Genomic DNA, 72,089 nt, shown 5'->3' with positions numbered 1-72,089 from the left:
TAGATACATTTTGACACAGCACAGTCCTTGTTACCTATGTTTCTGCTACCATTTCAGGAGCAGTAAGCTCTGCCTCCTAATGCAAACAATAGTGTGGGACCTTAAAGACATGGCCCAAGATGGCTGGAATCCATGGGTTACCAACCTCAGATGAAGGTAGAGACTGGCAGCAGAGGTGGGCACCATTTCCATGTGGGTTTTTTTTTTCTATCTTTGCTTTTTTAACCTTTATTTATTTTTGAGACAGAGAGAGACAGAGCATGAATGCGGGAGGGCCAGAGAGAGGGAGATACAGAATCTGAAACAGGCTCCAGGCTCCAAGCTGTCAGCACAGAGCCCGACGCAGGGCTTGAACTCACAGACTGCGAGATCATGACCTGAGCTGAAGTCGGACGCTTAACCGACTGAGCCACCCAGGCGCCCCTATCTTTGCTTTTTTTAAAAACAAAATGTTTTATTATTTTTAAGTAATCTCTACACCCAATGTGGGACTTGGCCTCACCACCCTGAGATCAAGAGTCACATGCTCTGCCAACAGGTGCCCCCTATCTTTGTTTTTAATGGGTGTTCCAAAAATGTTTTCACCCTATAAGATTCATTCTACTTACTATTTCGAAGTTGCTCTTCATCACTCAAAAATTGTCTATGACTGACCTGAGTGTACAAGTCCAAGAGCAATCCAGGTGAATTCTAATGGAATAAAGAAAAAACAGTCACCCATAGTTCTACCACTCAGGGAGAAGTCTTAGTAATTCTATATTCCTATGTGGGAATACTTGAACATTTTGAACTTTTTCCCTATGATTTTGAAAGTAAAACATCTTCATCATAGAAATTCTGGAAAATGCAGGAAACTATAAAAGAGGCAGAGGGATAAACTGTCCATAACGCAGGAAGAAATTTTGATAATGAGTATTTTACCATGACGCACACGGAAAACAAAAGCATCAGGCTTACTGGTTGAAAGACCCAAATAAAAAAAAATACAAGAATATTCCCCTAGGCCTGAAATGAACAACATTTGTCTCCTCTCAGCATAGACAGTGCCTTCTAGTTTCTGGAAATGCTGGGGGTAATTCCTGGTCCGGAAGATGACTGTGGAGTGGCTTACAATCACCACAAGAGATGGGAAGCAGGGTGAAGTCTAAGAGTGTGTGTGTGTGTGTGTGTGTGTGTGTGTGTGTTTGCAGAGGGGACAGGAAAGCAAAGTGGGCTTGCTTACATGAGCATTCAGGGTGGGAGAGGCCACCAGAGGTGGCTCAGGGCAGGGTCCTGAGCTGGTGGGCCATTCTAGTTTGCAGGCTGTCCTCCGGGGGTGCCTTGCGGGCCCTGAGATCCTGGCCTGGGGTCCTTCAGATGCAAGGTGGCCTTCTCTGAGGCCTGACAGGACTATTTGTCTGTAAATCAGCTGCTCTGCACCGACTAGGGTGCCATCTACCCAAGTAGACCAAGATGAAGGGAAAGCGGGCTCCAGAGGTGGAGGTGGACCCTCATCCTGCTGTGTTACGGGGGGAAGTAACGGGGAGAGCTCCAGCTCTCCAGGTGCTTCTGGATGTAGCCTTGAGGAAAGAACACTCTCCTGGAGCTCATCAGGCATCCTGCTTCTCACCCAGCTCTACTACTGGCCAGCCGAAAGCCCATTGTTCTCTTTAGCCCAGGTGTTTTGTTTTTGTTTTTGTTTTTTTTAAGTGAAATCAACATCTGCCTTGCTGGCCTCTCAGGAGTGTTATCATAAGAATAAAATGAGGTGATAAACACGAGAGAATATTTTTACTATTTGTAGTAATGTTCTGAGGCTGATTCCCACCCACCCTTCAGATCTGTTAGTTCAGCACTCCCTCCAGGAGGCCTCACTGGACCGCCAACCTGGGTGAGGTGTCCCCACTTCCATAGCAATTGATCCCTGGCAGATTGATTGGCAGTCTGTTTTCTTCTCTGCCTAAGCCAGTGGTTGGGGTCCTGGGTCTTACCCCAGCACCTCGCAGTGCTGGGGCCCGATACAATTTGTGGACTGAATGGCCAAGTGTTGCTGTTGAGTCATTGCAGAATATAATGCAATAGTTACTGGTCTGCTTTTTATATAACACAACCAGAAATTGAGAGATAGAGAGAAGAAATACAACTCAGGAAGACTCCAGCTGCTTGAGGCACATTTGTATCCTGGACCGGCCAAGCTCCACTGTAAACTGCCACGCTGGATATTCACTGGGTGGGCATTTTGTGCCCTGGGAAGGAAATCTGTTAAAACCTCATGACTGCTACTCTCCTCCCAGGCCAACTCCTTAGAGCCAGAGGTAACAAAAAGAAGACTGGGCGAAGCAGGACACATACAAAGCCCTGGATTCCAATCCAGCCTCGCCACTGGCCCGCTTTGTGGTTCTGGGCACATGTCACTGCTCTGGAACTTTGCTCGCCTGTCTGCAAAATGAGTTGGTAGGGCTGTCTCTGACACCCTTTGATTTATGTTGTCCCGAAACACAGAAACGTGTGAACCCAGCAATACAGGCTTAGGCAGCCACCCAAAGAGATGGGTTTTGTTTGCTGGCTAAGATGAGGCAGCAAATAACCTTTTTGTCACAACGCCTGGCAAGGATGAAAACATTTAAGCGAAAGACGTGAAATGGAAGAATTGGTGCCGTGTGTGTGGCTAAGTTCGCACGTCAGTGTGTGTGCAGAAGGCTAGAGCAAGGGGAAGAGCCACACCACTAGTCCAAGCTGGTGAAGCATGTGTGCCATCCTGATTGATAATAAAGAGAATCACAGAAAGTGTGTGTGTGTGTGTGTGTGTGTGTGTGTGGCAGGAGGAGCAGAGTGGAGGGTTAGTAGGGGAAAAACCATTTATCTCATCATAGGTACACTTTCACTTGCTATTTTGGTAAATTTCCTAGGGTGTGATATATTTTTCACACATATTTGTAATGTGACTGACTATTGTCACCATCTCCTGCTGTGTCACAATTGTTCCTAACTCAAGGACATTCTCTATTCAAATTGTAAAGTTATCCCTGAGCACGTTGTGTTATTATGTTGCTAAGCTCTTGGCCTTATTTTATTTTAAATGAATCTAATGCAGTGCCTGACATGTTTATCATACTGATATTATATTTAATATGCACTTCATGTGTATTAAAAGTGTGTAATACAAAATATTTCTGACTTTACATTATAGCATTGATGACTGCATTTTAAAATTGGTAGCATGCTTCTCGAATCATATAAGGAATATTTTCTAGAAAGAAGTAAATTATTTAAGGTTTGGATGGGCGAAAAAAGTAGTTCGTACTTTCTTTAATATTTTTCATTAAAAGAAGTTTTTGTTCATATGTAGTTATTGCAAGATGAACGTGCTGGTTCCTGGTAATGTTCTCATTCCTGCACCCCGCAGCCCCGCCCATCTCATCACTGCATATTTATTTAGTAGCTAAAAGTATCATCCTCAATTGAACGGAGGGTGTTTCAGATCAAGGCACTGGTTATCTAATAATCAAAAGGATGGTTGACTTTCCTACTGTGCCATCCTAAAAAAAAAATCAGTGCATATTTTGGAGATTAGAGTGATCCATCATGCATAGAAACTCTTCATTATTACTCTCCAAACTTCTACAAAATAGGTGTTGTGGCTCCAGAAAGAAATGTGTTGTAGACTAAGAATTGCATCTGAGTGTAAAAGAAAAAAAAATAAGTCTGTTTTCTTGTAACAGTGTTTAAGATTTATATAGAATTAAGCTTTTTCCTTTGTTTGAAGAGAACAATAGCACAACTCTCTGTTGGGGATGATTTATCTCTTGCTAAACCGCCCTAACTGTTTATGACAGCAAAAAGACAGGTATCATTAACCTTAGGTGTTGACAATTTAGAATTCATGAGAATGAGTTGGAAACACGGTAGACGGGTCCCACCCCTGAGTTTGTGGAAAGCAGATGAATCCTATGAACTATTGCCACTGAAGCCTTTCGTTACCACAAAAGAGTTCCCCTCAAATTTTCATAGAGGGTATTTGGTTTTTAAATGTCCCTTCTCTCTGAAGTTGAAGTGGAAATTGTTTTTAGGAAAAATGGATCTATATTGCAATCCAAGTATTTGCCAAGGTCCTAGAATCAAGTTTATTTGTAAATCCATAATTTACTGAACCATTTTACCTTTCTTGTAAGTGATTCATGTATAAATTAGTGATGAATTCCTGATTAATTTATTTTTGCTGCTGTTCTTGGATTTTAAAAGCTTGCATTCCTCAAGATCACCCTCTTCATAAATACCTTCAATAAATTTCAGCACAGAACGATGGCTCACGCTCTTTTCTCCTTTACAGGATGGTCTAATCGGGCATTCTAAGGCAAATAAGAATTCGGTGACCCCAAAAATGTACCAGATTAAAACCTACCAATAAAAAATAAGGTGTTGCTGGAGAAAATACTCTGCAGCTCTCTTTTGCTTTAGGCATACATAACGACAACATGAATTTAGGGTAGGATCTGGTCTTAGTGCGGCATGCATTAATTCACATTTTGAGGTCTTTTACATATATTTATTTTCCTATGGGCCTATTGCTGTACTACATTAGATCTACTTAAAATCTATTGAGAGTATTGATTTTTTTTTTCTTCAGAAAAATCAACGCAGTGAGATGGTCTCTCTCCTCTTATAAAGCCCATTAGAGAAAGCCAGAATTGTGTTGACATAAAAGGAGAACGCTTCCTAATGTACATGACTTATTGCCGTGGTTCAGAGGACTCAGCTCTCATTCAAATCTAATTAACCGATTTTGTCCAGCTCGTGCTCCAGTCTCTGCACGGTGATCACACCTCTACCAACATAAACTCCCCTGCTTAAGAAGTGGCTAAAAAGGACTGATAAAAATATAACTCTCTTAATGCTAGAGATAATAGTATATCCAATAATGGCATGAAATGTTTGAATTTCATTGGGGCAGCTTTTTTTTTTAAGATAATTTCAATTACTATGAGCTTGGAATTGAAGAGTGTATGATTTAGCTGAAGTGTTTTAGTAAAACTTGGTAGATAAATCAAATACCCTGAATTCCTTTAATAGCTGTTACAATTCTGACATCTCCTTGGTTTAAAGAAATTGCTGAAAATTTGACAAAACTAATGTGGATGGCTAAAATTGAACTTGACAACATCTATATGGGGGAAGAGGTGAAATCACTATATTTAGAAACGAATGTTCCCATCCCAGCCCAACTACATATTCAGGTTAAATGTGTGCACATCCTGGTAGCTGGAACATCTGTTTCTAGCTTGTTGTTCCTCTTGGCTGCTTTTCAATTGGATTTCCTCGAGCAGGTCCCAGGCTTGTCACCGCAGCTAGGGTCTGTTAACCATCACCACTGGTCCTACATTAAGTAGGAGGTTCAGGGCTAAGCTAATAACTCGCCTGCCTTTCTGACTGATCACAGTGATGCTCCCCGTGGCCACTTATCATCAGACTCCTCTGGGAGGGTGCTTTTCTTTGTCTGTACCTTTGGGGGGAATTGGTTTTGTTTTTCCTTGCTCCTGGAGTTACATGTGAAAAGGCACAGCTCATTGCTGCTTCTTTGGTGCGGCTGTGCGATGCTTCGCCTGCGTCCCTGCTGTCCCAGAGTCAAAGGAACCAAGTCTCAAACATGACACTCCCTGTGTCCTTTCCCAGGAACCCTGTTATGTGTCTGGGATGATTCTCTTCTTCCTCTACTCTGAAAAACAGAAAAGGAACTGTCACTGAATATGGGTTAAAGGCAGCGAGGCAACTTTTAGCATGAAACACGGTACTTTAGTGTTCCAAATCGTGGTTATGATTTGGCATAAAATCCCAAGTGGAAAACATTTGATGTCTATAGGGTGGCAAGCATGTTGTCCACATCCCAGGGGGTGAGCTGAGGGTGGGGTTGGAAGGAGATAGGCAATTGTAAAGATGCTTATAAAGGCTTTTGTACAAGTCGGTGGATTCCTCTTTAATAAGTGTTCCAGGCTGAGTATAAAAGGGGATGGTCACATCCAAGGATAGATGAAATGCACTCAGAGAGTTTGCTAATGAGTGTGGGGACGCTTGCCGAATTTGCTTCCCGTTCCTACTTTCCAAATGGCTTCGGAGATCGCAGAGAAATGTGGATTCAATCCAGTCCTTATATCCCGGGATTGACACCATCCTGGGGTGACTTCCACAGTTGAGCTCTGATAGGAATCGGTTCCCTCTGCCAAACCCTATGCTGACTTTAAACTTGGCAAGTATTTCTTTCCCTAGGGCAGGGATTTCATAGGGAATTCTCTTGCCAAACCTTGCCTTGGTCCCTTGTAGGGTCTATTGCCAGGTGAAACATGGACATTGGATGAGTAACCTCAAGAAATAATAACACCAGAGGGATCAGGTATGGTTATTGAAGTATAGGAAATAAGATCAGGACACAGTACTATTCTGATACACGTGGGTGTTCCTTCTTTTGAGGGGAGGTGGGGAGCCGGTGGGTGTTATCCAGATTTCTGACTACCAAAGTCATGAGTAAACCTAGCACTGAGTCTTACTGAATAGGACAATGACAGATATTTTGTTCTGGTTTTATCTATTCCCTTTGCTTACCCATTTTTTTGAAGTTTATTTATTTTTGAGAGAGAGAGAGAGAGAAAGAAAGAGAGAGAGAGAGAGAGAGAGACAAAGAGAGGGACAGAGAAAGCACAAGCGGGGGAAGGTCAGTGAGAGAGAAGGAGACACAGAATCCGAAGCAGGCTCCAGGCTCCGAGCTGTCAGCACAGAGCCCAACGCCGGGCTCAAACTCATGAACCGTGAGATCATGACCTGAGCCAAAGTTGGACGCTCAACTGACTGAGCCACTCAGGCGCCTTCCTTTGTTTTCCCATTTTATAAACACTTCTGGGAAAGGATCCTACCTTTAGGAATTGTGGTTGTTAAAATCTCCTCATTAGCCTGCTTTTAAAGCACAGAATTCCATTGTTAGTGATTTGAACTTTAAAGAGAAAATAAATTGATGACATAAAGAATCAGTGAGAGCTCTCGCATTTGGGGATGAGCCAGAGATTGCCCTTTTGGTCCTGCTGGCAAGAAAAAAAATGCACCTGCTGCTGTTGACAGGTGATTGTGCAGAAGTCGCAGGCTAGTACTTACTGAGCATTTACTATGTAGCTAGTCTTGTACTGAGTGTTTTCCCCGTGTTACTTCCCTGAATTTTCACAAGAATCCCACAAGGTCTCTGTTGCCTTTGTATTTACTGAACCAAAAACAGTGCAGTTGTTCTAAAAGTTTATCAGCACAGCAAGCGTCTACTTCTCCTGTTTAAGAAAAGTCTAAGAGGTGGGTTGGGGGGATGGGTGAAATAGGTGATGGGGATGGAAGGGTGCACTTGTCATGATGAGCACGGGGCGATATGTGGAATTGTTGATTGACTACATTGTACATTGAGACTAATACAACACTATGTGTTAACTTGACGGACTTAAATGAAATAAAATTTAAAACAAACATACAAACAAATAAAATTGCCACCTACCAGAAAAAAAAAGAAGAAGAAAACTATGAGAAATACCTGGATCCTTCCTTCCCTTCACGCCCCCACTTTGTCCGTTCCCTTTTAAGCTGAGGGAAACTTGTATCGTACATAAGTATAGGGTGAACCCGAGAAAAACCTTGAAGAAAGATGACGTAAGTTGAAAAATCACCTGAAACTGCAGTTCCAGTCCCGAGCTTTGCAGAAGAAATGAAAAAAATCTGGAGGGAGGATAAAGGCAGAAGAGAGTGGCTACAGAAAAGGAAGAACCAAAGGCACAATGAATGTGGTCTTGAAATTAAGAATTTCAAGACAATTAAGATTATGCTTATTATGATGTCTTTTTAGGTAATCTATCATTTTCTATACTAGAGTGACTTTTTTTTTGTTTTGTTTTGGGACAGATGCAATTATGTATGATAATAATGAAAGAATTCTCCCCAAGCATAGTAACATGTAAACACCATGACTAAATCCAGACTATTTCCAAATGCTGGGAAGGGGAAGGGAGATACGTATTACAAACTAGCAGTATTAATTCAAACTCCTTCCTTTTTTTAAAAAAAAATTCATTTTAAATGATTTTATATACCACATACATTATTTCCTTGACAATAAATAATAGTAACTGCTCATACTTTCTGCCTATGTTGTAATTTTCTTATTTTAGGATTTTGTTTTACTTTGATGTTCTACTCAGGCTCCAGATTCGATTTTGCATACTACCTTCCCCTTCTTAGCATTCTATCTGAAGCATAGCACTTGCTATGGTCTTAAATATGATACAGACACAAGGTTTTTTATTTATTTATTTTTTTAAATTTTATTTGTAAGTAATCTCTGCACTCAGCATGTGACTCAAACTCACAATCCCAAGATCAAGAGTCACATACTCTTGTGGCTGAGCCAGCCAGGTGTCCCCAGAGACAAGATTTTTAAAGACTATATAATGTTCTGTCCAGCAGGTGGTTCAGAATTATCCCCATAGCTCATATTTTGAGGTTGTTGCCAATGTGTGTATATGTACAAACATTTTAATAACTAGAATTTCTTCTGTGTTATAGTCCCAGCATGACTGAGTTAAAGGTGTGCATAGTTGAAGAAATTTGAGGTTCTTTAATTTTTTTCTTTTTCCCCCTTTTTGAAAGTATGCCTTAATTTTTTCAATACCAGAAAGAATGCCCTCTTTCAAAGTTTTAGTTTAGCAGAGGAGCCGAAACTTCTACCACAGGGAATTTGCTTATATGACCCACGTCTTAATACACAGGATGGTTCCTGGCTTATTCAGAAACACTGCCTGGGTGGCTCAATCAGTTAAGTGTCTGACTTTGGCTCAGGTCATGATCTCACAGTTGGTGAGTTTGAGCCCCATGATGGGCTCTGTGCTGACAGCTCAGAGCCTGGAGCCTGCTTCAGATTCTTGTCTCCCTCTCTCTCTGCCCCTCCCCTGCTCGTGCTCTGTCTCTCAAAAATAAATAAACATTAAAAAAATAATATATATATATTTTTTTATGGGGGGGGAGGGGCAGAGGGAGAGAGAATCTTAAGCAGGTTCCATGCCCAGTGCAGAGCTCGAGCTCACAACAGTGAGATCATGACTTGAGTTGAATGCTTAACCAACTGAGCCACCCAGGCACCCCAACCATAAAGAAAATTTAAAGTGAAAAAAGAACCACTGCATACTCTGTGCTCAATACAAACATATTTTCCAGGGTAAAAAAAAAAAAAAATTCTGATTTATCTCATCTATTTATAAATTTGGCTTGTAAATATATCTTAGGGAAGGCAGTAGATGGGATTAGGAGGATGCACAAACAGAGAGGGTGTATTAATAGGTCTGTAATGATATAAAATTTATTCTGGGGGTAAGGTAAAACTTAATGGTTCATAAATAGCAAATTCATTTTGTTTTTAAGACTTGGGTTATATTAACACCATATAACATCTTTATGGTACCATTAGTAGCATTTAAATCCTTGACTCAACTTGAAAAACAAACATTTCCAAATCTTGACCATGAAATGATTAGCCAAATAAAATGTTTTAATAAATATTATTGGATTAGCACATGGTTGGTTGGGTCATAAACTGTCTTATAAATGTTTTATGTCATCTGTTACACTGCATTTTTAAATGTTAACAAATTAATTTATTTTAAAGGCCACATCAAGGTGAAAACACCTTGTTTTCACTGGGGCATTAGGTGGCAGGCCAATTCATCATGTAAGCCATTTCTCATTCAGTCATATCAGTGGCAGAAGAGATGTTAAGACATAAAATGTGGTACGGTTTGTTAAATATTCATTTATAATTTGCATTCATTATTAAATTCTGTGTTGGGCTAATCTTTAATCTTAAAAATACATACAGTGTCATAAAGCTCTCAGAAGACATAATAAATATTTAATAATTTAGTGTTACTTTAAGTGTTGACTAGAATGCACACAAATGTTTGTCAGTAATGATACTTAATTATTCCAAGGAGATTTGATCTGCATTGGTATTGAGTTCAATAATTCATTCCAGCCTTCAGGTCACTAAGAGAACTATCAGTTTGGGGATCCCATCTCTTCATGATTAATGGTGATTCAGCTACTTACGCCTCATGGTAACACTGTCATTCATTCATTGCCTTAAACCATTTCGATGGAGTGGTGATTTTTGAGGGGTTTAATTTTTCGTGGTCTCCATGACTATCATGATAAACTTCACTTTGGGTTTGGAAGCTTGAGAGTTGAAATTCTCTGAGTTTCCGTCCTTTGAGTGACTATCCCAGAATACAGTAAATTCCAGGCTAAGAATTTCTCATGCTCGAATAGTCAAGTATTTGATTAAGCTCCATAGCCATGATATTCAATTTGCATTTGGTAAACTGAAAAAGTACAACCATCATGAGAAAGCTGGATGTGGCAGAGTGGTGATTTGTATTATAGTAGCCTGGTAGCTGCCCAGTGAACCATGTAAAAACAGTTCATTAAAATGTTTATGTGCTTGGCTGGTTAATGCAAAGAAAGCTTTATTGCAGCTTTATAAAACCTTAGCAACTTCAGGTTGGAGTCAGATCAATGCATTGTAATAACTCAGGCATATGTTTCATCTCTCCTGGAGTGGAAAGAAGAACCCAGAAACTTCCTTTTCTTCCTTGTTTCCATGCCCACATATTTTCAGGTTTTTTTAAGCCAGTCTAGACTTCATTCCTTTTAGCTCTTTTTTTAAGCCAGATAAAATATTCCAAGTTCATTTGTAGGCAATTTGTAATAATTTTTTTTTTTTTGCATAAAACCTTGGGGGTACTCTTTGTAATAAAATCTAATCAATGAATATGTGACTGCTACATTTTGTTTGGAGGTTAGACTTTTATGGAATCTCAGCTTTATTGACCATCAAAAAAATAATATGTATTAAATTGGAAAACAGACATGCTTATTTATTTGCCAGCTGGTTTCTCCGATTTACTTAAACATTTTGGGGCAATGTATGGACATATTTTAAGCCCATGAGGATATTACTGGGAGATTATAACTGTCTGAGGCTGTTAGATTCCTCTATGTTGACATTTAAAAAGTATTTAAAAACAACTGGATTTATAACAAGAAATTATTTTTTAAATTCCCTTAAAACAAACAGAACATCCATTTTAACAGAAAATCAATCTCTGTTGGCATTTACCTTCATAGGATATACACAATTAGGCTTACAGTTGGAAAGTAGTATTTCCAATTCATCAATACAAAGTCCTCTAATAAAAATGGTTTATTTATTAGATTAATATGTTGAAAACAAGCATGAGAAGAACATACGCTTTCAGGAGCAGAGCCAAAGATGCTAATGTGATAAAAGTATAATATATATGCATATTATATGTACACATATATATATGTATATATATATAAAGTTTATATATAATATATATAAGTATATATTATACTTATAATATATAAGTATATATATACTATAGTATATATATATAAGTATATATATTATACTTATAATATATAAGTATATATATACTATAGTATATATATATAAGTATATATATTATACTTATAATATATAAGTATATATATACTATAGTATATATATATAAGTATATATATTATACTTATAATATATAAGTATATATATACTATAGTATATATATATAAGTATATATATTATACTTATAATATATAAGTATATATATACTATAGTATATATATATAAGTATATATATTATACTTATAATATATAAGTATATATATACTATAGTGTATATATATATATATATATATATATAAAGCTTATTTATTTATTTTGAGAAAGAGCGAGCATGCACACAAACAGGGGACGGGCAGATTGAGAGAGAGAGAGAGAGAGAGAGAGAGAGAGGAGAGAGAGAGAGAGAGAGAATCCCCAACAGACCCCACACTGTCAATGCAAAGCCTGATGGGGGGCTCGAACTCACTAACCACGAAATCAAGACCTAAGCTGAGATCGAAAGTCAGACGCTTAACCGACCGAGCCACCCACATGCCCCCTAGAATATTAAGAAGTATATCACTATATATTTTCTCTCCTTCCCTTGCTATACATACCACTATTAATTATAAAAAGCTAACACAGAGGAAGAGACCACATAGTACAATATTATGGTAAAAAATACATCAATTAAAATAGATGCTACCTGCACACAGAAGCCTCAAAATATTCTTAATGTTCTGTGCATCAGCCGAGCCATGACATTTGAGAATTGCACCTTAATATGCTTGTGAACATCCAAATCTACCCCTACCCTCCCCACCTCCTGTAAAGTTGAAAATTGGATGGCTGCCTCTAGTTGGCACTTGGAGTTATACTTCCCTAATTCCCAGAACTGTTCAATCTAAAGGGGAGTTCTTTTGGAGTTAGGTACAATATCATAGCAAGATGAATTTGACTGCAACATACTGTATATATTCAAAAAGTATCAGTAATAAATCTAAGCCAGCACCAAGCACAATGTTTGATACATGGTAGACACTCAGTAAACATTTGTTGAATGAATGAAGGGATGTTGAAAGAGTGACTTTTCAAATCTGCTTTGAAATCCAATGGCTGGTCCTCTTACCTGAGAGTCTGAGGTTGGAGGGAAGGAAAGGAAGGGAAGAATTCATGAAGCTAAATACAAGAAGCCAAATACTGATCTGCTTTGGAGCCCTAGCCTAGGCTTCAGATGTACACAGAACACCATTTAAAACACCTATCAGTGGGGCTCCTGGGTGGCTCAGTCGGTAAGCATCCGACTTCGGCTCCTTACTGACTTCGGCTCACGTCATGATCTCACGGCTGGTGAGTTCGAGCCCCACGTCGGGCTCTGTACTGACAGCTCAGAGCCTGGAGCCTGCTTCGGGTTCTGTGTCTCACTCTCTCTCTGCTCCTCCCCGACTTGCACTCTGTCTCTCTCTCACAAAGAAACATTAAAACAAACAAACAAACACCTATCAGCACACTGCTGGACACAAGACAGTTTTCCTTCCCTATGTGCATTTTTAAAGGAGACTTTGAGTTGTTGAATTGGGTCTGAAGCCACACCAGTTTAAGACCACTTAAATGAGAATCTCTTCTTATCAGTTTAGATTGCACATCCCATCAACTTCCCCATAAGATTAAGAGGATGTAAGCAGTGATGTGGCCTCTGGTGCATTATCCTCTGGTTCGTGATTATAAATGGGGCACTTACGTGTGCTGACCCATATCTTACACTAGCACTACAGATATCTGTGGCCATACTCAGATTTGGATGACTGTTTTGGCTTCAGATGAGACTCAAAGCAAGTCAAGAATCAATTTTTAAATTTATTTGACTAAAATCTGTGTGTGTGTGTGTGTGTGTGTGTGTAGCTATGGGTATGACTATGTGAGTACAGTGGGAGAGGGGATAGTACAGAGCTGGAAAAGAAGGCCCTAGATCTGAAACTCACTATACTCCTGACCATGGCTTTTCAATTCCTAGGATGAGAAAACAGATCTTGGATAAGTTTAATTAAGCTCCCTCATCTCTTGTAGTTTCAAAAAGGCTGAGTGGGGTGGAGGGAGGAAAGCTTGCTAACCATGTGGGTCTCCTCAAGCCCTCTCAGATTTAATTGCAAGCATAAATGACCCCCAGTCCTGCAGCGTATCAACTTGATGTGTATAATTGATAGCCAAACATTTTTTACAGGCTGTTAAATGGTAAGGCCAGAACGAAATGCATATAATGTTGATTAAAGCGATTTTTTTGGTACAAAAGGGTCAGAGACATTAACAAGTTAAAAGAAAAGTTGTGAGCTCTGTTCTTATTCCTCTAACCTTTGTTCGGTTTTTTCCCATAATTGACACCACATGTTTACTATGCCTATTTTTGTCAAATCTAAGGCTGTAAGTATTGAATGTATTTAGAGGTGCTCTTGAGATTAAGACACTCGCAGAGTGCTCAGAAAGGTAGATTTCAGATATTATTGTATATCACATGGTAAAGGAGTAAGATTTAAATAAACCCCTCCAGTGTGCCTTGTATTAAATTGTCTGGCTCCTAATGGCAGACTAAAGTAACAGTAACTCTGAAAAGGATTCAAACGGACATCTAAATGATAATTACTGGGTAATTTTGTTTTGGTTATAATTTGTGGTGTTATTTTTATAACTGACATGAGACATAATATATTTTTCAGGGTTCTGCGATAGCCGAGCAACAAATGGAAGCTGTCAGAAAGTATTTGTAGGAACAGTTATTGAAGAACGCTGTGAGGTTGCTGAAATGCTACACAGACTAATTTTTTTTTTTTTTTTTTTTTTTTTTTTTTTAGCCCATACAGCAGTGGAATACCTTCTTAATAGTGTAATGACTGCGGACATGTGTTGTATAGCAAGCCCTCTGCCTAGGCTGTTAAAATCCTTTCATTTTCATTAATGCAAAACCCAAAGTTATCTTTCAAGAATTTTTTTTTCCCAACACGTCCTGTGTCGTAACGTCAACATCATTGAGCATTTGATGCTGGAGGTGTTCGCTGTCTCACCTCCTATTCTCTGGACCCATCACCCCTCTCCCTCTTCCTCACTCTTTCCTCTCCTGTCTGGGCTTTGGATCTGTCTGTGGCTCCAAGGACACCACAGGGTCTTTAGCTCTTGGTCCTTAACTGGCAGCACTCAAGTCTGCTGAATTTACTGACCTCTGCCCGAGCCATGAACTGAGACGGATGAACAGACCACCCAAACTCCCTGCAACTGCCAGATGGCGGCCACACTCGGCCCTTCCAGCACGAGGTAATTTCGTGAAATTTACCTCTCTGCTCATACGGCTCTGATTATTTGCTGACTTGCAATTTTAGTTACTTGTGTGCAAGTCTTATCTTCCTTGCCAGACTATACGCTGCTAGACGACAAGAGCTATGCCTGGTGCTTTTCGTGCGTCTTCCCTCCTCCCCCGGGCTTAGTATGGCGCTCTGCACAATGTGGAAATTCAGCAGACACACATTGTGAATGAATCGGTGACATTTAAGCTACAGACATGGGATATCCTAAAGACAATCCAGGTATGAATGCCCAGAGATTGGCCACATCCCTGGCTAAATCTTCAGCTGTTCAAAGTAAGTTTCCAGTTTCTTAGTTTCATAGCTATGAAATCAAAAGGATCTACATTTTAAGATTTCCACAATATCTTATTGCCAGAGATTTGAAATCAAGATGTTATATCTTCCTTCGATGAGTAGGAAATAGCTCTCAACGCCCTGCTGTGGCAGTACAAGGCTGAGGGAGTTATAATGATCCTTGAACTCAAATCTACTGATAACACATTTTGTTAACTGGCTGGAGACCAGAATAAGACTGTGGGTGAAACCAGCGTGTCTGAAGCAATTCTAATTTTCAGGCACGGAAACTGCACTTTTTAGCAGCAGAATTTAATTTGAGAAGTGACTTTACAAGAGGAAGTTCTACCAATCATTTAGCTTCTTTCTTCCCCAAAGTTATAGAAAAAGGGTAACTCATAGCCTCAAATCCTCAAATATTTTTGACATTATAATAAGTAGACACATTTGTATCTTGTTTGCACAATGGTAATTTTGGAGAAATGCACAAAAGGCTAACTGTGTTTCTAACTTTTCCAATTTGTCCTGCCTCGTTTTTTGCCACGTAGAGATTTAAAATAATAAAATAGTTATTATTATTCAATAGTTCCTGAAATAATTAAAACAGGAAAAATTCAGTACTATTCTACATATATTGCCTTCCAGAAAAAGGATTCTTTCATCACAAATTTTATTTTTCCTCAATTTCTGTTCAGTCTTTGATATTAAATTTTAATAATAATTTAATAATAAAATATTTTTCACATCGTAAGCCCATCAGCAGATAAGGTATTTCTACTGTAAGTTATACAAGTGAAAATTCGAGGATACTGAAGTTAGAAACATGTTTGTGTCTTTTTTCCATGACTAACCCATGTCTATTCTCTATGAAATTGATGTCAAAAAAGTATTATATATTTTCAGTGGGAAATAGAAGACTGCCCTCTACTATCCTTGTCAGGATGTCGTATCCCTTTAATCATACTTTTCATTTCAGTACATTGAAATTTCCGTTACCAAGGACAACATCATAAATAAAAGTGTTTGTGAAATTTTACCTGCGGCTTCCTAACTTTGTGCATTAAGCATGAGACTAGCAGAGAGGTGGTCAAATGTGAAAATTTATAATCATTTATTACGTACGGCTGAAGCAAGAAGGGAATAAAAGCGTGAAGGCATACATCTATAAACGGAAGCCGAAAAGCTTAAATGAAAAGTAAAGTGAATTTCTGTGTCTTGTCATAAAGTAATGAGAAGCTAGAGCTTTTATTCATAGCAACCCAAGATGCATTTACTCTCAATCTAGCTTCAGCAGTAAACGCTTCCCTGATGTATTGCTTTGGACTTACAAAGAAATATTTGTGCTCTACATAATAGTATAGTTAGGAGAATTACTGCATGGTTGAGAAGATTCTATAAAGGTTTATAGCTGGTGGTGTTACTGTAATTTAATCACAATGTAGCTAATGTAGTACTTTAATATCATAGGTTACTTTTTTATTTACCATTTATTAGTAACTGACAGAGTCAATCATCTCTACATCATAAACAAATCACGGATGGATTCTGTAGAAACCCTAAAATTCCAGAATAGATGTACTATGGTCGTTTTACACTACCACATTCCCTGTAATGAGCTAACCATCAAATTATTATTTACATCTGTGGAATGTAAGTCAGGCTTCTTGTTCTCAGTCCATTGGCCAAAGACAACTTGAGAACATTTTATCTTATGAATACAATTAGCACTGCATGTTGTTTATGCACAGAAATAAGTCCTTGGTCCAATTTGAGCAATAATTGGAAGTGATTTCTGAACTTAAAGTGTTTAGCTAGAGATTCTTCATAAGTGTTCTGTAATATATTCATGAACATTACCATAATATTAAACTTAAACAAATGCTTTCTCATTAGACTTTTTTAAAAATGTTTTTATTTATTTTTGAAGGAGAGAGAGACAGAGCATGAGCGGGGGAGGAGCAGAGAGAGAGGGAGACACAGAATTTGAAGCAGGCTCCAGGCTCTAAGCTGTTAGCACAGAGCCCGATGCGGGGCTCGAACTCATGAACTGTGAGATCATGACCTGAGCTGAAGTCGGACGCTTACCGACTGAGCCACCCAGGCGCCCCTCTCATTACACTTTTTAATAAAAAGTTTGTTTTTGCATTTGAAAACAAAATGCAATTACCTCTATACTTTCTGTTTATATATATTCCTCTTTTGATACGTAGATAAAGAGATGAATGAATATGAACAGATAGTAATAATTATTTGTTACGTAAATCAAGCCGTGTTAGGCAAGGAGTATTAATCAGGACTAGTCAAAGAAAGGCACTGATGTAAGCTGTGTCACATTGTGGAAATTAAGCCAAGGTTTAATTCTCCGACCTTGGACAAGTCTCCTGATCTTGGTGAATCTCCATAGTCCCATCCATAAAATAGGAGTAGTGGGATTTGCCCTTTGGATTGTTGTAAGGACCAAATAGGACATTGCATGAAAAATCATTCTGCTCACTGAACGGGTACACAAACTATCAGTACATTGGACATAAAAGACATTAAATAAATGTAGAGTTGAGTGTTCAGAGCAGATTCTTTTTATGTAATATTTCAGCAGCCTTTATTACAAAGTGGGCACAAAAGTCATCTGAAAAAAAAGGTCTGTCATCTAACTAGTATTTTTTGAGCACCTACTATGTGTCACACTGATGGAGCCTATTGCATTGAGAATAGTTGATGAAAGTTTCCAAAGGGATAATGAATGGAAACTCGGTTAAATGTTAGTATATAGCTAGTCTCAATCATCTCTTCCAGAACCTTTGCACTTGAGACTATATGTCACTCTGCTTTTCAGTGTGATTGATTAGAGCTTCTAAATTCTTTAATTTCTGGGAATTTACAGACTTTCAAATTTTCTGTAGACCTCCAGCTCACATAAGGCTAGTCCCATGTGAAGTCGTTAGGCCGTAATTCGGTGACAGTGACCGATTTCTAGTTTGGGAGGTGATACTTCTGGCAATAAAAATAGCCCCGTTCAAAAGTACAGTCTTAGATTAACAACTCAAAGAAAGAGAAACAGTCTTCAGGTAACTGAAGTGACCATTCAGTTGAGAACAGAAACGTCAACACAGGCATGGGTTTTATTGATTTTTTTCACGATGTTATTTAGTTCATGGTGCTTGGAATACCCTTCCCTTTGTCTGTCAAAGTCTTGCTAATTCTTCAAGGTCCAGTTGAAGGGTTACCTCCTTTGTAAAAATTCTCCTGTCTGCCCCTTGTACTCCACTGTAGTACATCTCATAATTCTAACATTCTGCTCCTATTACAGTTATTTCCGTGTCATTATGTATTATACTTTCAATTTTTAAAAGCAAGGGCAAGTTATCTTCATCTCTGAGCTCCTTTTGGCTTCTGATGCTATGCCTTGCACAAGAAGCTAACCAAATGGTTGTTGAATTTAATTACCACTATTTTTAAAAAACATTATCTAATATGCGTGTGTATATAACATCAGGATTTTAAAATAGTGGTGACTTCAAAAATAAGAGCTAAAGCTATGTTAGGTATGATAAGACAGTGATATATTGGTTTTATTGTTTTCTTTTATGAGATTAATTCTTAAAATTAATATTAAATGAAAATTATGGTTAAAAAATTTTTTTTAATGTTTATTTATTTTTGAGAGAGAGACAGACAGAATACGAGCAGGGGAGGGGCAGAGAGAGGGGGAGACACAGAATCTGAAGCAGGCTCCAGGCTCCGGGCTGTCAGCACAGAGCCCGACACGGGGCTCGAACTCACAAACCGTGAGATCATGACCTGAGCCGAAGTCGGACGTTTAACTGACTGGGTCACCCAGGTGTCCCAAATTAAAATTACGTTTTAAACATCACCAAATTTTATACTTTAAATGTAGCATCACCTTATTCTTTCTCCTTTGTAGTTAATTTTAACTCCTTTTTTGGAACATATTATGACATTCTCTTTAGTAAAAAGTAACAACAGTTCTGGCCTGAATGGTCCTCCTATGTTTGTAGCACTGTGATGGGTACAAAAGAAAAGGAGAAGTTGAAGTACCTTCCAGGAACCTTCCTCGTCTTAAGAGTTATAACAGATTGGGGGATCACCCCTCTATCAAAGCGAAACACTGTGATGATCCCTGTGAAGGTGTAGGTACTATTTGATTTGATATGGATGGCATATCAACGAGGGAAAACTGAGACAATTTACACCTCCCGCTTTTCCAGCCTGACTGTGGTTGAGGCACATTATTTCCATTCTAGAATACTGAATATCTTATGTTAGGGACAAGAGAACAGAAAACTACGGCAAAATAGGATTAATAAAATATGCCCAATGCCTTCCTATTTGAGGTAATTTTTGATCATTTTCTAAATAATTTATCTTTCTATCACCATTGGGTAAAGAGATAAACATTTGTGTTAGTAATAATAGAGGATTATGATTTAGTGTCCCAAAACCCCACCACAGTTTGGGAAGTTCTGCGCATTACATAAGCTCTAACACCTGTCTGAGTGTCTAGCTTCACATCTATATATATAAAAACATTGATTTTTTTTCATAACACATTTTGTGTGAAATGTCTAACCGTACCTTTTACAATTACAGACTAAGAGAATTTAGTTTGGCTTAAAAATTTTTTTGAAAGTCTACTCTGTGCCAGGTTCTTTGCTAGGGGTGCGCGTATGCTTGTGTGCACACAAATGCGTGGGTATGAATGCGTGTGTGTATGCACATGTATGTGTGCCTATGTTCTGGAGGATGTTGTGAAGAGAAAGATAAACAGGACTTGAAGTCTGCTGGGGAGGAGGATGTAGATCACTTAAATGCAAATGGCTTACCATAGATGATGCAGTTTGCACAGCATCTATAAGGGAATTCACTAATAGGAAGTAGGATCTCTCATATAATATTTGAGACATATCTTCCCAATTACCTTTCCTTTTAGTTGTTTTTAAGTGCTTTAGATGTCTATTCTTCTCGACTGGAACCTATTATCTTTTGTGATTTTTTTTTTCTATTTTCTTCCAAATCTTGGGACACTATCATTCTTCCAAAGGAGTGATAAATACACATGGGCTTTTCATGATTAATATTTGACTCCTTAAGTCAATGTTGTTAAAGACACTTTTAAACCTCATTTTCCCAGATACACACAAAATAGAGGAAACTTGCAGGTGTAAAGAGCCGCTTGGAAATTTTTGAAAGGCGTTTTAGCACAATACAGAAAACAAGTTAAAGAAAATCTTGCTGGGTTTAGAAAGAATCTCCACTCTGGAGAGGTATGATAGGTAGTAAATAAAATAGAGCAGGGGAAAATACTTGTCACTGTGCCTGGTATGTAGAAAATACCCAAATCCTTGTTGTATTTGAAGCTCAGGGAAGATGCTTGTGATAACTCTGGAAACCACTTGAAATTCCAGGTATGGAGAAGATGCTACGTATGATGCTTTTTACTCAAGCCTAAGGGAAAAAGCGGGAAAGATATGTAGGCATGAAAATCAAGGTGAAAAGTAAGTGTACTTACATTTTTGCATTTCTTGAAATGTTGCTTTACATTATATAGTTTCAGGGCACCTGACTGGCTGAATCGGAAGAGCACGTGACTCTCAATCTCACAGTTGTGGGTTCAAGCCCCACGTTGGGTGTAGAGATTACTAAATAAATAAATAAACTTAAAAAAATAAATGGCATGGTTTCAATTTAATTGTAATTATTTAATTTATTTAACATAATTACTCAGATGCAGTGTTTCTATTACTGATATTTAATGATAGTATTTAATGTAAAGCAATGATCAAATTTAATGAGATTATTTAGCTGCCTAGAGAAAAGCATAGCCAAGTGGCAAATTCTGCCAAATTGGCACCTTAGTTAGTTATATTCATTCATTCATTCATTCATTCATTACTATTTATTGAGTTTCTACTTTGTGCCTGGCACTGTGGATATAGCCAACAACCAGCTGTAGGGCTTAATTGTGGCTGAGAGAGATATTCAACAACTAATTACAAAATAAGTATTTAGCTACAAATGTGCAGAGTGTGTCACAGAAGAAGTACAGGGGGCTAAGAGGGTACAAGTTAGATGTCCCAGATGGAAAGCTGGCTGGTGGGCTTTTCTAGAGATGAGGTCACAACTGAGACACCATGAACTCATCATGGCGTCCAACCTCTCCTACACTTGTATAACACCTTCCTGAAGAAGGAGGATATGGCCTATGGTGAAGATGGGTCCTCTAGGCCCATTGTCACCCCTGTTTGATAGTCGATCTAATTGCAACTGGCAGGGAGGGCAGAAGAGGGAGCAAGGGAAAAATTCATTATGAGAAACGCAAAAGGAGAAAGTCACAACTGGGATTTTCCCATAGACTCAAGAATACTCAGAGAATGGTTTGGAGCCGGTGTTGGACTTACCTTAAATGTTATCAAATAAGGTCTCTGGTAACAGAGGACAGGTGGCAAAGGCAAGGAGATTTAAAAGAGGCTGAGGGAGTGAGAAAATGAACAAGAGATTTAAGGAAAATTTGAAAAAGAACTGAAAGGAGACAGGGGGAATGTCCGACAACATTGCAACCTAATATGAAACAACTTATGGTTATTTAAATTAACAGCCTATGTCCCTTTGTGGTGAATATTCCGCTGAGTGCCTTAAATGTGCTAGGTAATGTGGTAGGTGCTGGGAATACAAGGGGGGACACAACTAGACCTTATTCCTGTTTTCATGAAGTTTGCAGTCCAGTAAATCACAAAGTAAATTGTAGGGAGAGATGTATAATTAGAAGTGGATTCAGCTGGATTACATTGGCTAAGTGCTGTGAAAGACACAACTCTACAACAGCATGCCACAGGGGAACCCCACCTGGTCCAGGACAAAGGGCATTAGGCCAGTGATATCTCGTTTGAAAGGTGAAGAAGCAATATAAGGGTTCACTAGTAGAAATGGAATGTTCCAGGGACAGGGAATACCATGTGCAGAGGCCCTGTGTCTGAAAAGAGCGTAATGTGTTGGGGAGTCTAAGACATTCAGTATGATAACAGCCAAAAGCAAAAACAAGTGTAGACAATGAGACTGGAGAATAGAGGGGTCAGGCTGGACAGGGCTTAATAGAGCATATTTAGGATTTGAGTATTTGCCCCAAGAGCAGTGGGATGTGTTAAAGAGCTTTAAATAACAAGTGCTATAATCTGAGTTTTATAAGATTGTTACTGTCGTGAGAAGCATGTACCGGAAAAGGACTTGAATGGATTCGGGAAGACTGGTTGGGATGCAGCTGTTGTAGCCTAATGGAGCGATCCTGGAGGTGTGAGCTAGAGGGGGGGCTGGTGCTGCTGAACACGGAGAGAAGCAGACAGACCAGGCGTATGTTTAGGAGGCAAAGTTTTCAGGACTAGGAGAAAGTTGTGGTCCGTGGAAGTCGCTGTTATTTCCTGGTAGGGTCATTTCCTGACAGAGGGAAGCCTGAAAAAGGACCAGATGTGCCTTGCAGACAAGCAAGTGGAGATGTTGAGCAGGCAGCTGGATATTTGTGTTTGGAGCTCAAGTAAGCGATCAGGGTTGGAGCTAAAAATGTGAGTGCATTGGGCTGTGGTCACAACTAAGATGGCCTTAAGAGGGATTTAGGGGAAGAAAAGTACAACTTTTGGGACTAGCCTTGAAAAGTTCTAGCCTTTAGGGTTTAGGGAGGGGGGAATAAGGCTGAGAAGGAGCCAGAAAATAGGGTCTGGATTGCAACTCCAGCTTTCTGAATTCTGGTATTCCAGTATATTGCACTTTTTTTTCCCTCTCTTCATGGAAAACAACATACCATTATCTCATATTCCACAAATGCTGATCTGAGTCATTTGTGTCTTGAGACAAACCTAGATGGTTACGTACTGTTCCAAAGTCTTTAACTGAACAAAGATGCATTGATTAGCAAAGCACTTAGGTCACATCTCTCTCCTGCTCAAAATCTGTCCAAGGGTTAAAATATTGCTATTTTAATTCCCATTTCTTGAGTTACAATTAGCTGAGCACTGTTTCCTTTTCTCATATCAATAGGGAAATGGGAGCCACCTTAAAAATTTATGGGGGAGGGGCGCCTGAGTGGCTTGGTTGGTTAAGCTTCTGAGTTCAGCTCAGGTCATGATCTTGAGGTTTGTGAGTTCAAGCCCCACGTCGGGCTCTGTGCTGATAGCTCAGAGCCTGGAGACTGCTTCAGATTCTGTGTCTCCCTCTCTCTCTGCCCCTCCCTCTGTCTCTCTGTCTCTCAAAAATGAATAAATGTAAAAAGAAAAAAAATTTTTTTAATTTATGGGGAAAAGGTGGAGAGGAGGACAAGAGGAAAGTTTCCAGGACTGATTCTTAGTCTCAAAACCTCTCTTCCCTCTGCCCCCATCTCCTGGGGCGTAGCCATGGTTTACCTAAAATAATTCTTGAAATAGACCCTGTCATCTCACATGGGAAGAGATTCAAGCTGCAAGGACAGCCTGAACCCTGGCCTTTTAGGATGGGAGAACATCTGAAGTTGAAGCGTGGGAAGGAGGGTGATCACCTCTTGCCTCTTCTGAGTACGTGAAGTAAACACCCCAGGATCGCTGTTGCTGGTTTATATCCGTACTGCAGTCGCCAAGAGGGAAGAAAATGAGGACACCATGGTGTCACCAAAGTCAAGGAAGATATTTCAAGGAGAAGGTCAAGTAACATATGGCCTCAGATATGTCTCATAAAGCTGAGGAGATCATTTTTCATGGGAGCTGTTTGGGGGTGAAGGCATGGACACTGTTTCAAAGTGAGTCGAGGAGTTAAGTGGGAAGTGAAGAAATATATCGGAAGTACAGATGTCTCTTTAGAAATTTGATTGTAAAGAGGAAGAGAGCAATAAGGCCGGAGAAGGATGTGAGGTTTAAGGAAGGTTTTTATTTTTTGTTTTTTGTTTTTACTGAGATGGGAGAATCCTGAGTGTGTTTAAATTTCTATGGCAAGGATCCAGTTGAGAGAGTGCGGTGAATACGCCTGTAGAGAGGAGGGATAGTTAAGAGGAATTGAAAGTAACATTCCTAAGAGAGAAGGAGAGACTGGGATCCAAACTCCTGGGGCACTGGCCTTACATAGCAGAAGGGAGACGCAAGAGAACTCAAGGAATGGGCAAAGATGCTCTTGAAATAAGGACTGCATCTTCTCATCTTGAAAATGAGGAAAATGAAGCAGTTTTAAAACTGGCTAAAAAATTCTCCCACTAGGGGCGCCTGGGTGGCTCAGTAGGTTAAGCCTCGGACTCAATTTCAGCTCAGGTCAAGATCTTGTGGTTCGTGGGATCGAGCCCTGCCTTGGGCTTTGCACTGGCAGTGCAGAGCCTCCTTAGGATTCTCTCTCTCCCTCACTCTCTGCCCCTCCCCCACTTGCACACGTGCACTCTCTCTCTCTCTCAGATAAATAAACATTAAAAAAAAAATCTCCCATTGGATTGTGAGTTCATGGAAGTTAAAGAATCTATCCTAATTATTTTTGCTAAAAAACATAAACCCACTCAATAAATGGGTGTTGAACTGAATTGTTAAAAGCCTTACTATTTCTTAAATCCCTAGTAAATGAGTGCTAAAATCCAAATCCAAATCCTGTGGGCTATGGATTATGATGTAACATATAAAACATACAGATCTTTTTTAGCCTGGTGAGAGGATATATCTTAAAATGCATGGAGGTTGATAGAATGAAGCCTCACCATATTTACAAACAACATCATTATTGATAAATTTTTATTTTAATCCAGCAGAATTTAAGAATGTGTGTCTTACCTGAATGTGAAATTCAATTTTATTTGTCTATTTGCCTGATTTTAATGCTTGAGCTAGTGCTCCAAGAAAGCCCCAGACTGGTATGTTTGCATTCTGTAGAGTCCTAAAACTAACCGTATCTTATTTTATAGTATTCAAGGTATGTAGTGGTATTTAAGGTAGATCTATAAATGAGGAATAATTATGCATTAGAACACTTGTAATATCAAATAAAAGTCAAACTTGTTGGCAGCCACAAAGATAGCCACCAAGAGCATTATATTAGGAGAGAACACTAGATTGTGACTTCCGGTTTCAAAATAAATAATTATCATAAACAATTGAATCAGCAGTAAGTCTAGCAAATTTCTACTTTCTTTATTAAACTAGATTTTTGTAGATAGAGAACAAGTTTCCCTTCCTATTTTTAAATAAAGTTCATCTGTCCCTCCCTTAAGTCAGTCTGACACCTGTTAAGTCTTTAACATAAGGAAGATACTTGCATTAGAGATACAGTGTTGGCTTGGGTCACTATTGAACATCATTAGAATATTCATTCATATTTATTTATATTGATATTAACTTGTTATCCAATGTCAAGTCCCATAAGTTCCATGTCTCTTCTGCACTCATATAATTTTTGTATTCACATGTTTTTATGCATATGTATCAATGCTGAGCACAGAGCCTGGCTTATCAGTCAGTGATTATCAATTAAACAAATTAATGCTTCCCAATGATACATGTAGATGTCACGTATGTGTCTCCTCCATTCAACAATAAATGTAGGGCAGGTGCCATATCCTGTTCACCCTTCCTCCTCTTACGTTGCCCGGCATGCAGTAGATACTTCATAGATATTTGTGGAATAAGTGCATATTTTGATAATTGCATTTAGTGCTGAGTTTGCCTTTAATTTATAATGTCTCGAAAATAATCATTATTTGCTTTCTTTAATTTTGGTTCTTTTTTTCCCTCTGTTCCTTCTCTCCCCGTATATTGGTCAATTTCTCTCTTTACCCTTTCAAGTGTATTTTGGTATTAATCCCTTTAAATTTTGCAGTCTGGCTGAACAGGGGGGATTAGGTCACACAGCCTCTTCAGTCGTAAAGACCCCACAGTGTCAGTGCTATGACTGATAAAGTATAGTCAGCACAATGATGACTCACTGTGACGCCGAAACACTTGGATGTCCTTCAGAATTTGTCAGTTGAGGTGACTTTAGTGTGTGTGTGTACAAGTATATGCACAAGTGCATGTGACTGTGTAAATGTGTATGTATGTTCCATTCACAACCTCTATCCTTATTGTAATAGAGATAAAAGAACACTATTTTCCACTTCTCTTTTTGTGGTTTATTGACCCTTCCTTGTCATGTATTCATAATAATGATTTTGGCGTTGGAATCATGACATTTGTGGCTATATCAGCTTCCCTTGGATGTTTAATCACCCACAAAAGCGGCTCATTATGTTTTATACTCCACTGCCACGAGCATTATTTCTTAAATATATTTTGATTCAGCTCAATGGGATTCATGTACTTTCGAAAAATAAAGTAACAATGATGATAAGTTTTTGAGTCCGATACTCATGGTAATTCTTGTTTGCACTTTCAGACCCTCTTTTTTTTTAGGTGGGCTCAAGGAAGCAACATTAAGCTAATCTGAGTCTTGCATCTTGACAAATTGTATCCTAGTGAATAATAATAATTATTGTCCTTGATTGATGGTTTACTCTGTGACCGTATTTGACTTATATTATTCCTCACCATCACTACATCCATACAAGGTATTATTCTCCTTGTTCAGATGAAGAAATTGAGAGTTAGCAAGATTAGATTACTTGCTTATAGCTATTCAACTAGTGGCTCGATTATAAAAGAAGGAACCCTATACACAACTTCCAAAGAGAAACATACTTTGTAAATGGGGTGGAGGGTGGTGGAAATGGGGAGAAAATGGTTGGACAAAGAGGATAGACAGGGAAAGTGATTCCCTGACTCCTGACTTCCTCACATGACTGCTACGATCCAGATTCCCACCAGGAATTTCTGGCACCATTGCTAAACGGAGGTAAGAAACTAGTATAAAGTCATGCCCTACTCCAGAAAAAATTTTCTACTGGCATAAAGAGTGGAGGGAAAACAGAGATGCGGGGATGGGATTAGGAGATTTCATCGAGGTGTATTTCGAGTAGGCCATTCATCACCTGCATCAGATCACCAGGCATGCTTGTTAAAATGCCAGTTCCAGGGGCTCCTGGGTGGCTCAGTTGGTTAAGCCTCTGACTCTTGATTTCAGCTCAAGTCGTGATCTCGTGGTTGGTGAGTTCGAGCCCCGCATCGGGCTCCATGCTGACAGTGTGGAGCCTGCTTGGGCTTCTGACTGTCTCGCACTCTCTCTGCTCCTTGCCCGCTTGATTTCTCTCTCTCTTTTTTTTTCTCTCTCTCTCTCTCAAAATAATTAAATAGATAAACTTTAAAAAGAAATGCAGTTTTCTGGACTTGCTCCAGGCCTGCTTCAATGAATCTTGGAACGGATGGGATGGGGGCTTGCCAGGTGACACTTAGGCACAATGAGGAAACTCCTAATTTAGGGTAAGAGCCAAGAGACTGAAAGGTGCTAGGACAGGAAATCATGATGGAAAGATGATATGATTTAATATTTCCAGCTTGCTCTCCAAAATTGACTTACAGTCCCTGCTTTACCAGCACATATACCAAAAATAATTAACAAGCAAAAAAAAAAAAAATCAGAGAAATAAACTTACTGATAGTTTATTGGGATTATTTTTACAAGAAAATTAGGAAATTCAGGAAAATATAAAGAAGACAATAAAAATAACAAAAAAATCCCACAACTAGAGAAAATCCCCGTTACTATTCTTGCTATTTCCTGTCAGTCTTTTTCAGGATCCAAATCCCAATATATTTATGTAATTGGGGTTACACTCTTTATACTCTCTTCTCCTAACGTTTATCTATCATGAGCAAATCTTCAAGTTGCTAAAGATTCTTTGAAAAATTGACTGCATAATATTTTATCATTAAAATGAAACAATTCAATGATCTTTTCATCACTGGACATTTAAGTTGCTTTCATCCCCCCCCCCCCCCATTATAGTCAGTATCTCCAATATCGTTTTTATTATTTAAAATTCAGCTTTAACTGAGTTAACTAATCTTTTTCATATGTTAGAAAGTTCAAGGAAGGTTCTGAAAGATATGTGTTTCAGGTATTTTTTTAGAATTTTTGCATTCTGAGATGCATGTCTATTTAGCCGGGGCCCAAGGGAATGGATGTCTCTGGGTACAAACAGGGGTAGCGTAATGAGTTTGGCTTAGAAGCGCATTATTAGAAAGAATGAATGAATGAAATAGTTATCTGAATAAAATCAAAACCAGGGGATTTTGCTGAAGCTGCTTTCAAAACATGAATGACCTATGCTGACATAAGGAAAGAATAAAGATTACAAGGTTTGGTTTCTATATGATTGTTTTGGGGGTTTTCCAGTGAAAAAGTGTTATTTACTAGTACTATAAAAGTATGCCAAAAATATGTCTTCAAATGCAGAAGAGATCATTGGGTTTCACTGTCCCAAGTCAAAAGAAAAAGAATTATTTTCTGTCCAATCTCTAAAACTTTGGCCACCTGCCTGGTATTTCTCTTCAATTTCACACTTTGGAATGGCCTCCGGGCAGACACCGTTCAGGATCAGTACCAAAGAACAAAGCTGCCAAAGTAACCTTTCCACACATTTTTCAAAGCAAACCAGCCATATTAAATCTATATGGAGAGGGATTGCTAAAATTAACTTTTGCTTATGGAAATTATTGTTTTTGTGTCATATTTCTTATAGTATGGCTATCCCTGATTATAAGCCAACAAAATTCGTGCAATTTATAATAAACATAAGCTATCTCACCTGAATCTTCAGGCTTATAAAATTTTAACTAGATTGTGCTCATTTCCCCACAAAACTAACTCTCGGCATATTTTTGAAAAAGATAAAGTGTTTCTTTGGATATTCTTGCACTGATGTTTTTGGGGTCCTTACACGTTCTTCCTTTTTTCTATCTGCAAACCATTCACGCTAAGTTACAAAGCACCAAAAATCACATAAAATGTTACCCCTCCCAGATGTTATCACCTGTAGGCAATATTTCTCAAAGTTTAGAGTGCAAAAAAGTCCTTGCTAAACTGCAGTTCCTGTCCCCGCCTTCCTGGGTGAAGCCCAGGAATCTAAATTATTAATAAATACCTCAGGTTACTCTGATGCAGGTGATAGAGAACCCCATATATAAGGGGAGAAAGCTCAGATGGTTGGGATTATAAATGCTATCCAGTGGGCAGCTGAATTATCATATTGAATATTGGACTCTTTTCTGTGGTTCCTAAAATGGATGCAGGGAAATGTTCTTTTTTTTTAAACTGAAGTATATATGACATGCAACATTATATTAGTTTCAGATGTAAAACATAAAGGTGGTTGGACATTTGTATACGTTGTGAAATGATCACCACAGTAAGTCTAGTTACTGCCTATCACCATACAAAGTTACAACATTCTTTCTTCTTGTGATGCGAACTTTTAATATTTACTTTCTTGGCATCTTTCAAATTTGCAATACATTATTGATTATAGTCACCTTGCTGTGTATTACATCCCTATGACTTATTTTATAACCGGAAGTTTATACCTTTCAATCCCCTTCACTCATTTTGCCCACCCACAACCTCCCTCCCCTGAGGCAACTGCCAGTTTGTTCTCCGAATTTATGAGTTTTGTTTTGTTTTTTAGGTTCTACGTTTATGTGAAATCGCACGATATCTGTCTTTCTCTAACATTTCACTCAGCATAACACCCTCAAGGTCCATCCATGTTGATAAAAATGGATAAGATTTTATTCTCTTTTCATGGCCGAATTGTATTCCAGTGTGTGTGTGTGTGTGTGTGTGTGTGCACGTGTGTGTGTGCACGTGTGTGTGCACATGGGCACACGTGCATGCATGCTCATGTATGTACACCATCATCCGTATCCATTTTCTTTAGCCATTCATCCCCTGATGGACAATTAGGTTGTTTTCATATCTTGGCCATTGTAAATAATGCTATAATAAACATAGGGGTAAACATATCTTTTCAAATTAGTGTTTTCATTTTCTTTGGGTAAATACTCAGAAGTGAAATAGTTGGATCGTATGGTAGTCCTATTTTTAACTTTTTGAGGAAACTCCACACTGTTTTCCACAGTGGCTGCTCCAATTTACATTTACATCAACAGTGCCTGAGGGGTGTCTTTTCTCCACATCTTCACCATTCGTTATTTCTTGTTCTTTTGATAAAAGCTATTCTGTCAGGTGTGAGGCTACATCTCATTGTAGTTTTGATTTGCATTTCCCTGATAGTTAGTGATGTTGAGCACCTTTTCATGTGCCTATTGGCCATCTATATGTCTTCTTTGGAAAAACGTCCATTCAGATCCTCTGCCCATTTTTAAAATTGCATTTTTTTGGTTGTTGCTGTTATTGAGTTGTATGAGTTCTTTATATATTTTGGATATCAACTCTTCATCAGCTATATGATTTGCAAATATCTTCTCCCATTCAGTAGGTTGCTTTTTCATTCTGAAGCCATTTGTTTGCTGTGCAGAAGCCTTTTAGTTTGATGTAGTCCCATTTTTAAATTTTTGCTTTTGTTGCCATTGCCTATGGAGTAAGATCCGAAAAACATTGCCAAGACCAATGTCAAGAAATTTACTGCCTATGTTTCCTTCTAGGACTTTTATGGTTTCTGGTCTAACATTCAAGCCTTTAATTTGAGTTTATTTTTGTGTATGGTGTCAGATAGTTTCATTCTTTTGCATGTGGCTGTTCAGTTTTCCCAACACCATTTACTGAAGAGACAGACCTTTCCTCATTGCAAATTCTTGCCTCGTTCATCATAAATTAATTGACTATATAGGAGTGGTTTATTTCTGGGCTCTCTATTCTGTTCCACTGATCTATGTGTCTATTTTCATACCAATACCATACTGTTTTGATCACTAAAGCTTTGTAATATAGTTTGAAATCAGGGAACGTGATGCCTCCAGCTTTGCTCTTCTTTCTCAAGATTGCTTTGACTAGTCAGGATTTTTTTTGTGGTTCCATACAAATTTTAGGATTGTTTGTTCCAATTCTGTGAAAAATGTCATTGGAATTTTGATAGTGATGGCATTAGATTATTTCGAATAATACGCACATTTTAATAATATGAATTCTTCCAATCCATGAGCACAAAATATCTTTCCATTTATGTATGTCTTCTTTAATTTATTTTTTTAAGGATTTAAAAAATATTTATTTAGTTTTTGACAGAGAGAGAGACAGAAAGAGAGAGAGCTTGGGGGGGGGCGGGGAGGCACAGAGAGAGCAGAAGAGAGAGAATTTTAAGCAGGCTCTGTACTGTCAGTGTGTACTGACGTGGGGCTCAATCTCACAAACCATGAGATCATGACCTGAGCCAAGATCAAGAGTCAGACATTTAACTGATTGAGCCACCCAGACACCCCTCTTCTTCAATTTCTTTCATCAGTATCTTATAGTTTTCAGTGTATGGGTCTTTTACTTCCTTAGTTAAATTTTGTCCTAGGTATTTCATTCTTTGTGATGCCATTGTAAGTGGAATTGCTTACTTAATTTCTCTCTGATGTTCACTGTTAGTGTATAAAAACAGAACAGATTCTTGTATATTGATTTTATACTCTGCAGCTGTACTGAATTTGTTCATTAATTCTAACAGTTTTTTGGTAGAGACTTCCATATATTTTTTAAAAAGGGTCTTTTAATGTATAAAATCATGTTGTACACAAATAGTGACAGTTTTACTTCTTTCTGTCCACTTTAGATGCCATTTGTTTATTTATTTATTTATCTTTCCTACCGAATTTCTCTGGCTAGGACTTCCAGTATTAAGTTGCATACAACTGGTGAGAGTGGCATCCTTGTCTTGTTCCTGATCTTAAATGAAAAGCTGAAGCTTTTCATTGTTGAGTATGATGTTAGTTGTGGGCTTGTTATATATGACCTTTATTTTGAGGTATGTTCCATCTCTATCCACTTTGTTGAGAGAGGGAGAGGCTCTTAACCTACTTCCAGCTAGGTGAAATCTATTCTTCAACTGTTTGTTAACTATTCATTCACTTACTCACTCATTCGTTCACTCACTCATTCAATCATTTAACACATTGTATTTTATGGGGCGCCTGGATGGCTCAGTTGGTTGAATATCTGACTCTTAATTTTTGGCTCAGGTCATGGTCCCAGGGTTGTGGGGTCAGGTTGCACCCCGTGTCAGGCTTCATGCTGACCATGGAGCTTGCTTAATGTTCTCTCTCTCCCCCGCTTGTGCTTGCTCTCTCTCTCTCTCTCTCTGTCTCTCAAATAAAAAAAATTATTTAAGAAACATTTTAAATGCATGATCTTTTAGGGAATTGATGGGGTGGGATGTGGAAAAGTAAAAGGTGAAAAAGACTTTATATTTGCCTATGAATTATACTATGGAATTTGCATATGTTAACAAGGAACCATGGTATAAGACAAAATTCAAGATATACCAAATAATATTAATTTTTTGTAAGTTTTTGTTGACTTATTTTTACCTTATTTGGTTTCAAAAAACGATGTGAGATGGCCCCAAGGATACACAGCACACAACTGAATGAAAACAGAACAGATGAAGAAGTCAGAAAAATATAAAGGTAGGAAAAGAAGATGAAATCAGAGCCAATACCATACACAAAATGTCCATCTTAAGCATATGTATTACTAGAGATGGGCAGCACATTTGGATCTGAACTCTCTTGGCTGCCAAAGAACTGGCTTATATGTGGCAAATTCACTATATCTGTAGATATAAATCCTCCTGGAACTAAAGCTTGAGAAAAATCTCTTTTGTTGGTCTTCATCAGGGATACCTGTGTGATATAGTGGACACTGTTACCAACCAACCACATTGCTTCAAAAAATACAAAGTTGTGTTTCACAAAGCAGTTTATTATAATGCTAAGATGCTCCTTGTAAAAAGAACCTAGGACAGCTACATGCAAAAGAATGAGTTGGGTCCTTACCTCACACCATATACAAAAATTAACTCAAAATGAATCAAAGACCTAAAAGTAAAATCCAATGTTAGAATACTCTTAGAAAAAATGTAAAGGTAAATCTTTGTGACAATGGATTCTTTGATATGACAACAAAAGCACAAACAACAAGTACATGGGATTTCATCAACATCGAATGATTTGCGCTTCAAATCAGCAACAAAGAATAAAAAGTCAACCCATAGAATGAAAGAAAATATTTGCAAATATAAGGAACTTCTTTCTTGAATATACCAAGAACTTTCACAATTCAATAATAAAACAACAAAGAACCCAATTTAAATAATGATCAAAGGATCTTAATAGACATTTCTCCAAAGAAAATACACAAAAGGCCAATAAGCTCATGGAAAGATGCTCAACATCATTAGTCATCAAGGAAATGAAAATCAAAACAACTAGATGCTACTTCTCTCTGACTAGGATGACTGCAATCAAAAATTCAGATAGGGCACCTGGCTGCCTCAGTCGGTAGAGCATGCAACTCTTGATCTCGAACCCTACATTGGGTACAGAGTTTACTTAAGAAAAAAAGTCAATTAATAGCAAGTGTTAGAGACAATGTGGAGAAATCAGAACCTCATAGACTCATGGTGAGAATATTATAGTTACTGTGGAAACCAATCTGGCAGTTCCTCAAAAATTTAAATTAAACATAATGAGGGGGGCCTGGGTAGCTCAGTTGGTTAAGTGTCTGAATTTGGCTCACACCATGATCTTGCAGTTTGTGGATTTGAGCCCCATCAGGCTCTGTGTTGATAGCTTGGAGCTTGGAGCCTGGAGACTGCTTTGGATTCTGTGTTTCCCTATCTCTCTTCCCCTCTTCTGCTCGTGCCCTGTTTCTCTCTCTCTCTCCTCTCTCTCTCTCTCTCAAAGATAAACATTTTAAAAAATGAAAAAAATTTAAACATAATGATCCCATTTGGCCCAGGAATTCTACTCTTAGGCATATACCCAGAAGAAATGAAAACATAAACCCACCCCAAAACCTGCACATATTGATAGCTGCATTATTCATAATATTCAAAAGGTGGAAACAACCCAAATATCTATCAACTGATGAATGGATAAATAAAATGTGGCATATCTGTACAATGGAATATTATTTGGCCATTAAGAGGATGAAGTACTAACACATGCTACAACATGGTTGAACTTTGAAAATATTATTAAGTAATGAAGGAAGCCAGTCACAAAAGACTACATATAGATAATTCCATTTCTATGAAATGTCCAGAATAGGCAAATCCATAGAGATGGAAAGCACTGTAGTGGCTGCTTAAGACTGGGGGAGATAGGCTGTGGAGAGGTGATTAATGGGTACTTTTGTTATCATTGTCATTAGATGATAAAAATGTTCCAAAATTGATTGTGTTGATGGTTATACAACTCTGTGAGTATTCTAAAAACCACTAAATTCTACACTTTAAATGAGTGAAGCATTTATATCTCAGTAAAGATGTTACCAAAGGGGGAAAAAATCCTAGGAGATTTCAAAAAGTTGCAATCAAGTACATGGCTGTCTGATGGTTTGGCTTGATCCCAGACAAAATTGAGAATATCTAGGAATAGACAGGTTATATATCTTTCTGGAAATTGTCCATTAATATCATTTCTCATCAGTGGGCTTTGATAAGAAGAGGGTAGCAGAGAGTTCAAGTTACATTTTCTGGCAGGATTCCAAGACATAATTATTTTTTGATGATTAAGGATAAATTCACATACTTTGGCAATCCAAAATACAGTTCTTTCTACACCTGAAACTAATATAACACTGTATGTTAATTATACTGGAATTAAAATAAAATTTTAAGAAATAGAATTCTTTCACAGGGCCTGAAACTTTCGATATATTCTCTCGAAAGTGCTTTGAGGTCTTTTGATTAAAGCACCGCTCAGTACTGAAGACAGAGATAAAACATCATAGTGATTTTAGTCAATAGTCAGAATAGTTGTTCTCAATGCAGAATGTACTTTTAACAATTAAACTAGCAGTGGTCCCAAGTACCAGAATAAATTAAAAACAACATAATTTTCTTTTTTAAAAAACATTTTTTTATTTTATATTTGAGAGAGAAAGAGAGAGACAGAACACGAGCAGGGGAGGGGCAGAGAGATGGAGACAGACTCTGAAGTCGGCTCCAGGCTCCACGCTGTCCACACAGAGCCTGATGCAGGGCTTGAACTCACGAACGTGAGATCATGACCTGAGCTGAAGTCAAGAGTCAGACGCTCAAACAATGAAGCCACCCAGGTGCCCCGAAACAACATAATTTTCTAAAAATAGTGATCTTTTGTGGTTTTCTTAAAGTTCTTACATTAAGAACCACGGTAAGCAAAAAAAAATGTATATTTTTTTAGAAGACTTGTGGTCAACCAGAACAGTCTTACATAAGCTCTCGGTTAGCAGGTGCTCCTCAGCTTCTCTAGTCAATTCGTTGTGTGATGCCTGTGGAGTTTGCACAAGCTCATATTCCCTCTATCAAAAATAATTACAGTGTAAAGGGGAATAAAAGCCAAAGATCATCTTGCTCTGGGTACCCCGAACTTGGATAACTCTTCTCCTTGAATCATTCTTTTGGTTAGAAAGAGCGCAAGAAGACATGACTGTCTCCCCCATTTGGAAAGCCCATGTTTGCAGCCATCACTGCTGTCTCCAAGGAAGAGGCCTTTGCCCAGCCCAGGGGCCTAGAGACATCCTCACAGGCTGCCTGCTTTGAACGTTTTCTAACACAAGGCTTCGTTGTGTCACAACAGCGCCAGAGGAGGCCACTCAGGTCCAACTCTGTCACCTTGAAGCTCCATCTGTCTGCCTCTACATGCTGCCGACAGTTCCCATCTTGGGTTTGGGCCCTCCCCCCGAATTATTTTTCAGGCTTCTAGAGGAAGCAAATAAGACTATACTGCATACTGCTTGCAGAAGGTGCAAAAGTTCATGGATAATAAGAATGAATGTAAGTTTTCTAAATGACTTGTTTTCAAAATGATTTTTCCTGAATGAGATGGAGAGTCACATTATCATCTTATCATAGCAGAGGCTCTGAACAGCACATCAAGAAGGGGGTGAGAGGTAGACCCCATCACTAACTATTTACTGGGCCAGCCACTGAATCTCCCTGGGCCTGATTTTCTTCATCCATAAAATAAAAAGGTGGGGCTGTTTTACAGTTATTAGGAGATGGTATTTGAGGCATTTTCCAGCACTAACATTTATAACTATTTTAATGGATCCTACTCGTCAGATGCAGAGAGAAATCAATCAAAACTGTGCTGCTAACCTGTTATTTTGTTTCTCTCAAGGATTATGGCCTTTATACTGGCAAGAGTGACTAAGAAGGATTTGATGCCCCATTTGGATGTCAGAGTTTTGGAAGAAGGTTCAGCTTAGAACCCTGACTCTACCCCTCAGGATACAGCTCCTGTCAAGGAAAGGAACCCATCCTGACCGGCTAGGATCCTTTAAGACTTATGAACTCTCTCCCAGAGGAAGATTCCAGGTGTCCATACCTGCTGCAGGGTTTTGCCGATGGAACAAGAGCAGCAGGTCACTGTCCTGGATCTCAGGCCTAGCTTTTGCCCCATGCAAGGTTTCTGTCATGTAGCAAATATTTATTGAGCGCCTACTATGTATTAGATCTTGAGACCTTAGCAGTGACCAGATTGACAAGGTCTTCCTTCGTGGAGCTTGGGGGAGGTGGGCAAAAAATAAACAAATAAATATGGTAATTATTCATAAGGCAAGAACTAATAAAGAAGTAAGTACGATGTCTACATGAATGCAAAGATAGAGAATTATGGGTATGGGATGGGGAATGTCCCAGAAGGTTAGGTTAGGCAGTGCCCCTCAGTAGAGGAGACTTTGAACCTGAGACCTCAAGGCAAGAGGAAGCTGGCCTTGCAAGGACTAGGCAGAAGGAAAGCCGACACAAAATTCCTGAAATTCTCTCTCTCTCTGCCCCTCCTCTGCTTGCACTCTCTCTCACTCTCTCTCAAACTACATAAATAAAAACATTAAAAAAAAAAAAAAAAGGTAGAGGGGCAGACAGGAGGCTGAAGGGAGAGCCTGGACCGACTTGTCAGGGCCCAGAAGGCCCTGACAACCGTCCGGGTTGTAAGAGGAGAGAAGCAGGATCTGATCATGGGTTTTAAGATCAGTCTGGCTCTTGGGTGGAAAATAAATGAGAGGGGGTAGGGGGTAGGGGTACAAGGAGAGGAGGGTCACTGAGGATTGATCCTAAGGAGTAAGAAGTTCCATTCAATTTTGCCTCAAATAGCTAGCCAGTTGTACCATAGTATTAATTAACTTCTCTTTCTTTGAACTCTTTTAATTTATATTCTACATCCCCAAGTATGCACATTGATCTCTTTCTGAGCTCTATTTCATCTGTCTGTTGTATATTCATGCCAGTGCCACTGTTTCAATTGCCATAATTTTATACTATATCTCAGTATGTGGTAGAGCTAGTCCCCCTATTACCTTTTGAATATCTTGAGTACGGTCATATCAGTGGTCTTCAAACGTTGCAGAACACTGGAATCACCTGGGGTGCTTTATGATGCAACCAGAGCATTCGGATTTTTTTTTTTTTTTAAGTAGTCTCTATGCCCTACATGGGGCTCAAACTCACAAACTCAATCAGGTGTTGCATGCTCTACTGACTGAGCCAGCCAGGTGCCCCAGGGCACCTGGGATTTTAAAAGATCCCTAGGTACTTTGATAGGGATTGCATTTAAGTGTGTAGATTGCTTTGGGTACTACAGACATTCTAATAATATTTGTTCTTTCAATCCATGAGCATGGAATGTTTTTCCATTTCTTTGTGTCTTCTTCAATTTCTTTCATAAATGTTTTACAGTTTTCGGAATACAGATCTTTCACGTCTTTGGTTAGCTTCTTTCCTAGGTATCTTACGGTTTTTGGTGCAATTGTTAATGGGTTCGATTTCTTGATTTCTCTTCCTGCTGCTTCATTACTGGTGTATAAAAATGCAACTGTTGTTCACAGAGCTAGGACAAACAATACTAAAATTTGTATGGAATCACAAAAGACCTGAATAGCCAAAGCGATCTTGAAAAAGCAAAGCGGGAGGAATCACAATTCCAGACTTCAAGTTATATTACAAAGCTGTAGTGATCAAGGCAGTACTGGCACACACACACACACACACACACACAAACCACAAAAACAAAAACAAAAAACAAAAAACAAAAAACAAAACCCAAAAAACAGACACATGGATCAATGGAACAGAATAGAAAACCCAGAAATAGATCCACAACTATATGGTCAACTAATCTTTGACAAAGCGAGAAAGAATATACAATGGAAAAAAGACAGCCTTTTCAACAGATGGTGTAGGGAAAACATGCAAAAGAATGAAACTGGACCACTTTCTTACATCATACACGAAAATAAATTCAAAATGAATGGAAGACCTAAATGTGAGACAAGAATCCATCAAAATCCTAGAAGAATTTCTGGCCTTCCCTTTCAATTCATCCTTATGAACTCCCACCACCATCATCTCTGCCCAGCAAGGAAACTATTTTTTGCTTCCGTGAATCCTAATAACATTTTGACTAGACTTCTCTTGTGGTTCCTATTCATTATGATAATGATAGCACTTATAGCTGGTTTCCTTACAAACAGTAGGCTTATTGAGGTTAAGGTCTTTTTTGTTTTTTCCCATAGTCCGTACCTCAGTAACTTTGTAACATATTAAACACTCCATAAATTTTGTGGAAAAAAAAAATGAACGATGACATCTGTGTAGAAAAAAATAGATGACGTGATAAATGAACAAAATGAATGAGCCCTTGACTTAACCACAATGAAAGTTCTGTGCTGACTTTTGCCTAAAAGTTCAAATAAACCTAAAAACTAGGATTTAGTAGTATGCTGTGGGAATTTGTCCTTGATCCTATGTTGAACCCTTCAATCCTTCATTTCTTCTCTCATTCATAATGTCCTTCTATGTGCCAGGAACTATGTTCACTCGGGTGGGAGCAGAGGCGTAAAACTCAGAAGGCTTGGTCTTTGCTGTCTAGTAGACTCTGGGAAAGCAAAAAATAATAATAAAAAAACAATGATAGAGAATTAAAATGATTGGCTACAGAAGGTGAGTGGGTGAACTGGAAACACAAAGAAAAGAGCAGTTGATCTGAGGTGGGAGGAGGGGAGGCATTGGAAAGGCTTTATACAGAAGGTAACCCTTGATGTGAGTCTGTGTTTGGAAATTTTATCAAATTCAGACTAAGAAAAAAGGTGTGCTTATCACATTTACCAAAAATACAAAACTAGGAGAGACATAGTAGATGACAAAGTTAGGAATTAAAAAAAAATTATGATAGTGGTGCTTCTAGTAACTTCTACCAAGGAGATAATCATACAAGTGCAGAAAGACTGTTTACCATAGTTCTGCTTATAAAAGTATAATTTGGAAGCAAATCACTTGTCTAAGTTGTACTTCACAAATGCAATAGAACACTACACAACCATTAAAAATAATGCTGTTATTCTCTATTACCTGAAAAGATGTGTATGTTGAGAGAAAAGAGCATGTTATAAGACAGAATATAGTGTGATCCCGTTGTAAACATTGCACATTCACATTAATATGCATGGAGTTTCTTTTTTAATTAACCAAAGTGGAATTACACCATTTGGCAACTTGTATTTTTTCTGTATTATGCCACAGGTCTCATTCTAAACTTAAAAATGACAGAACACAGGCACCTGGGTGGTGCGGTCATTTGTGTGTCTGACTCAATTTTGGCTCAGTTTATGATCCCAGGGTCATGGGATTGAGCCCCATGTTTGGTTCTGTGCTGAGCGTGGAGCCTGCTTAAGATTCTCTCTCTCCCTCTGCCCCACTCCCCTGCTTGTGCGCTCTCTCTCTCTAAAAATAAATAAGCAAATAAGTAAATAAATAAGTAAATATTTTTAAAAAGACAAAACATAGTTAACAAAGCAACGGTAAACTTACTATTATAAATAATGTTTTCTTTGATACCATTATAAAAATAAAATTGTGTGTTGATTTTTTTAAAAATGCAATCACTCCTAGGTGTAGAATTGGGGATGATTTTTACTTTCTGTTTTGTACTATTACCATCTGAATTTTTACAAGGAAAAATAATTTTTTTAAAGCATCAATCTACTCTTTTAATCATAAAAAGCTAGCTACGTATCAAAATAAACAAGCTGAGACAAAGAGGGATATTTTATATCCTCCAAATAAAGCACACAAAATAGGGGAGGGGCAACTTGATAGTTTATATGAATAAGATCTGGGGTTTTAATTATTCATATAATTACATGCCCACCATGCATAGCCCAAGGGTATGATGTAGTTATTAAAATTTGAATGCAATTTTAGGCTACATTAACAGAATTATAATACACCAACCATTGGACTGTGAGCCTGTTTAACCACATATGGATTCAGTTCCAACTTTGCTCTATAGTAAGAGACATTATAATTTAAGGTGTGTTCAGCCAGAAGAGAGAGATCAAAACACTGTCACAGATCAATGTTGAGAAAACTCATAACAATTAGCTTGGAAAAGAGAAGATGCAAGAGGGCACATGTCCGATATTTTCAAATATTTTGAAAATGGAAAGCAGCATAGAGTTCTTCTGTGTTGTCCCAAAGAGCAAAACTGGGCATAGGAATGGGATTTATAGCAAGGAAGTGTTCAGCACAATATCGGAATATAAATCAGAGCTGCTCCCGAACAGATCTAGCTGCCCACAAAGCAGTAAGGGTTGGAAGCAGGTAAGAGATCATTGGGGGGTTTTGTTTTGTTAATTTATTTATTTTGAGAGAGAGAGAATGAGAGAGAGAGAGAGAGAGCATGCGCGCATGAGCTGGGGAGGGGCAGAGAGAGAGTAGGACAGAGGATCTGAAGCAGGCTCTGTACTGACAGCAGCAAGCCCAATGCGAGGTTTGAACCCACAAACTGTGAGATCATGACCTGAACCGAAGTCAGATGCTTAACCGACTGAGCCACCCAGGCGTCTCGGTAGGAATCATTGGACAAGGAGGTTATAAGTGCTGGGAAATGGCTTCAAATAACATACAGATGAATTATATCCCTTCTATTTTTAAGATTCAATGGCTTATTTTTTCCCTCCATAAATGTGAATCCTCATTGGCCCCATATGTTCATATGTTCATTTCTGACTATATCTTCATTTAATTAATTAATTTATTTATTTATTTATTTAGGAGCAGAGGGAGAGGGAGAAGGAGAGAGAGAATCTGAAGCAGGCTCCATGTGAAGCACAGAGCAAGACTTGGGGCTTGATCCCACAACCATGAGATCATGACCTGAGTCAAAATCAAGAGTCCAATGCTTAACAGACTCAGCCACCCAAGTGCCCCTGTCAGTCATTTTAAATCATAGTCTTATAATCCTTAGCTGGGAGAGCTCATGGTCCAAAGTCCAGATGGTTATTAACAAGGTATTTCTTGGTATGAGTTCATGCCAAAAAAATTAGAAAATGTATCTTGCTGAAAAATCTCATGTCTTTTCACTTCTAGGATTTGTTTCAATAAAGGGAAGTTTTTAATTAATAAAAGATATGCAGTGCCACTTGAAATTGGTAATGATAATTCAACTCCCTTCCCTTGATGACCCATCAAAATCACTCATAGCAGGTCTTCTATGGATTATCCCATCCTCTCTTGGCAAGGTACTTTTATAGGAACTTCTGGTGTTGGCAACAGTTACAATAAGGTTAATAACAGCTAGTAAGCTGTTAAGAAGGTTATTTTAACATAGCTATTTAAAGATGATCATTTTGGGGCACCTGAGTGGCTCAGTCAGTTAAGCATCTGACTCTTCATTTCAGCTCAGATCATGATCTCATGGTTTGTGAGTTTGAGCCCCACATCAGGCTCTGCCCTGACAGTGTGGAGCCTGCTTGGGATTCTCTCTCCCTCTCTCTCTTTGTCCCTCCCCTACTTGCACGCACTCTTTCTCTCAAAATAAATAAACTTAAAAATAAATAAATAAAAAGATCATTTTGACAAAGTAATCTGTGCAAGAGACATTCTAGGCTCTCAATGCCATCCCTGAACCTATTTCCAATCCTTATTGAATTTTTTGTTCCATCCCTGAAAATTGCCCCATCACACAACCTTATCAATTTGTTTATTCCTACTCCATGACAGATCCTGAGCTCATCCTCACCCTCTCCCATCTAGGAAAAGGGTGTGGTTCCTTGGGAAACTGAACTCAGAAGGCCTTAGGCAGGAGGTAGGTGTGAGAAATAATTTCTCATTTCTCTCTGAAACCACTTTCTTAGATACAAACATCCGGAAGTCAAGATGTCTAACGAAGGCGGGAATTAGGGAGGATGCTAAAATAGTGCCCACCATATGGAGGCAAACCATCAGCTAGAATGGGGCTGCATTCCTGAGGGGAAGATTAATTTTTAAGCAAGATTATTTATTATTATTAACCTCTGTTGTTTCCTGTTGTACTGTATAATGTTAAAGCCTTTATTTAGTCTTTCTTAGAAGTTTTATTTCCACTTGATGATCATAACCAAACCATTTATTAATTTGTTGATTTGTTTAATCATTTATTCACTGATCCATCAAAGATTTATTGAACATTGCATTCAATAGCAGGAATACAAGAAGGAACAAGATACAGACCTACCTTCAAGATGCCCACACTCCAAACTGGATGGGATCTCCATTCTTGATGCTCCCAAAATAAAAAGGTCACACTTGGGGAAGTATAATGGCCCAGCTGTGATCTCTACTAGTGAATTATCTTCCCCAAAGCCAATTTTAAGAAGGGGGTGGGGGTTTGTTAAGAATGTAGCTCCCTGGGGTGCCTCGGTGGCTTAGTAGGTTGAGCATCCAACTTCATTTTGGCTCAGGCCATGGCCTCATGATGCTGTCAGCACAGAGCCCACTTTAGATCCTCTGTCTTCCCCCCACCCCCCGTTCACTCTCATGCACTCTCTCTCTCTCAAAAATAAATAAACACTAAAAAAAAAAAAAAAAATGTAGCTCCCTGGGAAACTCCTATTCATCCTTTGAAACTTAGGTAAAATATTTAGAGTAGTGTCTGGTGTCATATTTAGTAGACCCTCCTTGACTTGCCCTGATGCTGAAGAATTTTGAAGAATCCCCCAGACAACTTTTGTACTTCACTGTTTGCCTTTCTGTTTTCTTTTCCAGATAGTTAATTTTCAAAAGGAGGGGCTGAATTTTAGCATTACTGTATCCTCGCATCCGTCAGAGTTCCTGGCATGTAGCTAGTGCACTAAACACCTCCAGGAGTGAATTGCCATGAAGGCTCGGTGGTCTGCTGTTGCCAAAGCCATCCTCTTCCTGGTGTTGGGGTCACCTCTTTTTTTCAGATGATATCTCTCCCCAAACAATCTAGATACCGAGGTTCTTAGACTTGCTGAGTCACAATAGGAGAGAGACTTAGAGGGAACCTTTCTACTTTAAAGAACAGTTATTTTCATTCTCTTAAATGTCAGCATTGTTTCTGCTTCCATTTTAAGATCCCAAATAGGAGTTCTTCTTTGTGGGGAGAGCTTGCAGCTCGGTCATTTCCGGACATGCCTGTCCTTCACCCAGAGTACCACGGAATGGAATCCTTGTGTTTTCACACAGGATTGATTACTTCACACAGGAGTCGTTATCATTAAGTCTGTTTTTCAGGATAGCCTATACTGATGCCGCCAAGGTTTTATGAACCAAAAATCAGAGCTCATGTTCAATTGCATAAGGAAATACTCACAGACAGAAATTGGGACTGTCACAAATAACTGGGACATAGAATCATTGGGTCTCATGCTCCTCTCCCCACATATAATTCTTCTGAATGTCAAGCATGTGCTCTGCTCTTCAAAAAGTATACCATGGATGTTACCAGTTTGTACAGAACCCCCACTGTTCTTCCATAGTATTCCACAAGAAGGCTGCGTTGGTCTCAGGGAGAAAACACACTTGGAGCTGGGTTTTAATTCCTGGCTTTGTAACCTACCATCTTAGGCGTGACCCAGAAGTTAGTTGACTTCTCTGAGCCTCTTTTCTCTACAACAGGGTTATTTTGGGAATATATGTGATGAAGTAGATAACATGTCTAGCAGGCATGACAGACACCTGATATATTCTAGATCCTCGTTTGTCTTCTTTAGCTCCTGTGAGATACTGAAATGATCACTTCATAAAACCAAACCAAACTAAGCCCAAACAAGAGAAAAGTAAGTTTTTTTAAAAGGAAAAGACAATAGGTTTAAAATTCTGGCTTCCAAAGTCCTGAGTACTTTACTCCAGGAACTGTGGTCACATTGCAGAATAACCTGGGTTACATCTGGATGGGAGTCCTCGTGGCTCACTGTGGGCCCCAGAACTGGATATTGTGTTTTGCTTTGGGTTGACAGTGGCCAATTTCCTAAGAATCAAATTCTCCATGTGACTTGCAATGTTGATTCAGCTTTTGTCATGTATGTTGATAGATGTCATTCAGAACACAATTCAAAAACTTGTCAAAATCATATTCTGCATTCCTTCAAACTCAAATAGTAAAATTTATGGATCATCAATTTTGGTAGAAATCCAAGTTCTCTGTAAATCTCCAATGCTACAATTTCTCAGCAAGTAAAATTATGAAAGATCAGGTTTTGTCTAATAAGGGTTCTTTGTTTCAAAGTCAGTTTATTAGTTTCCTTAGAAATGTTTTCAAGTTCATTCTTGATGGTTTTTCCCTAAAATTTTCCAAGCTATTAAAGTGAGGCTGACTAATACATTATATGCAATGTAAACAAAACTGCAAAAGGAAAACAATTGAACTTAAATTTAATGACAATGACAATATGGTTGTAATAGGTTACGTGAAAACCACAGGCTATAAAACAAAGTATAGGGTGAATTTTAGTTTCCTTTCAAACAGAATGCATTTAGTTATGAAAAAAGTCCAGAAAGATATGTACCAAAGTGATAACAGTGGTTATCCCTAGACTTCAAAATTACAAATAACTTAAGCATTTTTTTTTTCTAGTTTCTAACTCATGAATCAATCGACAGGTAGTCTAAAATGAGCATATGCCACTTGTTTAATATAAGATAAAAAAGCTTCAAAAGTTATTTTAATTTTTAAAAATCTGACTTTTAAAATGATAAACTGGTTGGACAATTGCATTAATGTTATTTATAGCTCATGCTATAATATTTTAAGCCAATAAAACACCCTAACCAGATAAGCATTTGGTGAAACCTCCAACCCCAGGCAACTTTTTTGTGTCCTACTCTTAAATAGACATAAAAGAAAAATTTTTTTAAATCCCAAATTCTATGATTAATATAATTAGTATCCCTGAAATGAGAATCAGACACTGTTAAAAGAAAAAAATCAAAGAAAAAACACACAGTTTTTGAAAATTAAATTATGATATGACAAATGAAAAAAAAACCGCAATAAAAGGAAGGAACATAAAGTTGAGGAAATATCCCAGAAGGCAGAATAAAATAATAGAGAGGGAATATAAGGAAATAGAGAAAATTTAGAGATTCTATTCAGGAAATCCAACATTCAAATAATGGGGTATTTCAAATGGTGGGGGAGGGGACAAAGAAATTAAGAGAAGAGAGAAGAAACTATTGAAGAAACAACTTAAGAAAATTTCCCAGACCCTTTCCAACTGAAAGGGTCTCCAAATGCCTTCCTCAAGGAATGAGATTTCACCCACACCAATGACAGCATTAAACACTGTCAATGAGACAGAGTGGGGTTAAAGAGCCAAATTCACATCTTCCATTGTGGCGAGTCAAAGATAGAATAGAAAATGAGGGGCACCTGGATGGCTCAGTCAGAGTCACGAGTTTGAACCCCACATCAGGTGTAGAGATTACTAAAAAAAAAAAAAAAAAATTATGGAAAAAAAAAGAACAAAAACTGAAAACCAGGAGGTAGCAATAGAAGCATATTATTTAGACATATTGAGTTAAGTAAGAAAACAATCAGTGAAAATCAGTGGCCTCTGTGAGGAGGAAATTTGAATTTGGAGGTAGAAGTCAGTGTTTCTTACTACATGTCTTGGAGAACTATTTGATTCCAGAAATCATGTCCATGCATAACCTTGATAAGAATAAAACTTTAAAAAATTCCTGTAGAAATGGCATTACTCACTGAAGGCACTTGTGTAAGGGAGCAGTGTTGATGTGATCCAAATACTGTATGATTGTTTTCTGACTTTACACAGAAATAGCCCTCAAAAAATCTAGGAATAGTTGACATATATCCTAGATGCCATTTCTCACAAATATCAGGTGTCTAGAAACAGCTTGTGGCAAGTTCTGGGTTGCAGTCAATGGATGCTTGAAACCCTGTCAAGTGTCTGAAGAGCTGATATTCCATGTTGTTGATGGAAGGGCTTCCAATGAGCTTAGAAACTGGATACACAAGACAGAACTATCCTTTTCTCGTACCATACTAAGAACTTCTGTGTACTCTTGCAGATTGCGGGTTAGCATACTTGTACATGGATGTGGGAGGAGGGGCACATGCAAGTATTCTTTTGAACACTTTTAGAGCCATACAGAAGCCCAGAAATTTGTTGCAGTAACACAGAAGGTGTTATTTTGGCCTGAAGAACTCTTACCTGAAAAATGCAACCTAACAGAGCTCTCAAGATGTCAGCCACAAAGGTGTTCCCAAGTATCTGAGTAACATCCTATTGAACAGTCATCTCACAGTTATTTTAATGTTAAAGGACTTCTGTTATGATGCTCTTACTGTCAATATATTTGATGCAAAATTGTTGCTTCCTACTTCGATAAGATAACTGGATTAGCTACTTCCAAAGTCACACTCAGGTGACGCAGAACACTCTAGACCATCAGCTAAGAGGCTGGTGCTTACTCAGTTCATGGAATAATTGTTATTTAACTATAAAGTAAAATAATAAAGAGCCTACAATAACGCCTTATTTTATACTCGTTAGGACTGAAAGTACTTTCCATGATTTACTCAGTAGTGTTTTACACGTTTTGAAAAAGAATGGCTAACGGTCTAGGATTTAGAGACAATTAAGTTACTGTTTATGGTGTCAAGAACTGAAAGTCTGATTATGTTGCAGAGACCCACATTACCCTCAACTACTCACGGTGAAGTGAAACAGGATGTAAATTATAATGGACCCATTGCTTTTGCAAGCTGCTTAATCTTCTCAGAAGATGTCAGCTTGAGTCCAAAAATTTGTTGAGTAAAAAACTCAAGATATTTGGCAGAAATGGTAGATTCAGTTTCACCTTCTAAAGATGGGCTACACGTGAAACTAATTTAACACTGTATGGTAACTATGCTGGGATTTTAAAATTTAAATGAATGAATGAAGGAAGGAAGGAAGGAAGGAAGGAAAGAAGGAAGGAAGGAATAAGTAAATAAATAAATAAATAAATAAATAAAATGGGTTCGATAAAATTTTGAATCCCTCTTAGGAATTTGTATTTATATACTATCTTCTATAAGAAAGTCACCAATTAATTTTTGGTCTACCATATGAAGAGAGCAAAGATGATAACTCTAGGCATAAAAGAAAGAGAAACAGACACAAATAAGCCATTTTATTAGTTAAATGGAAGTGTGCAATAGTAGAACAAATGCCAAACTAAGAGCCACGAAATCTAGGTTCTATCTTTGCTCTGCTACTTTATTTTGTTACATTGGGCAAGTAACTTATTTTCCTCATTTTTTAAAATGGGATTCACTGAGTCCAAAATGAAATCATGTTCCATAAAAGTAACTTAAAAAAAAACCCATAAAGTAGTGTGCAAATGTTTAAAAATGAACAAATTAAATGCAAGGAACTGGAAAAGGGAACTTGCATAGGGCTAGCCTTAGGAGTTCTGGCTCTTACAAATACTATGACGAGGGTTAGACTTATGGGGAAATTTCCAAACATTTTGGCCTTAGGCCATTTTATGGTTGATTTTTTAAATTTCATACTTGTTCTTTATTTCAAAGTAGGTTTTTTTGGTTTGTTTTTGTTTTTGTTTTTTGTTTTTTTGTTTGTTTTTACTATGTTTAATACACCAAATTTGACACCAGTTGGCATATGTCTAACAGAGAAGCCCTTGGATTTGATGACAAGTCTGGAGACTAGGATTCTGGAAGTTAAATATCCAGGCAATTCAAGCACCCAGCAATGCATGTTCCTAGTGTGCACTCAACAGTACATGTTCAGTGAAGGTAGGTCCTGATGAAGTTCAACTTGAAAGGTACATAAGGTCAACGCAGCACCTTAAGATGAGAATTCTATTGAACTACACTCTGAAGTCCAAATGGTATGTATTCCAAGAACTGCAGTTGGCTTTGGCAAAAGATACAGCTCGGTTCAACATGCCAAGACTTTTATGCTTTTTTTGCTGTTCAAAATTTTCAACAAACCATGTCAATTACTTAGTTAATTTGTTGGCCTAGAACAATTTGCCCAAATTCCCTGAAGAGGCTACTGTAGCCTCTTTTTGGTTCATAGCAACAACTTGTCCCTATGTTCTGTCACCAGATGGCAAAGTAGCATAATACCCCTATGTAATTATGTCTACTCTATGTGATTATCTTCTAGACACAACAGGAAGTATGGAAGTTGTTGTTAGCTCTGATCTTCTGGGAAGTTCTAGGAAGCTTAACAGGTTGTTAGTTTCTGCTAAAATGTTAAGATGGTTTTGCAAAACTCTTTCCTGGAAGTGTATAGTGACCTTTCAAAATGAAAGTAGAAGTCTAGATTTCTAGCAGATACCATTCATACATAAGTAGCAGAAGAGCTACTCTGGATATTTCACATTTATTAGGTTTTTATGCTTATGAAGCTCTTTTTACATTATTTGGAGAGGCAGTTCTGATTATAAAAGAAACACAAACCCATTGGAGACACAGGAGAGAGTAAGGATAAAAATGCAGGAAAAAGACATTTCCTGGAGTTTTACCACATAGTAGCAACACTTAAAATATTTTGGTGCATTTTGTCCATTTTGTAAAATGTGTTTTCTTATATGGTTGTGATTATATTGTGATACAAATTCCTATGCAGTTTTCTTTCTTTCTTTTTTTAAAGTTTATTTATTTAATGGGGGGAGGGGCAGAGAGAGACAGAGACAGAATCACAAGTGGGCTCCACACAGAAGCACGGTTTGATCCCACGACAGTGAGATCACAACCTGAGCAGAAATCAAGAGTTGGTCGCTTAAACGACTGAGCCACCCAGGTGCTTCTGTAGGCAGATTTTTCTTATTTAACAGTTTACACTTATTGCCCCGTGCCATTAAAAATCTTTTAAAATTGACTTTTAGAAAATATTTTTCTGATAATAAGAAATATACAAAGTTTGAGAAATATATAATAGTATAAGGGAAATAAAATTTGTCCATAATCTTGGGGTGCCTGGCTGGCTTAGTCAGAAGAGCATGTGACTTTTGATTTGGGGTCGTGAGTTGGAGTCCTATGTTGGGAGTAGAGAATACTTATAAAAATAAAATCTTTTTTAAAAATGTTTACTTATTTTGTGAGAGAGGAAGTACACGTGTGTTTGGGAGCAGGGGAGGGGCAGAGAGAGACCAAGAGAGAGAATCCCAAGCAGGCCCCATGCTTAGTGCAGAACCCAATGTGGGGCTCAACCTCACAAACTGTGAGATCATGACCTGGGCAGAGATCAAGAGTCACTTAACTGACTGAACTACCCAGGCATCCCCCTAAAATAAATTCTTTAAAAAGAATTATCCACAATCTTACAACTAAAGGTAATCATCAATACTTTGGCATATTTCCTTCCTTTTTCTTTATGTTTTTTAAAAAAATTTTAAATGTTTATTCATTTTTTGAGAGAAGGGAGAGAGAGAGAGAGAGAGAGAGCGCGGGAGGGGCAGGGGCAGAGAGAAAGGGAAGCACAGAATCCAGAGCAGGCCCCAGGCTCTGAGCTGTAATCAACACAGAGCCCAATGTGGGGCTCAAACTCACGAACCACAAGATCGTGACCTGAGCCAAAGTTAGGTGCTTAACTGACTGAACCACTCAGGTATCTGTTCCTTTCTCTTTCAATGCATTTCCTTTTACACAGCTGGGGTAATACCTTTTGTAAAATCCTGTTTTCTTCACTCATTTATCTTTTTTTTTAAGTTTATTTATTTATTTTGAGAGAGACCCAGATAGCGCAAGTGGGGGAGGGGCAGAGAGAGGGAGACAGAGAATCCCCAAGCAGGCTCCGCACTGTCAGCCTGGTGCCCAATGTGGGGCTGCAACTCAGGAAACCATGAGATCATGACCTGGAAACCGTGAGATCATGACCTGAGCCAAAACCAAGAGTCAGACGCTTAACCAACTGAGCTACCCAGGCACCCCTCTTCACTCATTTATCTTAAGCAGTTTCCCACATGATTAAAATCTTTCCCAAAAGATTGTTTTTAATGTCTGCGGTGTAATGTTATACCAATACACATAATTTCCTTCACCATTCCTCTTCTTGGGGCTTTTTATTTTTTTAAATTTTTTATTTTTTTATTTTAGAGAGAGATCAAGAGCAAGCCAGGGAGAGAGGCAGAGGGAGAGGGAAGGAAAGGGAGAGAGAAAGAGAGACAGAGACAGAGACAGAAAATCTTAAGCAGGCTCCATGTTCAGAGCAGAGCCCATCATGACCTGAGCAGAAATCAACAGTCAGACCATTAACTGGCTGAGTCACCCAGGCACTCTCCTTTAGGGCTTTTTCCAACAGTTTAATTCTTTCATAGAATGATCCAGAAGTCTTGAATTTTATATTAATTTGTAATATTTCATAAAAAAGGTTGAGAAATTTATACCAATAAGGTATGAAAGAGGAAAACAGGACATTATACATATGAAGTCAAGAGGCAGTCCTTCATAGTCATAGGGACAGTGCTGGACCCTAAATACATGCTGCATGGGCATTGCTTTCTTACCTTTTCCAAGGAGGGTTTGGGATGGCGTATAGAGATACTCGGAAATTAGGACAAAGTAAAAAAGGGGCTAATGGCGAGCCACAAATTTAATTCTGAGCACCCAGCAGCCAAAGAAATTGATTTTAAGACAATTTCCTTAGAATGAAAACCAAGTTGGGCACCGAAGGGCAGCTACCTGGTATCGAAACGTAAGAGAAATCTTTATAAAAGAGTGCAAGATGAGGGCATGGTCTGTGGGTTATGCCCGAGACTAGGGTACAGGAGGTCTGGATCCCAGGATTGGCTTTGCTACTAACCAGAAGTGCAAACTGGGTAAATCACTTAATCACTGGTAAGGCCTTTATTTCTGTAACTTAATGTTCATTTGTAAGGGCTCACTATGTGCCACTAGGATTACAAGGGCAAATAAGTTTGTGTCCTTAAGGAGCACAGATACTCAGGAGGAAGACAAGCATGGAAGCTGTGTGGGGGAATCCACTGCAGAAACGGTATAATAGAGGGATGAACAGGGACATGAATGTCTCAGCTGACGTACATCTCGACTTCTAGGTTAATCTAGACACCAGATATCACCTTCTGTAAAATTCCATTATGTTAAAATCAATATCCTGAATTAAGATATATTAAAATCCTAATAGGATTGAATTGACTAAAGTATCTGTGAAGCAACCATAACTGAGAATGGTAACCGTGTTAATGTGGAAAACTGATCGAAACATCTGTGGTTTTCTCACTTGCTTTTGTAATTGTAATAGGGGTTGCTTTGCAATATCTGTTCCATCCAAGGATGGTCTTTTTTAATTGTATGCTTTGTCAGAAGACCAACTCTATTTTTTTCTCTTCCTACACCCTCTCATGCTCTTTTCCTGTAAAATAGTCTGGCTAAGCTCTCCTTTCAGAATCTCTTCCTATTGCCCCTGTCTTCCACAATCGTCATTGCAAATCTCCTTTTTCTGTTTCACATTCAAGTTTAACATATTCACATTCCTTGGCACTTATTTTTCTTTGGTTTCTTGTATCCAGTCAATCAAATTCTACAACTTTTTTTTTTTTTTTTTTTTCTGAAGAACACTCAGATTTTTCATCTGCCTCTGTTGTCACTGACAATTCCTTGCCTTCACTTGTGGTAAATTCTCATTCGGGATCCTCCAATACCTTCCTCATGTGGGTTCTCTGCCTTTATTTCCCACACTCCATTCTAATTATTTCCATACCTCTTTACATCACTGGCTTCTATGGTGATTTAATTCTTAGAATTCATTTCATAACACTGCCATTTTCCAGAGTCAATGACTAATTTGGTCTTAGTGGGAAAACTACCAAGACTCTGATCAGGATTTTCCATCCAAGCAGGTTTTATTTCATATACTTTCTCTTTTCATATAATCTTTGTCTCTCAGATATAAGCCCTCTCATTGGTCACTATGATTATTTTTTCTCTTTTAAAATTCATAATCTTGATTCTCCACAAATCTTTTAGTATTTAACTTGTATTTTTATAATACCATAGTCCACATGTATAAGCCTTTCTTTATTTCATATATACAAATTTCTTTCTTTCTTTTGAGAGAGAGGTAGAAGATACAAGTGAGTGAGAGGCAGAGAGAGAGTATCCCACAAGGGGAAGAGAAAGAGAGATGTGGGGCTCACCTGGGGCTCCTGTTTTACCTAAAGCGGGGATCGTGCTCACCCAAAGTGGGTCTCGAGCTCACCCGATGTGGGACTCGAACTCATGAGCTGTAAGATCATGATCTGAGCCGAAGTCAGATGCTTAATGACTGAGCCACCCAGGCGCTCATACAAATTTCTATATTTTGCTCCCTAAGTTGTGAGTCCTGAGGATAGTGACCGTGTCTGCCGTAAACACTAACTGGGGTAACTGACGTTCCCCCACGTGATTACTTCTATCCCTCTCCCTCCTCCAGCTCTAGCTAAGTGGTCTGAATGGAAATGGTCATCTTCTTTTATGATCCTGCTCTTCTGATCATAGGATTGGTTAAGGTGTAGACTTGTCACCATAACAGCTCATTCCCTGGACCACAGTGAGTGATTCAGAGTGACATGTGACCTAAATAGGGCCAGAATCCTATCTCAAGAGTTGAGAGAGAAAAACCAGTTTTTCTCTTGTATTAAAAGCTGTAAAAACAAGAGCCTGGACCCTTTGGGTGGTACATGTCCCACCAGAGAAAAATGATCTGGGAGAACGGCTGAGAAGCAGACAGAGAAATCTTTGTTCATTCCTCTTCTTGCAAATCTGAGATTTAATTATTTAACTATTTATTCAATTCTTAGAGCTAGTTCTCAATAAATCTCTGTCCTTTTATTTGTTTCATCTGGTTTGAGTTGAGTTGTCATTTACAACCATGGAGGTCCTCATTCATATAATATTTGAACTATATTTTGAAATCCTTGTAGAATTGATCTGTAACATGGGGACCTCTATATATGACATGCCTCATATCTGACCAATTAGCTTAACTTAAAAAAAAAAGAGCTCCAGAAGAAATTTTTTTTTAATTTTAAATTTATTTTTTTAATTTACATCCAAGTTAGTTAGCGTATCATGCAACAATGATTTCAGGAGTAGATTCCTTAATGCCCCTTACCCACTTAGCTCATACCCCTCCCACAACCCCCTCTGGTAACCCTCTGTTTGTTCTCCATATTTAAGAGTCTCTTATGTTTCATCCCCCTCCCTGTTTTTACATTATTTTTGCTTCCCTTCCCTTATGTTCATCTGTTTTGTCTCTTAAAGTCCTCATATGAGTGAAGTCATATGATATTTGTCTTTCTATGACTAATTTCACTTAGCATAATACCCTCAGTTCCATCCATGTAGTTGCAAATGGTAAGATTTCATTCTTTTTGATTGCCAAGTAATACTCCATTGTATAAATATACCACATCTTCTTTATCCATTCATCTGTTGATGGAAATTAGGGCTCTTTCCATACTTTGGCTATTGTTGATAGTGCTGCTAGAAACATGGGGGTGCATGTGTCCCTTCTAAACAGCATACCTGTATCCTTCGGATAAATACCTAGTAGTGCAATTGCTGGGTTATAGGGTGGTTCTATTTTTAATTTTTTGAGGAACCTCCATAACATTTTCCAGAGTGGCTGCACCAGCTTGCATTCCCACCAGCAGTGCAAAAGAGATCCCATCTCTCTGCATCCTTGCCAACATCTGTTGTTGCTTCAGTTGTTAATGTTAGCCATTCTGACAGGGGTAAGGTGATATCTCATTGTGGTTTTGATTTGTATTTCCCTGATGAGTGATGTTGAGCATTTCTTCATGTGTCGGTTAGCCATTTGGATGTCTTCTTTGGAGAAGTGTCTATTCATGTCTTTTGCCCATTTCTTCACTGGATTATTGGGTTTTTTTGGGTGTTGAGTTTGATAAGTTCTTCATAGATTTTGGATACTAACCCTTTATCTGACATGTCATTTGCAAATATAGAAGAAAACTTTTGTTGTCAAAACTCTTTAAATTCTATCCTGAAATTCTTCCTAATTTATTTACTCCCTAAGCTTTTTGGTTACAATACCTGAAAATCAGTGCATGACAATTTAATTTGCCTTCTAATAAGGCACACTCCCACCTCCCTAAAGTTACAGCCTCTAATTTGTCGATTGTCCCTTAAAACTGTGATTTGTTTATTTTACATAACAAAGACATACTGAAGGCTTATTTTGAGCCAGATGTGCTAAAAATTTACCTCTTCAATTCTCCAACACACCTCTGAAGTAGGTACTATTATTATCTCCGTTTACAATGAGAAAACTGAGGCACAGAGAGACTGGGTAATTTGCCCTAGGTCACAGAGTTAGTACATAGTGGAGCTGGAATTAATTCTTAAACTTTATTATGCATCAGAACAACTCAGGTGTGTGTTAAAAACGCAGATTCCTGGAACCTACTCGTCCAGAATCAGACCAAGAAAAGGTAAGACTACTTTTTAGATTTTTTTACGTTTACCAAAAAATTCTCTCATCTGTAGCCTTCAGCTATCTTAAATTTGGTTGAGAATACATTTCATCTTTTTTGATTTTTGTAATAGAATGAGATTCTGCCACATGTGGATCTGATATTTAAACTGTACTGATCTTCTGTATGCTGAAAACTATAGAAAGCTTATGAAGGAAATTGAAGAAGATATAAAGAAATGGAAAAACATTCTGTGCTCATGGATTGGAAGAATAAATATTGTCAAAATGTCAATACTACCCAAAGCTATCTACACATTCAATGCAATCCCAATCAAAATTGCACCAGCATTCTTCTCGAAACTAGAACAAGCGATCCTAAAATTCATATGGAACCACAAAAGGGCCCGAACAGCCAAAGTAATTTTGAAGAAGACCAAAGCAGGAGGCATCACAATCCCAGACTTGAGCCTCTACTACAAAGCTGTCATCATCAAGACAGCATGGTATTGGCACAAAAACAGACACACAGACCAATGGAATAGAATAGAAACCCCAGAACTAGACCCACAAATGTATGGCCAACTCATCTTTGACAAAGCAGGAAAGAGCATCCAATGGAAAAAAGACAGTCTCTTTAACAAATGGTGCTGGGAGAACTGGACAGCAACATGCAGAAGAATGAAACTAGACCACTTTCTCACACCATTCACAAAAATAAACTCAAAATGGATAAAGGACCTGAATGTGAGACAGGAAACCATCAAAACCCTAGAGGAGAAAGCAGGAAAAGACCTCTCTGACCTCGGCCGTAGCAATCTCTTACTTGACACATCCCCAAAGGCAAGGGAATTAAAAGCAAAAATGAACTACTGGGACCTCATGAAGATAAAAAGCTTCTGCACAGCAAAGGAAACAACCAACAAAACTAAAAAGCAACCAACAGAATGGGAAAAGATATTTGCAAATGACATATCAGACAAAGGGCTAGTATCCAAAATCTATAAAGAGCTCACCAAACTCCACACCCGAAAAACAAAAAACCCAGTGAAGAAATGGGCAGAAAACATGAATAGACACTTCTCTAAAGAAGACATCTGGATGGCCAATAGGCACATGAAAGGATGCTCAATATCGCTCCTCATCAGGGAAATACAAATCAAAACCACACTCAGATATCACCTCATGCCAGTCAGAGTGGCCAAAATGAACAAATCAGGAGACTATAGATGCTGGAGAGGATGTGGAGAAACGGGAACCCTCTTGCACTGTTGGTGGGAATGCAAACTGGTGCAGCCACTCTGGAAAACAGTGTGGAGGTTCCTCAGAAAATTAAAAATAGACCTACCCTATGACCCAGCAATAGCACTGCTAGGAATTTACCCAAGGGACACAGGAGTACTGATGCATAGGGGCACTTGCACCCCAATGTTTATAGCAGCACTCTCAACAATAGCCAAATTATGGAAAGAGCCTAAATGTCCATCAACTGATGAATGGATAAAGAAATTGTGGCTTATATACACAATGGAGTACTACGTGGCCATGAGAAAGAATGAAATATGGCCCTTTGTAGCAACGTGGATGGAACTGGAGAGTGTGATGCTAAGTGAAATAAGCCATACAGAGAAAGACAGATACCATATGTTTTCACTCTTATGTGGATCCTGAGAAATTTAACAGAAACCCATGGGGGAGGGGAAGGGAAAAAAAAAAAAAGAAAAAGATGTTAGAGTGGAAGAGAGCCAAAGCATAAGAGACTCTTAAAAACTGAGAACAAACTGAGGGTTGATGGGGGGTGGGAGGGCGGGGAGGGTGGTGATGGGTATTGAGGAGGGCACCTTTTGGGAGGAGCACCGGGTGTTGTATGGAAACCAATGTGACAATAAATTTCATATATTGAAAAAAGAAAGAAAGAAAGAAAGAAAGAAAGAAAGAAAGAAAGAAAGAAATTGTACTGATCTTGCTTCAATAAATAATAACAAATACATACCCTTCAGGCACTCACCAGAGATCTTAATCTTGAACTGACCGCCAGCCAGATCGCTGCAAAGAAATAGTTGAAACAGGTATTTGAGAAAGACATGACCAAAGAACATGCTTACTACTTAATCCTTTCACTTTCCTTACTCTATCACCCAAATAGAATAAATCCCCCACAAATCCACATACTTGGACTTTGTCAGTGTGATTCTATGTGGAAATGCTTTCAACTCTTCTCAATCTCTCAATTAACCAGCTCCCATTCAATGCTCAGTTTCTGGGTATTGTCCCCACCATACTTCTAAAGGCACTGTTACTGAGGTCACCAGCAGCCAACTGGAGACTATACGATTTCGAGGCTAAGGAGGTGTTCTCCGAAGTCAGTCCAGCTCAATTCAAATCCCGATTCTGCCACCTCCTGGCTCCAGCTCCTTGCTGAACCTCTCCGTGTTGCTCAATGTTCCTATCTGTAAAATGAGGATAATTATGGTACCTATATCCAGGGTAAGTGTGAGGAATGAGCGAAGTAATAATGCTTGTCAGGTGATTAGAACAGTGCACACACAGTCAATGAATGCTATTCGCCAGAATATAAGCTCCTTCAGAGCAAGTTCAATGTTTCCTTCATGACTATGTTCTCAGCGCCTGACATATAGAAGTTACTCAAATGTAAATGCAATGAATCCAGTAACTACCAAATCTAATGGCATTTGCCGGTCCCTTCTTAGTTGATCTTATGTGACATCAGTCAAATACTCAGATAGTATTACCTCTGTTAGGCACTGTTCCAAGCACTTTACACTTATTTACTCTTTTAGTTCCCGTAACAATCTTATGAGACAGGCACATTACTGTGAGCATTTTATACATGATGAAAGTGAGGAACAGAGATGCTTAGTAATTTGCCCAAGCTCACACAGCTAGTAAGTAGTAGAGCCAGGAATGGAACCCAGGCAGTATGGTTTCAGAGTTTATGCCTTTAACCTATGTTTGCCGCTACTCATTTCTTCTTTAAAACTCTCTTCTGGGGTGCCTGGGTGTCTCACTTGGTTAAGTGTCAGACTTTGGCTCAGGTCATGATCTCACCGTTCGTGGGTTCAAGCCCTGTGTTGGGCTCTGTGCTGACAGCTAGGGGCTTGGAGCCTGCTTCAGATTCTGTGTCTCCCCCGCTCTCTCTGCCCCTCCCCTGCTCCTCTCTCTCTCTCTCTCTCTCTCTCTCTCTCTCTCTCTCTCTTTCTCAAAAATAAACATTAAAAGAAATAAATAAAACCAAATAAAGAAAAAAATCTTCCATTGGCTTCCCTGAAAGCACCATCTCTCTGACTCCTCCTTCATTGGTTTTCTCTCTGCTTAGCTCTGAAGCAGGAATGGCATTTCCCAGAAATCTGTCTACAGCCACTGCCTTCATTTACTTTACGTGCTCCCTAGTTGAGGGCATCCACTGCCATCCCTACTTGGATGATTCCCAGCCCTGTATCTCTATCCCAGAGATCCTTCCTGAGGCTCAGACTTGTGTGTCCAATTGCTCAGTGGACCACATTCCCATCTGACACATATAATAAATGCATTCTTTTCCTCAGCAAACATGCTTCTTTTCCATTTAATTCTCTGCCTTAGGAAATCACCCATCACTGAAGCCAGTGAGCTGATGATCACCTGTAACCCAGCTCTCGCTTTTTCCTGTCCCGTCCAGTCAGCATCCACCTCCGTTCGATATTTGACTGTACCTCCTAAACGTCTCTGAATTCTCATAACCATTTCCCTCGTTTTGGATTCTCTTACCCTGACTGTAGCTTCCTAACCGGTTGCCCTATGCCTCTTTAACCGATTTCTCTCAGTGCTACAGGAGTTACTTTACAACAACAAAACCCCCAAAAGCTCCTGACATCACTTTCCTGATGAAAACTTTGTAATGACCCCCTTTTCTAGGAGAGGAATAACTGGATTCCTTGACACGCTATGCAAGGCCTTTCGCAGTCTGGTGCTGCCCCTGCTTCTGGTTTCATCAGCTTCCCCTCTCTCGCTTGAAAGCAACTTGCTCTAGCAATTCTGAGCTCCTTGCGTGTCCCCTGGAGATCTCTGTGCTTTCATGAAGCTGTGCTTTCTCAAAGATCTCTCATAAATGCCCTTTCCCAGCTGTCTCACTGACCACGCTTCCTTCTCCTTCAAGAATCAGATCTTCAGAAGAGCAGCAAACCAAACACATACCACAAGAGGCCATCGCTTAATAGATTTTAGCTCCCTTCTCATGATGTACCCACTTTCCCTGGCAAAATTGATGTGTTCTGCTGTATAAACTGCTTATTTTCTTTAGTCTACTAATCACAAGTATACATTTATTGGTAAATTATACCCCACTTTTAAAAAATAATAAATTCTTCTTATTTTTTAATGTTTATTTTTGAGAGAGAGAGAGTGTGTGTGTGAGTGCAAGTGGGGGAGGGGCAGAAAGAGAGGGACACACACAATCTGAAGCAGGCTCCAGGCCCTGAGCTGTCAGCACAGAGCCTGACGCGGGGCTTGAACTCACGAACACAAGTTCGTGATAATGATAAAGCCGAGCTCTGACACTTAACCGACTGAACCACCCAGGTGCCCCAATGAATTCATTTTAAATAAACCCACTTACATCCTTTTTCGTTCAAATGTATTATACTCTTTATTTTTTATATTTATTTATTTATTTTTCAGAGAGAGAGAGAGAGAGAGAGAGAGAGAGAGAGAGCACATGTGTGCATGTAAGCTGGAGGTGCAGAGAGAGAGTGGGACAGAGAATCCCAAGCAGGCTCCATTCGGTCAGCACAGAGCCTGCCATGGGGCTTGAACTCACCAACCGTGAGATCATGACTGAGCTGAAATCAGGAGTCAGACATTTAACTGACTGAGCCACGCAGGCACCTCAGCTACTCTTTATATTAAAATAATAGTGGGGATGCCTGACTGGCTCAGTCATGTGACTCTTGATCTCAGGGTTGTGAGTTCGAGCCCCACTTTGAGTGTAGAGGTTACTTAAAAATAAAAGCTTTAAAAAAATAATAGGAGTCAAGAAAAAACCCCAATCTTACCCCAAATCAAATCAGTATTTTATTTGTCCATCTTATCTTTAGCTCCTTATCCATGTGCAGATTCTCTTTTCTATATTTATATTTAATATCCTCCATAGAATTGTACATTCCACCTCCTTTGATAAGGTCATACATGTTTTTCTAGTGTGCTTCTAACATGTTTCTGACTTGCTTCCTCTCCCTCACGTCTTTTCCACTAGGAAAACCAGTGACAACAGTGTGGTGTGCACCTTTCCACTGTTCTCCTGTTGAATCAGTTGTATTTGGGGAGGAGGAAGGGAGGTTTTGTCATTTGTTTTAAAAAAAGAGACGATATAACACACGTGTCTTTTCCTCTTGCTCTTCTCCTTTAACAATTCATGAAATTACTCCAGGCTAATAAACATAGCTCTAACTCATTCTTTCAGCTGCCTAGTATCTTAAGGGATGAAGAGACCACGATTTACTCAGCCAATCCTGTGTTGAAGGGCATTCAGGTTGTTTCCAGTTCTTTACCACTACACACAGTGTTGCAACAAGCAAATACACATATCCTTGCACACTAATGCTTTTGTTTCCATGGGATTTCGTCGCCCAAACAGGAATTGTTTATAGAAACTAGGTTGGAGCATGGTTTGTAAATAAATAAAAGCACACAGCATAGCACCATACATTCAAAGAAGGTCAGTAAATGATGATAATGATAAAGGATATTTGACTATGTGGTTACCTAGCAGCGTTTTGATGGGAAAAGATATGTTTCCCAGCAACTAGCAAGTATATATCATTGAATGAGAACTTGTAAGGAAGCACAAAAGACAGAACCTGGTGCATAGCAACTAGGAACCACTGTTGCAAAGTGTATTTCCTGTTGTATTTGCTAGGCCATCTTAGACTGTGGAGCACTAGTCTAAGCAGCTCTATTACTGGATACTGAGTCCCTGAACTTCTACAGTTCTAATCAAACTATAATATGCTTTCAAAACACCTCAGCTTTTAAAGAGCTCACCAATTGTATTACCTTGAAGCTGGTGATTTCAGAATTACGAAGGTGTCTATTTAAGGCAGTTGTATGTGAAAGCACATTAGATGAGGAGTCAGAAACTAATCCTTGCCTCTGCCCACTTGTCAGCACGGTGGCATTTTGAGCAAGCCTCAAAATCCTCATATGTAAAAAAAAAAAGCTAATAACACTCATGCTGCCTACTTTGCAGTATTGTAGTGAGGAACAAATGGAATTATGCAAATGAAAGTACTTTGAGAGAGCTATACATATATTAGCATTGTTAATATTCTTCTGATTCCTGAGTGGGCAATGTACTGTGTATAGTGGCACCTTCCTGTTCTTTGTATCGCCAGGAAAGAATACATTACCACAGAAAAGATTGATTTTGTAGCAGTCATGAAGTGCACTACGAAAGTACAGAACAATCAATATAAAAATAACAGACTAGATGTCAGCCATTGAATCTATCCGCCGACGTTGTTCAATGAACTTCTAGGACAATGAAGATATTTACAAAGCTGCCTCAGTTTTTAATGTTTCATACATAAATGAAAATAAAATAATATAGCATGATTTCCCCCCTTCTTTCCTGTAAGTTTCTATTTTTAACTCCTGTACAGCATCAGATGTAATACCCTTGTGTTCTTTCCCTGGTCCTGGCTCCTGCCCATGATATATACACATGCTATAGGAATCCAGCTACGCTTGGGATGTTTCCTGTCCAATTACTGTTATTTTTACTGTGATTGAAACATTGAGAAATTGGTTCCATTATAGATTAATACTCCATATATATTTTGAATGGGTAGGTCTATGGATGGAATAGCAGAAACTCCCCAACAGACATGAAGGATCATTCGTTTCAGAAATAAGGCATACTTACAGTGTTCACTCTTTGGTGGGACAGAATGTTGGTAGAAGGAGCTCAGAAGTCTCAGTGCCAGTTGAAATTTGGCAGTTGGTTCCTTCCAGCTGTTCTTAAAGGTATTCTCCCTGCGGAGATTTAAAAGTGGCTCCTAGTTATGGTTTAAGATTTTTATGTTTAGCTATTTCTGTTTTGATTCTTCCCTTGGGAAAAAAGAGAAAATGAGATGTTTAACCAGTAGTGAAGGGCTTATGAAGTTCTGTAGAGTTAGATCTAAATTATCACAACTGTCAATAGTTGGTAAAATCAGTGGGGAAAAAAGGCACCATGTATAAAACACACAATTTTTTATTATTATTATTATTATTATTATTATTAATGTTTTACTTTTCAGCTGGTTGTGGTGACATCAGGTAGACAACCCAAGAGAAAAAAAAGCAGAGATTCCTTGGAGTGATTTCAAGTCTCAGGCTTTTTCAGGATCTTTGAAGTAATAATTTGGGGATTGCTTACCATGCTTTTAAGTGTGCATCTGTTGAAGAGAAAGGAGAAAGAGAAAAAAACTTCTGAGACTGAAGCTGCCTTTATTTGAAACAGTTTTTCAGTCTAAATCTTTTTTTCAAAAGGCAGACTTTTGTTGTGGATCATTTTATATTACTTTAAAGAGTTAAATATGTGAGAACTTAAAATGTATAACAAGTAACATGGAAATAGAGTAAATAAAAATATTAGAACATACTCCATATCCTTCTTACTTTACCAAGACATGGAGAATGAATGTGATTTTTGAAATTTTCTTTTCTTTTAGAGAAAATTGAATTTACGAAATAGATAAATTACAGAAGTGATTATACACATCATAGAAGGGCTCTTCTATAGATGTCTCAAAATATATAGATAACAGCCGAATTTCTTTTTTTGTGCATTTTTTAATGTTTATTTATTTTTGAGAGAGAGCATACTGAAGGGGCAGAGAGAGAGGGGGACAGAAGATCTGAAGCGAGCTCCTGGGTGATGGCAGAAAGCCTGACACGGGGCTCGAACCCACAAACCATGAAATCATGACCTGAGCTGAAGTCAGCTGCTTAACTGACTGAGCCACCCAGGCACCCCAACAGATGAATTTCTTAACATATAGAAATCACGGTGTCTATTGTTCCATACACAAGGCATTGTGGTGAAGAACTTAGGTACTGCACAAAGCAAAATACTCCTGTCTCATACATAGAAGTAATTTGAGTGACCTACTCTTAATTTTATATCTATAGAACACAATATGAAATAAAGAATTAGCAATTATGAAAGGAAGGAGCACTATTAATTATTGTATAGTTTTGTCATAAGTCAGAGAACTTTTTTCTTGAATTATCTAGAATATAGGCAAACAAGTAGCCTATAAAATGAGTATCATCTAAGACGGTTGAATTCACACTATGTAGATCTTGAGAAAGGCTACTTGGATGGATTTGAGTATTGATATTGAGCTATGGGACGTGATGTATACACAGTGAAGAAACTCTCACTGTACTTGAATTTTTAAAAGTCAATGACCCAGTAGACATTTTTGGTTGTTCAAAACTCTTTATCAACCTTTCTTCCTAATACAAATACATGTAATGAAGGTTTGTTTCTGATATTATATAGAGAGTAGTATTGAAAACTTGTAAGATTAATTGTAATGAACATACCATACTAGAGTAAAATGATGAGGGGCACCTGGCTCAGTCAGTATTGCATGCAACTCCTGATCTCAAGGGTTGTGAGTTTGAGCCCCATGTTGGTGTAAAGATTACATAAGAAAATAATAAAGAAAGTAAAATTGTTCTTAAAAAATAAAATATGTTACAGAAGAAACTGATGAGCAAAACCTAGTTCTGTTTTATTCAATCTCCTTATTATAGGATTGTTTCCTTTATCTGTAAGATGTTAAGTATGCAGATATAAAACAAATATTAAAATATTCCTGTAATATTTTCCTTTTGAAATGTCACATTTCTTAACTATTTGAACCATTTCCAGACTTTAGTCCTGGCATCTATCTCATATTTGGTTTACTCATACCTAACAAGAATAGGATAATATAGATTTTTTCTTTCCCCTGCAAAGCCAAAATACATGGAAAATTTCTTGCTATTTTCTCTAATAAGTTTAAACTACATCAGTTTTATTTTCTTAAAAAATTTAATATTTTAGAGAGATTCATTTTATATTTTACAATTAAGTATTTTCTAAAACTAAGGACTAATAAACAGCAGATCTTTGAAACTTCTTTATAAAAAGTTTACAATAAAAATGTGTGTAGTTTTACAAGTGATAATGTGAAATTTTATCCTAACCTGAACTGGAGTTTTAAATATTGTTTAGAAACTATTTATTACCCTAAGTTTATCCTTTTAGTTGTTTTCATTAAAAATTTTTTTTTTACTCCTGTGAAGACTTTAACCAATATATTCCATTTTCCGTAGTCTAAAACAGGGTTTAGAAATATTGATGCTGAGTGCTATTGATTACTTTGATGACATTTTCTGAGTTTAATTTTTTCATTACCTAGCTATCTTTCAGAAACTGGCATTTTGATTTTTATAATTAATATTCTATGTACCAGGAATGGTATTTTTATTTTCTATTTATGAAGAATTGCGTAGCACAACCACTGTAAGTGATGTGCTGGTATGTTACCTTATAAATGCTCAAGGTACAGCTTCTAATGTTGAAAAATAGAAAAATAAATTGACCTTGATGAAGTGTGTCTTCTTTTGTCTGTTCCCAGGAAAGTTTATTTCGGGTATTTCTACTGCTGAAATGATTAGCGTTAACAGCTTTTTCCCTCCATTTTATTTTACAGGGTCTCTTCATCTTCCTGATATATGGGGTATACAACACAGAGGTAAGTCTGCTTGGAGTATCTCAAGGCTGACAGAGTGAATGAGAGAAATGACAGGTTTCTTATCTTGATAACTGAGGAACAAAGTTGGCTTTTCATATGAGTGTCCTACTGCCCTTCATGCTTGGACTAGCTTATATGCATCCCAGCTTACCATTAAACACTGACGCCCTGAATAAAGGGACAGCCTCATTTCTCACAGGCATTGACTAATATTTTACTACTGCCTTAAGTTTTGGAATTTTCAGTCTTTCTTTTAACACTTAGCTATCCTTGACGGTATTCAAGTTTTGCAATTTAAGTGGCAGAATGCTTATAGGTAACTTCATGGAATTAGAATAATATTTCTTACCACCAAATGTTCATAAATATTACCTTTTAAGTTTCTGCACAGGTTCAGAGAGGCCCATAAAGAATAATGAATAATCTTATGGTTTCAATGGTGAAGTTTCTCAGAGAAGTCATTTACTATTTAGTTATGAGCAGTTATTTAGTTAGAAATATTGTGAGAAAATGGACTTGAAATTTCACGAAGAAAATATACTATGTAAACGAATTATTGTGATGGTTCTAGTTCTTTTATGAAAAAAATTGTGATTTATATAGGCTTTGTTAGGCAAGTAGCTGGTTTAGATTTTGGCACGTTTAATATGAAAGTGAGTGCTTTGTGTACATTAGCCACTGAGTAGAGACTTGTGTGGTATTTGTTAGTCTCTGATTTCAAGATTTTACTTTGTAATTTTCCCTCAAGAAAAAATTTGTAATTTTGCATGCGTTTCTCAGCAGTCCATACTGGGGGAAGGCAGAGTGACTCCTAGTACACGTCTTAGAAGGGCCTGGTAGTCAGTTTTTCCTAAATAAGTAACATAAGGGACTAGGCAACATTGTAACATTGCAAACAGAGTCATTAGCCAGACTGAAAAGGTATGTGGGCATTTAAATAACATCTGATGATGATGAAGTATGAGTGTGGGCGTGTTTTACAGGGCTGCAGCACCCGGATTACACGCGGTTTCCTTCTTCAGTAGCCTTCAGGTAGGTTGGCAGTAAAACAACTTTTTTTTTTTTTTGCAACGGTTTCAAAGCAGGCTCCTCCTATAAATGCAAAGGTACACGCCCACTATTAAAATATTTCCAACCTAAGAGGGATAACGGAAGAAATCTGTTTTAATAAATGTTGGGCATTTGAAGTTTACTGCTTTTAGGCAGAACCAAAAGTGCCCTAAGTGACCCACTTCTGGGTTTGGATTGTGATTCAATACCTAGACTACAAATTGTAAGCTAGAAAAAGCCCCAACATTCAGTCCTCAGTTTCCCCCATCTTGCCAGCCTCTTTCTCTGCAGCCCCCGAGCCACGCCGCAGTAAGGTCCCGCGTAATTCCGCCCCTTGGGTTCCACCCCCTGAGCGTCCTCCCCCAGAAGCCCTCACCCACGTCCAACTCCGTCAGTGCAGCCCACCAATCACGCCCGTTCGCCTGGAAGCCTCTTTCTACAGGGGACCCAAATCCCCGCCCCTCGAGCCCTGGGCCTCCCCTCCGCCCAACCGCCCCAGTGATTGACAGGCAGACCGGGCGGAAGCTGCAGCGCAGGCGCCGTGGCTCCGCAGAGCTCCCCTCTGGCTGGGTTGAAGAGTTCCCAGCAGACACCGCGCCGCGGCTGCGCAGTACAGGGGAGGCTTTTAATTCCATTGTGGAGAGGACGGCGTTATTTTTATTAACTGGAGGCGACGGCGGCTGCGGCGGCGGCGGTACCCGTAAGTGTTGCCGGTGGGTCTGAGAGGGAGAGGGCGAGGCCCAGGGAAGAGTCCCAGGACCATGTGTGCCGGTGCCGGAGGCGACCGGGCTGGGAATTAGTGCTGGGCGCGTTGCGGTCTGGGCGGCGGCGCGGCGGGGTCCTGGGCGCTGCGGTGGTCCCGGCCCGGGGCCCGGTTCCACCCCCTTTCCTCCCTCTTCCCTCTTCCTCCTCCTCTCCTCAGCCAGTCCTCCTTCGGGGTATGAAAATCGGCAGTGGGTTCCTGAGTGGCGGCGGTGGTACCGGCAGTAGCGGTGGTAGCGGCTCCGGCGGCGGTGGTAGTAGCGGCGGCGGCAGCGGCGGCAGCGGCAGCAGCAGGAGGGCAGAGATGGAACCCACCTTTCCCCAGGGTATGGTTATGTTCAACCACCGGCTTCCCCCGGTCACCAGCTTCACCCGGCCGGCGGGGTCGGCCGCCCCTCCCCCGCAGTGCGTGTTATCCTCCTCTACCTCCGCAGCCCCGGCCGCTGAGCCCCCCCCTCCGCCAGCCCCGGACATGACTTTCAAGAAGGAGCCGGCGGCGTCAGCCGCGGCCTTCCCCTCGCAGAGGACCTCCTGGGGATTCTTGCAGTCTTTGGTTAGCATCAAACAGGAGAAACCCGCAGATCCTGAGGAGCAGCAGTCCCACCACCACCATCACCACCACCACTATGGGGGGCTGTTCGCTGGGGCTGAGGAGAGATCTCCTGGCCTAGGAGGCGGGGATGGGGGGAGCCACGGCGTCATCCAGGACCTCAGTATTCTCCACCAGCATGCCCAGCAGCAACCAGCCCAGCACCACCGTGACGTATTGCTCAGCAGCAGTAGCAGGACTGATGACCACCATGGCAGTGAGGAGCCAAAGCAGGACACTAATGTCAAAAAGGCAAAGAGGCCAAAGCCAGAATCTCAGGGAATCAAAGCCAAGAGGAAGCCAAGTGCATCTTCCAAACCTTCTTTGGTTGGAGATGGAGAAGGTGCCATCCTCTCCCCAAGTCAGAAACCTCATATCTGTGATCACTGTAGTGCTGCTTTCAGAAGCTCCTATCACCTGCGGAGACATGTCCTCATTCATACTGGAGAACGACCTTTCCAGTGCAGCCAGTGTAGTATGGGTTTCATTCAGAAATACCTACTACAGAGACATGAGAAAATTCATAGTAGAGAGAAGCCATTTGGATGTGATCAGTGCAGCATGAAGTTTATTCAGAAGTACCATATGGAGAGACACAAGAGGACGCATAGTGGAGAAAAGCCATATAAATGTGACACTTGCCAACAGTATTTTTCAAGGACTGATAGACTGTTGAAGCACAGGCGCACATGTGGTGAAGCCATAGCTAAAGGAGCCGCTGGTGCAGAACCTGGGTCATCAACCCATAGCAGTATGGGTAATCTGGCTGTGTTGTCTCAGGGAAATACAAGTTCTTCAAGGAGAAAAACGAAGTCAAAAAGTATAGCTGTTGAAAATAAGGAACATAAGACTGGTAAAACAAGTGAATCACAAATTTCAAATAATATAAACATGCAGAGTTACTCAGTAGAAATGCCTACTGTGTCTTCCAGTGGAGGCATAATTGGCACTGGTATTGATGAACTGCAGAAAAGGGTGCCAAAACTGATCTTTAAGAAAGGAAGCAGAAAGAATACAGAGAAAAGCTACCTTAATTTTGTGTCACCATTACCAGACATCATTGGACAGAAGTCCTTGTCTGGGAAACCAGGTGGCTCACTTGGCATAGTTTCAAATAATAGTGTGGAGACTATTAGTCTTCTCCAAAGTACCAGTGGTAAACAAGGTCAAATAAGTAGTAATTATGATGATGCCATGCAGTTTTCAAAGAAAAGAAGATATTTACCAACTGCCAGCAGCAACAGTGCCTTTTCTATAAATGTAGGACACATGGTCTCCCAACAGTCCGTCATTCAGTCTGCAGGTGTCAGTGTTTTGGACAATGAGACCCCATTGTCCCTTATTGACTCCTCGGCTCTAAATGCTGAAATTAAGTCTTGTCATGACAAGTCTGGAATTCCTGATGAGGTTTTACAAAGTATTTTGGATCAATACTCCAACAAATCAGAAAGCCAGAAAGAGGATCCTTTCAACATAACGGAACCACGAGTGGATTTACACACCTCAGGAGAACACTCAGAGTTGGTTCAAGAAGAAAATTTGAGCCCAGGCACCCAAACGTCTTCAAGTGATAAGGCAAGCATGTTGCAAGAATACTCCAAATACCTCCAACAGGCTTTTGAAAAATCCACTAATGCAGGTTTTACTCTTGGACACGGTTTCCAGTTTGTCAGTTTGTCTTCACCTCTCCACAACCACACTTTATTTCCAGAAAAACAAATATACACTACGTCTCCTTTGGAGTGTGGTTTCGGCCAATCTGTTACCTCAGTGTTGCCATCTTCATTGCCAAAGCCTCCTTTTGGGATGTTGTTTGGATCTCAACCAGGTCTTTATTTATCTGCTTTGGATGCTACACATCAGCAGTTGACACCTTCCCAGGAGCTGGATGATCTGATAGATTCTCAGAAGAATTTAGAGACTTCATCAGCCTTCCAGTCCTCATCTCAGAAATTGACTAGCCAGAAGGAACAACAGAAAAATTTAGAGTCCTCAACAAGCTTTCAGATTCCATCTCAGGAGTTAGCTAGCCAGATAGATCCTCAGAAAGACATAGAGCCTAGAACAACGTACCAGATTGAGAACTTTGCACAAGCGTTTGGTTCTCAGTTTAAGTCGGGCAGCAGGGTGCCAATGACCTTCATCACTAACTCTAATGGAGAAGTGGACCATAGAGTAAGGACTTCGGTGTCAGATTTCTCAGGGTATACAAATATGATGTCTGATGTAAGTGAGCCATGTAGTACGAGAGTAAAGACACCCACCAGCCAAAGTTACAGGTAAGGTCCCCAAAGTGACCAGGCTGGAGGTCTAATGTAATTTTGTTTTATTTTGAGAACACTGCCATTGGAATGTTTCTACACGATCCTATTAAGAATAATGTAATGCCCTTTCAATGCAACTTTTCATATTTAGTTTATTTTGTTAGTGTGATTTTAGCTCTGTTTGTATTATGATTTTTAATCAAAATCAATAGATTAAAAATAGTTTGACATTCAAAGTGACAATGTTTAGCAATCAAATTTACATGTATAGATTGTCAGGGAATAGCCCAAAAGTTTTAAATGCAAAAAAACCACAAAAATACAAAAAAAAAAAACAAAAAAGGCAAAAAAAAACCCAAAAACAAAAACAAACAAAAAAAAACCTACAAAAAAGACAAAAAAAAACCCACAAAAAAAAAAAAACTTTGTTGCTAGGATTAAGGTTATTCTAATTGCTTTACTCTCAGGAAAGTGTAATAACGCATGGGAATTCTGTACGTTATCACTGTAATGGAATATCCAATTTACAGATAGTATGATAATACATTTTATCATTTAAGTAAGGGATCGAAAACATTTCAAATTGCTCTATCTGGGCTGATACACATTTCATCATTTTAAGTAAGGGATCGAAAACATTTCAAATTGCTGTCTCCATCTAGGCTGATCCAAAATTCTGAGATGTTGGCTACCTATGTTTTGTTGCAGCTTTTAAATGTACTCTGAACTTCCAAACCATTCATTCCAGCCTGGTAGAACAAATATTCTTGGATCTTTGATCAAAGCCTGGAATGATAGCTTTAATAAAAGAAGAAGAAAAAATAGCACCCTCTCCTTATCCCAACTGTAACAGGGCTGTAGTTCCTTAGGAGTTATGATATCTGGCACAGTGTTGACACCCAAGTGGTTGGTTAGATCCAGTATTAGAACCCAAGTTGGAATTACATAATTTTTTGAAATTTGGGGTATGCATTATTTGTTATACATGGCTTAAAGCATTGTTTTCTTGTCTGTGTTATTACGTGTCACCCACACTTCTTTTTTTTGTTCTTTTCTTGACTTACCCTCTTTCTGAGCCTGCCTTGTTCCCTCTTCTCTCTGGACAGTTTCAATTTTAGAATGATTTACATTCCATTAGGTAACTCATTAGGCATTTTACATGCCTTGTGGCATTCAAATACTAAATAATAGGATAAACAACGCCCCATCTTTAAAAAAACAAAAAAAAAAAAACCATAGAGATTTCCATGTATAATAAAGCCCCACATAGTCTGAGCTACAGATACTGTTAATAAGGTTGTAATTCCAACTGGTGACCTAGCTAATGTGAGGAGTAAGTGTCTGCATTTAGTAGTGACATCAGAACCTCTTTGTGAAATTGCAGCCTTTAATGTACATTTTAAAAGGGTGCATTAGTCAGTATTGTACAGGGGTCTTGTAAAGTCATCAAAACTTGCTATGAACGCTAATTGCCATTTGAAGCTACTGATAAGACAGTGGCTTTGCTCTAAACCACTTTTTAGCAATTGTATTTTTTTCCTGATTATATTTTTTAATGTACTTTGATGTTTATGCTGATGAGTTTTTTATGTACTTTTGGTGATGTTTCAGTCTTATGTACTCTTCTGACGTCAGAAAAGTACCACTGGTTGTTTGCAGTCTTATTGTGTAATCAGCCTACCACAGGCTTCCATGTATAATAAAGTAATTAATATTGTGCAAGTGTAAAACACTTCTGTTATGAAAGCAGTGTTTGGAAAATAAGAAATTATTAAAAATGGTTACAAAATATTAGTTAATTTCCTTTCCCCACTTTCCTCCCTTAAGTCTGCTTACCAGCTAAAGGGTCACCTATTTGTCATTGCAAGATTCTTAGAAAATGTGTTTAATCCTCTTAAATACATCAGTACTAAAACGTCTGTATTTCTTATTTTGGTAAGTGCGGTAAGTTCTATTGGGTACAGAGTACAAGCTGTAATCAAAGGATGGAGAGGACCTTTACCACTGTATCTCTTAAGCTGTATGATTTTTCTCCAGTGTTTGTTTTATACAGGTTTTGAATTTCTTTAACTTTTATTGTGTGTACTGAATACTGCATATGTATTATTCTGATTGTTTGCTCTAGTTTACTACCAATAAAAGACCTGTTAATCACAAAATTGAAGAAAGGAGATATCACTTAATATCCAGTAACATTTTTCAGTTTTTTTCATGAACTACATTTTCTAAAATATTCACATCAGTGGTATAACTTGCAGTTTAGAGACTTGTATTTCTATTGTGTTTTTTTTTTTTAACTTAAGTATTTCATGTTTCTAGGTTTATTTTATTTGAAAACTGGTTGAGCATTTTGTGTTTGAGGTGCACTATATGGAAGGGTAGAAAGTTAATATGTAAATTAGAACATGTTTTGTTGAAATTGGGTTACGTATCCTAAGTATTACATCAGAGAGACTATTGAGGCCTCACTTAAAATCAGATTCCAATATCTTTTGGTTCTAGATGCATCCTTTTTGCCTCAAAAAGGTTGTAATAACAGTAGGACACAAAAAGGGCCTTGAGCATTTTTAGTAGGAAAACTATTAGTCATAGTCTAACAATGTTTAAAAAAGTTGAAAGTATAGATATCAGAAGGAAAGAGGTAAGACATTTAAATATTGAAGATGCAGAAGAGATATTTGAAAGTAAGTACCTTTTAAAGATGGAGAAAAAATTGCGGGTGGCTATGTAAAATCATGAGAAAATTGTGCTTTGAAATTCAGTAGCTACAAATGTTGAATTAAGGAG

The 72,089-nt window shown here is 38.7% G+C and overlaps 1 protein-coding gene and 1 long non-coding RNA gene across 6 annotated transcripts; one reads left to right on the top strand and one right to left on the bottom strand.

Annotated features, from left to right (window-relative positions):
* Positions 1 to 38,752: 38,752 nt before the first annotated feature.
* On the bottom strand, positions 38,753 to 61,844 carry LOC122235863. The gene is made up of 4 exons (XR_006213952.1): positions 61,769 to 61,844; positions 57,025 to 57,302; positions 56,846 to 56,898; positions 38,753 to 39,035 (listed from the first exon to the last, which is right to left on the bottom strand). It is a non-coding gene; the product is annotated as an uncharacterized LOC122235863 (long non-coding RNA).
* ZNF281 (zinc finger protein 281) lies at positions 52,225 to 71,461 on the top strand. 5 transcript variants are annotated; one of them, XM_042976227.1, is made up of 4 exons: positions 52,225 to 52,279; positions 64,596 to 64,637; positions 65,621 to 65,669; positions 66,610 to 71,461. In XM_042976227.1, the coding sequence occupies exons 2-4, from the start codon at positions 64,618 to 64,620 to the stop codon at positions 69,319 to 69,321; spliced, it is 2,781 nt and encodes a 926-aa protein (XP_042832161.1). In that variant the 5' UTR covers positions 52,225 to 52,279; positions 64,596 to 64,617; the 3' UTR covers positions 69,322 to 71,461. The 5 variants fall into 5 exon arrangements, with proteins under 5 accessions (XP_042832161.1, XP_042832164.1, XP_042832159.1 ...); XM_042976230.1 differs by lacking the exons at positions 52,225 to 52,279; positions 64,596 to 64,637 and having other exon boundaries at positions 65,650 to 65,669; positions 66,614 to 71,461; XM_042976225.1 differs by lacking the exons at positions 52,225 to 52,279; positions 64,596 to 64,637; positions 65,621 to 65,669 and adding an exon at positions 66,263 to 66,387 and having other exon boundaries at positions 66,614 to 71,461.
* The last annotated feature ends 628 nt before the right edge of the window (positions 71,462 to 72,089 follow it).

Source organism: Panthera tigris, chromosome F3, assembly GCF_018350195.1.
Source record: "Panthera tigris isolate Pti1 chromosome F3, P.tigris_Pti1_mat1.1, whole genome shotgun sequence".
NCBI classification, from domain to species: Eukaryota; Metazoa; Chordata; class Mammalia; order Carnivora; family Felidae; genus Panthera; species Panthera tigris.
The sequence above is the reverse complement of the archived record's forward strand: the minus strand, read 5'-3'. Positions and strand labels throughout refer to the sequence as shown.

What these genes read in the sequence shown, in the direction of transcription:
- ZNF281 (XM_042976227.1), top strand. Translation starts at nt 64,618, where the DNA reads ATGGGGTATACAACACAGAG. An exon ending in ATGGGGTATACAACACAGAG is followed by an intron (nt 64,638 to 65,620) that starts GTAAGTCTGCTT and finishes CGTGTTTTACAG; the next exon opens with GGCTGCAGCACCCGGATTAC. An exon ending in CCTTCTTCAGTAGCCTTCAG is followed by an intron (nt 65,670 to 66,609) that starts GTAGGTTGGCAG and finishes TCCTCTCCTCAG; the next exon opens with CCAGTCCTCCTTCGGGGTAT.